The sequence below is a fragment of the Oncorhynchus kisutch genome, linkage group LG9 (assembly GCF_002021735.2).
Source record: "Oncorhynchus kisutch isolate 150728-3 linkage group LG9, Okis_V2, whole genome shotgun sequence".
Classification (NCBI taxonomy): Eukaryota; Metazoa; Chordata; class Actinopteri; order Salmoniformes; family Salmonidae; genus Oncorhynchus; species Oncorhynchus kisutch.
In genome coordinates, this window is record NC_034182.2 from 11756425 (window position 1) to 11828513 (window position 72089).

Sequence of the window (72089 nt, forward strand, 5' to 3'; positions counted from 1 at the left end):
AACCAGAGGCTTCACATTTATACATCTGGTGAAATATCTGGTTTATACTATCTCGCTTTACTGGAATTCAGCGAAGTGGACACGTGCAAAACGGAGCAGAGACAGAAAGCGCGGATTGTCAAATTGATGCTATGGTATTTATGCCGCATTCTCCTATTAGTCTGAACTAGGAAACCCGGACATTTCCAACTTGCTAACAGGTTGTACACATGCTGCGTTCAACCAGTTATTAAGTCGGAAATGTCAGAGTTTCCTAGTTCAGACTAGAAAGTGAACACAGCATTACCATGATGATAAGTATGAAATTAGGCTATGGTGGAGTAGGCCTAGGCCCAATGACTGTATATGACTGGACAAATCAAAGTTTATTAACACAAATTTGCAGATGATGTTATCACAGGTACAGTGAAATGCGTGTGTTTCTAGGTTAACAGTGCAGTAATAATACATAGACAACAATTTGCACATAATCCATGTCAGATTCCAGAATATAAATATATAGGCTATATGCCTTCGGAAAGTATTCCGACCTCTTCACTCCACATTATATTACATTACAACCTTATTCTAAAATTGATTAAATATTTGTTTTTACTCAGCAATCTACACACAATACCCCATAATGCCGAAGCGAAAACAGGTGTTAATACATTTTTGCTAATTTATAAAAAAAATACAAAACACAAATAACTAATTTACATAAGTATTCAGACCCTTTGCTATTTTTTACATTTTATTTCACCTTTATTTAACCAGGTAGGCTAGTTGAGAACAAGTTCTCATTTGCAACTGCGACCTGGCCAAGATAAAGCATAGCAGTTTGAACAGACAACACAGAGTTACACATGGAGTAAACAATTAACAGGTCAATAACACCGTAGGAAAAAAAAGAAAAAAAAGTCTATATACATTGTGTGCAAAAGGCATGAGGAGGTAGGCGAATAATTACAATTTTACAGATTAACACTGGAGTGATATATGATCAGATGGTCATGTACAGGTAGAGATATAGGTGTGCAAAAGAGCAGAAAAGTAAATAAATAAAAACAGTATGGGGATGAGGTAGGTAAAAATGGGTGGGCTATTTACCGATAGACTATGTACAGCTGCAGCGATCGGTTAGCTGCTCAGATAGCAGATGTTTGAAGTTGGTGAGGGAGATAAAAGTCTACAACTTCAGCGATTTTTGCAATTCGTTCCAGTCACAGGCAGCAGAGAACTGGAACGAAAGGCGGCCAAATGAGGTGTTGGCTTTAGGGATGATCAGTGAGATACACCTGCTGGAGCGCGTGCTACGGGTGGGTGTTGCCATCGTGACCAGTGAACTGAGATAAGGCGGAGCTTTACCTAGCATGGACTTGTAGATGACCTGGAGCCAGTGGGTCTGGCGACGAATATGTAGCGAGGGCCAGCCGACTAGAGCATACAGGTCGCAGTGGTGGGTGGTATAAGGTGCTTTAGTGACAAAACGGATGGCACTGTGATAAACTGCATCCAGTTTGCTGAGTAGAGTGTTGGAAGCTATTCTGTAGATAACATCGCCGAAGTCGAGGATCGGTAGGATAGTCAGTTTTACTAGGGTAAGTTTGGCGGCGTGAGTGAAGGAGGCTTTGTTGCGGAATAGAAAGCCGACCCTAGATTTGATTTTCGATTGGAGATGTTTGATATGAGTCTGGAAGGAGAGTTTACAGTCTAGCCAGACACCTAGGTACTTATAGATGTCCACATATTCAAGGTCGGAACCATCCAGGGTGGTGATGCTAGTCGGGCGTGCGGGTGCAGGCAGAACGGTTGAAAAGCATGCATTTGGTTTTACTAGCGTTTAAGAGCAGTTGGAGGCCACGGAAGGAGTGTTGTATGGCATTGAAGCTCGTTTGGAGGTTAGGTAGCACAGTGTCCAAGGACAGGCCGGAAGTATACAGAATGGTGTCGTCTGCGTAGAGGTGGATCAGGGAATCGCCCGCAGCAAGAGCAACATCATTGATATATACAGAGAAAAGAGTCGGCCCGAGAATTGAACCCTGTGGCACCCCCATAGAGACTGCCAGAGGACCGGACAGCATGCCCTCCGATTTGACACACTGATCTCTGTCTGCAAAGTAATTGGTGAACCAGGCAAGGCAGTCATCAGAAAAACCGAGGCTACTGAGTCTGCCGATAAGAATATGGTGATTGACAGAGTCGAAAGCCTTGGCAAGGTCGATGAAGACGGCTGCACAGTACTGTCTTTTATCGATGGCGGTTATGATATCATTTAGTACCTTGAGCGTGACTGAGGTGCACCCGTGACCGGCTCGGAAACCAGATTGCACAGCGGAGAAGGTACGGTGGGATTCGAGATGGTCAGTGACCTGTTTGTTGACTTGGCTTTCGAAGACCTTAGATAGGCAGGGCATGATGGATATAGGTCTGTAACAGTTTGGGTCCAGGGTGTCTCCCCCTTTGAAGAGGGGGATGACTGCGGCAGCTTTCCAATCCTTGGGGATCTCAGATGATATGAAAGAGAGGTTGAACAGGCTGGTGATAGGGGTTGCGACAATGGCAGTGGATAGTTTCAGAAATAGAGGGTCCAGATTGTCAAGCCCAGCTGATTTGTACGGGTCCAGGTTTTGCAGCTCTTTCAGAACATCTGCTATTTGGATTTGGGTAAAGGAGAACCTGGAGAGGCTTGGGCGAGTAGCTGCGGGGGGGCGGAGCTGTTGGCCAAGGTTGGAGTAGCCAGGCGGAAGGCATGGCCAGCCGTTGAGAAATGCTTGTTGAAGTTTTCGATAATCATGGATTTATCGGGGAGACTCGAAATTCAGCTCAGGTGCATCCTGTTTCCATTGATCATCCTTGAAATGTTTCTACAAGTCCACCTGGTAAATTAAATTGATTGGACATGATTTGGAAAGGCACACACTGTTCTATATAAGGTCCCACAGTTGACAGTGCATGTCAGAGCAAAAACCAAGCCATGAGGATGAAGGAATTGTGTGTAGAGCTCCGAGACAGGACTGTGTCGAGGCACAGATCTGTGGAAGGGTACCAAAAACATTCTGCAGCATTGAAGGTCCAAGAACACAGTGGCCTCCATCATTATTAAATGGAAGATGTTTGGAACCACCAAGACTCTTCCTAGAGCTGGCCACCTACCAAAACTGAGCAATCAGGGGAGAAGGGCCTTGGTCAGGGAGGTGACCAAGAACCCGATGATCACTCTGACAGAGCTCTAAAGTTCCTCTGTGGAGATGGGAGAACTTTCCAGAAGGACAACCATCTCTGCAGCACTCCACCAATCAGGCCTTTATGGTAATGGCCAGAGGAAGCCACTCCTCAGTAAAATACATATGACAGCTCGCTTGGAGTTTGCCAAAAGGCACCTAAATAACTCTCAGACCATGAGAAACAAGATTCTCTAGTCTGATGAAACCAAGATTGAACTCTTTGGCCTGAATGCCAAGCATCACATCTGGAGGAAACCTGGCACCTTCCCTACGGTGAAGCATGGTGGTGGCAGCATAATGCTGTGTCGATACTTTTCAGTGGCAGGGACTGGGAGACTAGTCAGGATCGGGGCAAAGATGAACTTAGCAAAGTACAGAAAGATCCTTGATGAAAAACATGCTCCAGAGCACTCAGGACCTCAGACTGGAATTAAGGTTCACCTTCCAACAGGACAATGACCCTAAGCATACAGCCAAGGCAATGCAGGGGTGGCTTTGGTACAAGTCTCTGAATGTTCTCGAGTGACCCAGTGAGAGTGTGGACTTAAACACGATCAAGCATCTCTGGAGAGACCTGATAATAGCTGTGCAGCAATGCTCCCCATCCAACCTGACAGAGATTGAGAGGATCTGCAGAGAAGAAAAGGAGAAACTTCCCAAATACAGGTGTGCCAGGCTTGTAGCATCATACCCAAGAAGAATTGATGCTGTAATCGCTGCCGAAGGTGTGCCAACAAAGTACTGAGTAAAGGGTCTGAATACTTCTGTAAATGATTTTAAAAAATCTAAACCTGTTTTTGCTTTGTCATTATGAGGTATTGTGTCTAGACCGATTGAGAAAAAAAAACTATTTAAATCAGTTTTACAATTAAGGTTGTAATGTAACAAAATGTGGAAAAAGTCAAGTGGTCTGAATACTGACTATACCAAACATTAGGGGAACACCTTTCTAATATTGAGCTGCACCCACCCCTTTTGCCCTCAGAACAGCATCAATCATCGGGGCATGGACTCCACAAGGTGTCAAAAGAATTCCACAGGGATGCTGGCCAATGTTGACTCCAATGCTTCCCGTAGTTTTGTCAATGTCACGCCCTGACCTTAGAGATCCTTATTATCCTCTATGTTTGGTTAGGTCAGGGTGTGACTTGGGCGGAAAATTCTATGTTTTCTGTTTCTTTGTTTTTGGCCGAGTGTGGTTCCCAATCAGAGGCAACTGTCTATCGTTGTCTCTGATTGGAGCTCATACTTAGGCAACCCTTTTTCTCACCATTAGATTGTGGGATCTTGTTTTCTGTTGAGTTTCTGTAGCCTGACAGAACTGTGCGCTTTTGTTCTTTGACTGGTGTATTTTGTTTGGTGTCATCAATAAGGATACGATGTACGCCTACCACGCCGCGCCTTGGTCTCCTTCTACCAACGAGAGCCGTTGCAGTCAAGTTGGCTGGATGTCCTTTAGATGGTGGACCATTCTTGATACACATGGGAAACTGTTGAGTGTGAAAAACCCAGCAGCGTTGCAGATCTTGACACAAACCGGTGCGCATGGCACCTACTACCATACCCAGTTCAAAGGCACTTAACATGTTTTGCCTGCCCATTCACCCTCTGAATGGCACACATACACAATCAATGTCTCAATTGATTGCTTACAAATCCTTCTAGCCTGTCTTCTTCCCTTCATTTACACTGAAGTGGATTTAACAAGTGAAATCAATAACGGATCATAACTTTCACCTGGCCAATCTATGTCAAGGAAAGAGCAGGTGTTATTCATGTTTTGTATACTCAGAGTATACAGTGGATTTGGAAAGTATTCAGACCACTTGACTTTTTCCACTTTGTGATGTTACAGCCTTATTCTAAAATTGATTGAGTCATTTTTTCCCTCATCGATCTGCACACAATATCCCATAATGACAAAGCAAAAACAGGTTTTTAGAACATTTTTCTAATGTCTTAAACAAACTGAAATATCACATTTACATACAGTACTAGTCAAAAGTTTGGACACCCCTACTAATTCAAGGGGTTTTCTTTACTTTGACTATTTTCTACATTGTAAAATAATAGTGAAGTCATCAAAACTATGACATAACACATATGGAATCATGTAGTACCCCAAAAAAGTGTTAAACAAATCAAAATGTATATTTTTGTCACGCCCTGACCGTAGATTGCTTTGTATGTTTCTATTTTTAGTTTGGTCAGGGTGTGATGTGGGTGGGTATTATATGTTTTGTTCTATGTTTGTATTTCTATGTGTTTGGCTTGGTATGGTTCCCAATCAGAGACAATTGTCTCTGATTGAGAACCATACTTAGGCAGCCTGGTTTCGCCCTTGAGTTGTGGGTAGTTGTTTTTTTGTTTTGTGTGTATCACATGACAGAACTGTTTCGTTCTCGTTATTCCTCGTTGTTATTTTGTTTAGTGTTCAGTTTTGATTACATTTTTAACATGAACACTTACCACGCTGCACCTTGGTCCTCTCCTTCTTCCACCTACAACGACCGTTACAGACCTACCCACCAAAAAAGGACCAAGCAGCGTTGTAACCTGGAGCAGAGGGTTCTGGACTCCTGGACTTGAGAGGAGATTTTGGACGGTAAGGGACCCTGGGCACAGGCTGGGGAATATCGCCGCCCCAGGGAAGAGCTGGAGGCAGCTAAAGCCGAGCGGTGGTGATATGAGGAGTTAGCACGGCAACGCAACAGGGACGAGAGGCAGCCCCAAAAATGTATTGGGGGAGGGCACACGGGGAGTGTGGCTAAGTCAGGTAGGAGACCTGAGCCAACTCCTCGTGCTTACCGTGGAGAGAGGTTGACAGAGCAGGCACTGTGTTATGTGGTGAGGCGCACGGTGTCCCCAGTGCGCACGAATAGCCCGGTGCGCTACATCGCAGCTCCTCGTATCAGCGGGCTAGAGTGGGAATCGAGCCAGGAGGAATGAAGCCGGCTCAGCGCATCTGGTCTCCAGTGCGTCTCCTCGGCCTGGGTTATATGGCACCAGCCCTACGCACGGTGTCCCCGGTTCGCCAGCACAGCCCAGTACGGTCTGTTCCACCCCGCCGCACTTGCCGGGCTATAGAGGGTATCCAGCCAGGACATGATGTGCAGGCTCGGTGCTCGAGACCTCCAGTGCACCTCCACGGTCCGGTCCATCCGGTGCCTCCTCCACGCACCAGGCCTCCTGTGGCAGCCCCACTCACCAGGCTGTCTCTCCGTCTCCTCCCTCCAGTTGCTCCCGCCTGTCCTGCGCTTCCAGAGTCTCCCTCCTGTCCGGCGCTTCCAGAGCCTCCCTCCCGTCCGGCGCTGCCAGAGCCGCCCGTCAGTCAGGAGCTGCCAGAGCCGCCCGTCAGTCAGGAGCTGCCAGAGCCGCCCGTCAGTCAGGAGCTGCCAGAGCCGCCCGTCAGTCAGGAGCTGCCAGAGTCGCCCGTCAGTCAAGAGCTGCCAGGGTCGCCCGTCAGTCAGGAGCTGCCAGAGCCGCCCATCAGTCAGGAGCTGCCAGAGCCGCCCGTCAGTCAGGAGCTGCCAGAGTCGCCCGTCAGTCAGGAGCTGCCGGAGTCTCCCGTCTATTCGGGGCCCGCTGCAAGGGTCCCCAGTCCGAGGTCGGCGGCGAGGGTCGCCGCTCCAAAGGCGCCACTTAAGTGGGCCAAGACTATGAGAGGGACGGAAGCTATACTGTTACATATAGACAGGTGTTTGTCTTTCCAAATAATGTCCAATCAATTGAATTTACCACAGGTGGACTCCAATCAAGCTGTAGAAACATCTCAAGATGATCAATGGAAACAGGATGCACCTGAGCTGAATTTTGAGTCATAGGTGGACTATTGGGTCTGAATACTTATCTAAATGAGGTATCAGTTTTTTTATATATATTTGCAAACATTTCTAAAATGCTGTTTTCGCTTTGTCATTATGGGGTATTGTGTGTAGATTGATGAGGAAAATTGTTTATTTAATCCATTTTAGAATAAGGCTGTAATGTAACAAAATGTGGAAACAGTAAAGAGGTCTGAATACTTTCCAAATGCACTGTATAATGGTGTGTACAGACAGTATAGACAGTATATGAATAGAAAAGTTCTTTACTGCAGTAGTTATATAGGATGAGCCATGACTAGTGGGTAAAACGGTATGTAAACACTATTAAAGTGACCAGTGTTCAATGACTATGTACATAGGGAAAAGCAGTCTCGCTTTAAGGTAGAGTACCGGGTGGAGACCGGCTAGTGGTGACTGTTTAACAGTGTGATGGCCTGGAGATAGAAGCGGTTTATCAGTCTCTCAGTCTCAGCTTTGATCCAGCTGTAACGTCTGCTCCTTCTAGATCATAATACTGTATGTCAAACTCATTCCATGGATGGTCGAGTGTCTGCGGGTTTTCGTTCCTCCCTTGTACTTGATTGATGAATTAAGGTCACCAGTTAGTAAAGAACTCCCCTCACCTGGTTGTCTAGTTCTTAACTGAAAGTAAAAACCAACAACCCGCAGACACTGTGCCCTCCATGGAATGACTTTGAAACCTCTGTTCTATATCGATGGTGGCGGGGTGAACAGGCCGTAGCTCGGGTGGTTGGGGTTCTTGATTATATTCTTAGCCTTCCTGTGACACCAGGTGCTGTTAGATGTCTTGGAGGGCAGGCAGTGTGCCCCAATTTCAGGTTGTCAGTGATGTGATCACAGAAGAACAGCCGATGACCCTCTCCACTGCAGCTCCATCGATATGAATTGGGGGTGTGTTCTCTGCTGTCTCCTACAGTCCACGATCAGCTCCATTGTTTTGCTGACGTTAAAGGAGAGGTTCATTTCCTAATACCACTCTGCCAGGGCTTGTCATTGTTGGTAATCAGGCTTACTGCTGTTGTGTCATCAGCAAACCTGATGATTGAGTTGGAGATGTGCTTGGCCATGCAGTCATGGGTGAACAGGGAATACAGGAGGGGACTGAGCACGCCCTTCTGTGGGGATCAGTGTCGCTGAGGTTTTGATCAGCGTGGCTGGGGTGTTGTTGCCTACCTTCACTAATTGGGGTCGGCCTGTCAGGAAGTCCAGGACCCCGTTGCATAGGGAGGGGTTCAGACCCAGGGCCCTGAGCTTAGTGATGAGCTTGGAGGGCACTATGGTGTTGAAGGCTGAGCTGTAGTCGACGAACAGTATTCTTACATAGGTATTCCTCTTGTCCAGGTGGGATATGGCAGTGTGCAGTGCAATGGCGATTGCATTATCTGTGGATCTGTTGGGGTGGTCTGCGAATTGTAGTGGGTCCAGGTTGTCGGGTAAGGTGGAGGTGATGTGGTCCTTAACTACCCTCTCTAAGCACTTCTTGATGACAGATGTGAGTGCTACGGGGCGATTTAGTTCGTTCAGTTACCTTCGCTTTCTTGGGTACTGGAGCAATTGTGGACATCTTGAAGCAAGTGGGGACAACAGACTGGGAGACAGACTGACAGATTTAATATTTCCGTAAACACTCAGCTGGTTTACACATGCTCTGAGGACGCAGCTTGGGATGCTGTCTGGGCCATCAGCCTCGTGAGGGTTAACACGCATCAATGACTTACTTAGATCGGACACGGAGAACGAGAGCACACAGTCCTCGTAAGCGGAACGGGCCCGCGTTGGTGGCTCGATGTTGTTTTCCTCGAAGCAGGCGAAGAAGGTGTTTAGATTGTCCTGGAACGAGGAAATGGTGTCCGCAATGTAGCTGGCTTTCCCTTTATTATTCGGGATTGTCTGGAGTCCCTTCCACATACGTCTCATGTCTGAGCCGTTTAATTCCGACTCCAATTTGTCCCTGTACTGTAATTTTTTTCCCAAGGTTCATTCCCGATTAACTTGAGGCATCTTGTGAAATTTATAACGACAACTGATCAGGCTGTGCCAGTAACAGAGTCATGTGAATTTTCAAACTTCCGGTATGGAGCCCCATCCATGCCTGAAACTCCATACCTGTTCATGATACTTGACCCTCCACCTGGGGCAGCTCATCAATCCTTCCACTTGATTGAAGTACACAAAGAGAGAGCAGCCCCAGCAGACCCAGCTACGATACAAACCCTGGTTTCACACAAACACACACATCGTCCCAGTGCCGAAGAAAAACAAGGTGACATGCCCAAATGACTATTGCTCCGACGCACTCACACCGGTCATCAGGAAGCACTTCGAGAGTCTGGTCATGGGCCACATCAAGGCCAGCATGCCAGGCACACTGGACCCACTCCAATTTGCCTACTGCTCCATCAGATCCACAGAAGATTGCATTTCCATCGCTATTCACACAACACTCACACATCTGGACAAGACAAACACATGCAAAGCATGTAGAGGTCTGTAATTTTTATCATAGGTACACTTCAACTGTGAGAGACGGAATCTAAAACAAAAATCCAGAAAATCACATTGTATGATTTTTATGTAATTCATTTGCATTTTATTGCATGACATAAGTATTTGATACATCAGAAAAGCAGAATTTAATATTTGGTACAGAAACCTTTGTTTGCAATTACAGAGATCATACGTTTCCTGTAGTTCTTGACCTGGTTTGCACACACTGCAGCAGGGATTTTGGCCCACTCCTCTATACAGACCTTCTCCAGATCCTTCAGGTGTCGGGTCTGTTACTGGGCAATACGGACTTTCAGCTCCCTCCAAAGATTTCCTATTGGGTTCAGGTCTGGAGACAGGCTATGCCACTCCAGGACCTTGAGATGCTTCTTATGGAGCCACTCCTTAGTTGCCCTGGCTGTGTGTTTTGAGTCGTTGTCATGCTGGAAGAACCAGCCACGACCCATCTTCAATGCTCTTACTGAGGGAAGGAGGTTGTTGGCCAAGATTTCGAGATACATGGCGCCATCCATCCTCCCCTCAATACGGTGCAGTCGTCCTGTCCCCTTTGCAGAAAAGCATCCCCAAAGAATGATGTTTCCACCTCCACGCTTCATGGTTGGGAGGGTGTTCTTGGGGTTGTACTCATCCTTCTTTTTCCTCCAAACACGGCGAGTGGAGTTTAGACCAAAAAGCTCTATTTTTGTCTCATCAGACCACATGACCTTCTCCCATTCCTCCTCTGGATCATCCAGATGGTCATTGGCAAACTTCAGACGGGCCTGGACATGCGCTGGCTTGAGCAGGGGGACCTTGTGCGCGCTGCAGGATTTTAATCCTGAGACTGTGGTCCCAGCTCTCTTCAGGTCATTGACCAGGTCCTGCCGTGTAGTTCTGGGCTAATCCCTCACATTCCTCATGATCATTGATGCCCCACGAGGTGAGATCTTGCATGGAGCCCCAGACCGAGGGTGATTCACCGTCATCTTGAACTTCTTCCATTTTCTAATAATTGCCCCAACAGTTGTTGCCTTCTCACCAAGCTGCTTGCCTATTGTCCTGTAGCCCATCCCAGTCTTGTGCAGGTCTACAATTTTATCCCTGATGTCCTTCCACAGCTCTATGGTCTTGGCCATTGTGGAGAGGTTGGAGTCTGTTTGATTGAGTGTGTGGACAGGTGTCTTTTATACAGGTGACGAGTTCAAACAGGTGCAGTTAATACAGGTAATGAGTGGAGAACAGGAGGGCTTCTTAAAGAAAAACTAACAGGTCTGTGAGAGCCGGAATTCTTACTGGTTGGTAGGTGATCAAATACTTAAGTCATGCAATAAAATGCTAATTAATTACTTTAAAATACCTATGATAAAAATTACAGACCTATACATGCTTTGTAAGTAGGAAAACCTGCAAAATCGGCAGTGTATCAAATAGTTCTCCCCACTGTATGTGAGAATGCTATTCATTGACTACAGTTCAACATTCAACACTATTGTTCCCTCCAAGCGCGACACCAAGCTCACAACTGAATTTGAAACCTGGGACAGCCAAATAAAAAATGTATCCTGAACAAAAATATAAATGCAACATGTAAAGGGTTGGTCCCATGTTTCATGAGCTGAAATAAAAGATCCCAAAAATGCTCCATATGCACAAAAAGCTTATTTCCCTCACATTTGTGCACAAATTAGTTTACATCCCTTTTAGTTAGCATTTCTCCTTTGCCAAGATAATCCATCCACCTGACAGGTGTGGCATTTCAAGAAGCTGATTAAACAGCATGATCATTACACAGGTGCACCTTGTGCCGGGGACACTAAAAGGCCACTCTAAAATGTGAATTGTTGTCATACAACACAATGCCACAGATGTCTCAAATTTTGAGGGAGCGTGCAATTGGCATGCTGACTGCAGGAATGTCCACCGGATGCTATTTCTCTACCATAAACCGCCTCCAACGTTGGCTTCGAGAATTTGGCAGTACATCCAACCTGCCTCACAACCGCAGACCACGTGTAACCACGGCCAGCCCAGGTCCTCCACATCCAACTTGTGTGCTCTTCATGGGTGAATACGGTTTCAAAAGTACTGGCAGATTTTTGATTTCATTAATTAGGATCCCCATTGGCCGATGCCAATGGCAACAGCTAGTCTTACTGGGGTCCGACACGTAACGAAAAATACATTACAGACAAAATACTTTACAATTGACAATTTACAGCATGTATAGCATCCTGTGGGCTTCGCACAGCCATTGAAAAGGAGTGGGACAACATTCCACAGGCCACAATCAACAGCCTGATCAACTCTATGCGAATGAGATGTGTCTCGCTGCATGAGGCAAATGGTGGTCACACCAGATACTGACTGGTTTTCTCATCCACGCTCCTACCTTTTATTTTAAGGTATCTGTGACTAACAGATGCATGTGTGAAATCCATAGATTAGGGCCTAATGAATTTATTTCAATTGACTGATTTCCTTATATAAACAGTAACTCAGTAAAATCTTTGAAATTGTTGTATTTTACCTCTATATTTTTGTTCAGTATGTCAGAAAAAGCAATAAAGTTTGATGAGGTTTTTTCCAACAATTCAGAGAAAGATGGTGAATCGAACCCAAAAAGATCCAAAGGACAGACAGTGCAGGAGGAGAGGAGTGAGGGGCAAATTGCTCCTGTTGGTGATGCCTTAGCTAGCAGTAATGCTAATATCGCCAGTTCATTGGCACCTCCACTGGCTAGTAGGCCTACTAGCGAGTCAGACTCGGCGTGAGAGGGGGACGGGGAGCCGGGGACGGGGGGGGCAGTGCATCCACGACAAAGTGCTCGAAGCAGGTGCAATTTGGATGGAGACTCAGTTTAAGAACAGGAAAACATATAACACCTGGTTTGTCATGCAAAATTTAAAGCTGGGCTGTGCAACATGCAAAAAGGTGGGGAACTTTGGTCTAGACTGGAGGGATTGAACTAGCAAAAGAGTAATGTCCTCTGCCTCCAACGTTAAAAAAAAACAAAGAGAGCATGCCCGAACCAAGGCATATTTAGTGTCAGAAAGCATTGTAGACAAGGCTAAAGGACACCAAGGTTATAGTTAACACTCACTACAGCCCTTGTTCCGAACATCTTTACAAGCAGTGGTGCGTATTCATGGATGCCAAGGGAAGCCAGGCTTCCCAAAAATATATACCAATAAAAGATTATTATCATGATTTTCCTTCAATTCGCAAGAGGCTGAATATATCTCACAGGAGAAAGCATCCAAGCAAGCGAAACAGCGCCCCTCAGTCTCTCTATGTGTAGGCCATCTATCTGATGCTGTCTGGTCCAAAAGGAGTATGCCACCCATAGCATTGAATGCAAGGGAAGCCAGCAAGCATCTGGCCTCCCTTGACAATTATTATTTTTTTTTTTAAATGTGCCAATTAGCGTTGAGCTAAACTGAGCGAGCTCAACTGTGAATGATCCTGGGGGATCCCCAAAAAAGTTTCAAGGGAAGCCAGCTTGGATTTGGTGTCACTCCTATCAAATCCCATTGAGAGCATACCTCATTGACACCAAAAACTTGAATTGTTACAACTCGTTGTGTTGTTGTCCTCCGGTGGCAGGCTAGCCAGTTGCTAAAATGGACCCTTTCCTAAATTAGCCATGGATGGAGTTAGGGATTTAGACTTGCATTTTGACTTAATACTCCTTTACTGACCAATGATAACGACGGCTATTCTGATCCAACCATTAATTCATACATTGTTGTGCCCCTGGTCTGAAAGGATTTAAGTTCAACATGTAGCTAGATGTAGAAGGCTAATATTAACTAGCTAGGAGTTAGGCTAGCGAGCAAGCATTTTAGCTTCCCCAGTGATTTTACCCACTCACCGCTACTGCTTACACAAGGAGGCTAAACGTCACAGCCACAGGCCTGCTCAAGGCTTTGAGCAAAAAAATGGACTCTCAGGAGTTAAATGGACGTCACATGAAGTGAGTCATTGTGGGAGTTTTTGAAAATGAAGGTAGGGACATCTTTTTCCTTTACAAATTTGTTCTGTGAAGTTAATATGAAGCGCATATTCAGATTATCACATAGGCAGGATGCCTATATAATCTCATGTGTGTTCTGCTGTAGCTAACATTGATTTATTGTATTTGAAGTTATGTTCTGATATTGTGATATTTGTTCAACTGCTATATTGATGTCTTGAAAATGATATGAATTGTATGTGTGCATATCTATATGGTGGGCGTTCTGCAGTGCAATCTAAAAAGGTTGCTGTACATTGATGGCTTGAAATTTAGGCTATAAGAAATAGTTTGAGTGTGTGGGAATATTACTGTATATGTTCTGCGGTGACGTCTAAAATGCTTTGAATTAATCAGCACCTTGGAGAGTGCTGTCCATTTCACCACCATAGATAGCAGGCTACGTGGCTGTTTACGCTCTCTGCTGCGCTGCTATGCTGGGTTTGTTACTTTTTTCTCATACGCTCAGGTACCTCAGAGCCCCCCGGATAACCGGGGTGTGTCCTCAACCCTCTGCTGTACTCCCTCTTTGACCACGACTGCGTGGCTTTGCACGTCACCAACTCCATCATCAAGTTTGCTGACGACACCACGGTTGTAGGTCTGATAACCAACAATGATGAGCTAGCCTATAAGCAGGAGGTAAGTGAACTGGCATTGTGGTTCCAGGATAAGAACCTCTCCCTCTACATCAGCAAAACAAAGGAGTTAATTGTAGACTTCAGGAAGCAGAGGGAACATGCCCTGATCCACATCAACGGGACTGCAGGAGAAAGAGTCAGCAGCTTTATGTTCCTTGCCGTCCACACCACCGAGGACTTGACATGAATCGGCAACACCACCACTCTTGTCAAGACGGTGCAACAGTGTCTCTACTTCCCAAGGTGGCTGACGAAATTCGGCATCCCACCCCTGGTCCTCTCCAAATACTACCACTGCACCATCGAGAGGGTCCTGACCGGTTGCATCACAGCCAGGTATGGGAATTAATCCATCAATGACCGCAAGACCCTCCAGCGTGTGGTGAAGATGGCCCAGCACATCACTGGGACCGTGCTCCCACCCATCCAGGACATCTATTCGAAACGGTGCCTGAGGAAGGCCCACAGCATCATCATGGACCCCACACATGCATTCAGTCATACACACACACACAAACACACTAGGGTTGAATATTTTCCCGGTATTTTATAAAATGTTCCATCCTGAGATTATTTTTTTTCCCCCAGGTAACCTGGTGTTTCCCGCCAAAATCTAAGGTGTCATTCTAAAGCATATAAAGCATATAAATATGTTTGAATTTTATTAGAGTTTGATCGGCATGAAGATTCAAGCCTGATGCTACCTGAGCCTGATGATCCCTAAAGACATTTTATGATCCCTACATTAAAGACATTTTATGATCCCTACATTAAAGACATTTTATGATCCCTACATTATAAGACATTTTATGATATTAAATGCATGATAAAAATTTTATTATATTCTACGGCATCATTTACTTAGTTCGTATTCCTTTTTTAAATTATTTGTAATTGTCGTTGCATTGTCGATAAGGAACCTGCAAGTAAGCATTTTGTTGAACCACACACTCCCCTTGCCGTACCGGTGCTCTCCTTACAAAAGGAGAGATGGGAAGTGAGGGGGAAGTAAATGCAGTAACCCGGTCAGTTCCTCAAATGCCCACAGAACATAAATAATAGATTATGTAACTTAATGAATAAAGAGGCGGGGGGGGGGGGGGGAAATCAGAGGGACGGGGAGATAGAGCGATCAGAGAAAGGAAATATAACTGTACCACAAGAGGGCAGTATATACTAGACAGAAGTAAAGCTCATGCAATATATCCCTTATTTTTTCCCTTTTCCACTCATTCACTCAATCAACAGCACAAGGTAACACTAAAAGGACTCCAGAGTGGCGTAGTGGTCTAAGGCACTGCAGAGCTTGAGGCGTCACTACAGATCCGGGTTCGATTCCATGAGGCGACGCACAATTGGCCCAGCGTCGTCTGGGTTAAGGGGGGGTTTGGCAGGCCCGGGATGTCCCTGTCCCATCTCTCTCTAGCGACTCCTGTGGCGGGCCGGGCACACGCACGCTGACACGCTTGCCAGTTGGATGGTTTTTCCTCCGGATACAATGGTGCGGCTGGCACCAGTGTGGCAGGGTCGTGTTTCGGGAAGACGCATGGCTCTCGACCTTTGCCCCTCCTGAGTCCGTACGGGAGTTGCAGCGATAGGAGAAGGCTAACTACCAATTGGAAAAAGGGGTCATAAAACTCCCCCCCAAAAAGTAAAACTAACTATAAAAGGGACATTTACAGGAAAAGGCTGAAAGATGAACCTGTGAAAATATCATTGCACTGGAAAGAATAAAACAAGAAAAAGATTCCACCCTTGTCAGAACTTGTCAGAGCTTGTCAGGGCTTGTCAGGGCTTGTCAGAGCTTGTCAGAGCTTGGGCAACTCTGATGGAGGTGGGGTCCACACAAAAAAAATCTGAACTCACCCTGAGGGGCTGCAGTGGCTCACGGTTCTACATGCAGTCAGAGCCAGCACTAGCCTTATTGGGGGCATAAGAATGATTTGGTTCCATTTTACAATTTTACAACAATTTTCCTGCAATTCTACACATTCTGCCATTGGGTGGAGAGAAATGTTTGCCGTTTTTAATATGATATCTGAGTGAGAGTGACTAACAAAATCAATGGAGTCCCCCAGTCTTTAATTAGACCATGATTACTACAAGTTTATATAGCTGGCTAGACTACCAATCTAAAAAATGTTAGCTGACATGGACTAATTGAGTTACTGTCAGTAACTGACATAAGAGAAAAACTGCTGATGCACAAACACATTTCAAAATGGCACCTTGTGTATTCTACTATTCTAACTCCAAACAGTACGTTTTGGAAATGGATCTGAGGGCCTACCAAAGGGGCGAGCTGACAGGTTCTCATCCTTGGTTTATATTGTATATTTTTATGTGTGATTGCCACTAATCTTCAAACTCTGGACTTTGGATTTGTTTGAATCAAGACTAACATTTCACCTCTCTCCATTACGGCGGAAAGATTAGGATGGAAATTGTATTGGGACAACGATATTGGACAATTTAGCCACTAGGCGGCAGGTAGCCTAGTGGTTAGAGCGTTGGGCCAGTAACCGAAAGGTTGCTAGATCGAATCCCTTAATTAACTGACAAGGCAAAAATCTGTTGTTCTGCCCCTGAACAAGGCAGTTAACCCACTGTTTCTATGCTGTCATTGTAAATAAGAATTTGTTCTTAACTGACTTGCCTAGTTAAACAAAGGTTCAATTAAACAAATAAAAAACCCTATTCATATGTAATATCAGGAGCACCATCTTGTGGTTGGATTTGAAAATGTACAGGAATGTCACTTGTGCAAATTCTCTCAGACTGTCTTCTCAAAAGACAATGTCAACAATATATTACATGTGTAACAATCATTCCATGGAAGTCCTAGTGTCTGTGGGTTTTTGATTTTTCCTGTCAATTAAGACCCAGACAACCAGGTGAGGGGAGTTCTTTACTAATTACTGACCTTAATTCATCAATCAATGAAAACCTGCAGACACTCGGCCCTCCGTGGAATGGGTTTTGCACATGTGCTCTTTAACATCATACAATGTAATTGTCTTTCTGACCTCCCCACCGCCACCTCCCCTCCCCTCCCCCATCAGCACCCTGTGCCTGTGGCCCTGGCCTGTGTCCTCCCCCATTACCATCACCACCGTCCACACCATGACTGTAATCCCATATTAAGCCAGTATTACCAGGTCAGAGGTCACGTCACAGAGTTCATCTTGTGAAAAGAGAACATGAGGTGTGCTGCCAGTGCTATGTCCTCAATGGATTCATAGGAATTTAGTCTATCACGATTCATAAAATACAGCCCTTCTTCATTTCAAAATGAGTGTGTTGTTGTTTTACTATAATTTCATATTGTACTAACTAAATTAAATACTTACACTACATTCAAGACTGTGCATTCAAGCCCTGGCTATTTTGTCTGATGATTTATGGTTTATTATGGTTTCTCAGCTCTACGTGAACCCTCCAGCCTGTATGTCTGCCTTATATTTAACCTCACAATAATGTACCGTAAACTGCAGAGAAACCTTACAATACCTCCCACCCTCTCCCAGCTTGCCCTTTCCATGTCTGAAAGAAGTATGCATTCATCAGTGTCTGAATCCCATTGTTGTGTTGGAGGCCTAGGAGGAAAAACATGTCTGTTCCCACAAACACGTTTGACACCCCGGACTACAGTGGTGTTGCTGCTAGTGAGTATCTAAGCAACATTCAGTGTATTACGTAATAGTCCTCTCTCCTGTCACGGAGGTGTGAGATGGTCTGCATAGACAACTAGTCTAGCCAGAGCGGAGCGCTGCACAGACAACCAGTGTTCCCATCGAGCTGCATACTGGAGATGACCAAAACAATGTGCTCTGAACCAGATAATAGAATATTACAATTGTTATAAGCTCTTCCTCAGACTGTCAGGTTCAGGAAGTCTCATTGATTTAGAGTCCTACACAGCTACACTGCTTGGATAACCAGCCCGGTTTCATAACCGGAACCCCTGTGCGGTTGTGACATATGACACCTCTATGTTACGGTGGCTTTAATTCAGCGCAGTGTAAAGGCAATCAAATCAGAATCCCCTTACCAATCTCTTCATCGATCACAATCCCCATCCCCTGCCGAACCCCCATACCCCAGCCTAACCTAGCCCCATATGCTGCCCCAGCCCATCCTTTCACTGATCCGTACTTACTCCGGGCCAAGAGCCTGCCCCCGGTCCCAGTCTGCTTGCTACATTACAGAGGTTAAAACAGTACACGCTCCACAACCTCACACCCAGGTGTCTCATCTTCTCTTGCTCCAAGACCAACTTGGCTGGTGCAGACCATAACAAGTTATTCTCGATAGACAAACATGCAGTGGTGGGTGCATCCTTATGCACAGCTCGGTCCAGCTTTCTCCTCTCTCCGGTTGGCCTGTGTAGGAAATAGGTCTAGTCTCCTCTGTTTAGGAGAACAGAAGGTTGTTTTCACAGTACCTTCTTTGTCTGGACCGATGAAGTGCAAAAGCCATTTCTCCAAAATCAAACGTGTCTTTGTTGGATCCAGAGTGTCGTCAGATCAAGGAGCTGTGGTGAAGACCTGATGTGAAGGGATGTCCAGGTACCGTGTCGTTTGTCTTTTACCTTGTCGTTATGTCTATCTGTGGGTTATTCTTGGCAGGCTAGGGATAGGGGATAGTGATTATCCAAATGGTAGTTCCATGGCAGTTCTTCCATACAGCGCCAGCCATCTTTCTGGCCATCTTTGAGGCTGGCACTCAGCGGCTATATCTAGCATTCTGACAAGGCTCTCTCTCTCCCCCTCACTTCCCCTTTAGATAAGGAGGTTCATTTAAGCACACGGGGAAAGGGATTGAGAAGATTGTTGAGATGATACAAATCTGTCCGTGAAACAAATTAATGTCTGTAGAATGAAAGTTCTGAATGGCTACAAGTTCTGAATGGCTACAAGTTCTAAATGGCTACAAGTTCTAAATGGCTACAAGTTCTAAAAGGCTACAAGTTCTAAAAGGCTACAAGTTCTAAAAGGCTACAAGTTCTAAATGGCTACAAGTTCTAAATGGCTACAAGTTCTAAATGGCTACAAGTTCTAAATGGCTACAAGTTCTAAATGGCTACAAGTTCTAAATGGCTACAAGTTCTAAATGGCTACAAGTTCTAAATGGCTACAAGTTCTAAATGACTAAGACAAACAGCCATCTGTAAATCTGTACAGTATATACAGTTGAAGTCAGAAGTTTACATACACTTACGTTGGAGTCATTAAAACTCTATTTTTTCAACCACATCACAAATGTCTTGTTAAGAAACTATAGTTTTGGCAAGTCGGTTCGGACATCTACTTTGTGCATGACACAAGTCATTTTGTCCAAAATTGGTAACAGACAGATTATTTAACTTATAATTCACTGTATCACAATTCCAGGGGGTCAGACATTTACATACACTAAGTTGACTGTGCCTTTAAATAGCTTGGAAAATTCCAGAAATTATGTCATGGCTTTAGAAGCTTCTGATAGGCTAATTGACATAATTTGAGTCAATTGGAGGTGTACCTGTGGATGTATTTCAAGGCCTACCTCAGTGCCTCGAACTCAGTGCCTCTTTGCTTGACATCATGGGAAAATCAAAAGAAATAGACCTCCACAAGTCTGGTTCATCCTTGGGAGCATAACTCCAAATGCCTGAAGGTACCACGTTCATCTGTACAAACAATAGTACGCAAGTATGAACACCATGGTACCACGCAGCCGTCAAACCGCTCAGGAAGGAGACACGTTCTGTCTCCTAGAGATGAAAGTACTTTGGTGCGAAAAGTGCAAATAAATCCCAGATTTATTTGCAGGACCTTGTGAAGATGCTGGAAGAAACGGGTACAAAAATATTTATATCCACAGTAAAATGAGACCTATTGTAAAGGTTTTCTTGTGTCAAAGGAGATGCGGACCAAAATGCAGCGTGGTTATTTCGATTCATGTTTAATAAAAGATAAACGTAACGTGAAAACCTAAACAGCCTTATCTGGTGCAAACAAACTCTGAGACACCAAACAGGCTACCTAAATATGGTTCCCAATCAGAGACAATGACTAACACCTGCCTCTGATTGAGAACCATATCAGGCCAAACACAGAAGCAAACAAACTAGACACACAACATAGAATGCCCACTCAGCTCACACCCTGACCAAACAAAACATAGAAACATACAAAGCAAACTATGGTCAGGGTGTGACACCTATATCGACATAACCTGAAAGGCTGCTCAGAAAGGAAGAAGCCACCGCTCCAAAACCGCCAGACTACGGTTTGTAACTGCACATGGGGACAAAGATCGTACTTTCTGGAGAAATGTCCTCTGGTCTGATGAAACAAAAATAGAACTGTTTGGCCATAATGACCATCGTTATGTTTGGAGGAAAAAGGGGGAGGATTGCAAAGCTAAAGAACACCATCCCAACCATGAAGCACGGGGGTGGCAGCATTATGAAGTGGGGGTGTTTTGCTGCAGGAGGGACTGGTGCACTTCACAAAATAGATGGCATCATGAGGAAAGAGAATTACGTGGATATATTGAAGCAACATCTCAAGACATCAGTCAGGAAGTTAAAGCTTGGTCGCAAATGGGTCTTCCAAATGAACACTGACCCCAAGAATACTTCCAAAGTTGTGGCAAAATGGCTTCAGGACAACAAAATCAAGGTATTGGAGTGGCCATCACAAAGCCCTGACCTGAATCCTATAGAAAATTTGTGGGCTGACCTGAAAAAGTGTGTGTGAGCAAGGAGGCCTACAAACCTGTCTCAGTTACACCAGCTCTGTCAGGAGGAATGGGCCAAAATTCACCCAACTTATTGTGGGAAACTTGTGGAAGGCTACCTCAAATGTTTGACCCAAGTTAAACAATTTAAAGGCAATGCTACCAAATAGTTATTGAGTGTATGCAAACTTCTGACCCACTGGAAATGTGATGTAATTAATAAAAGCTGAAATAAATCATTCTCTCTACTATTATTCTGACATTTCACATTATTAAAATAAAGTGGTGATCCTAACTAACTAAGACAGGGTATTTTTACTAGGATTGAATGTCAGGAATTGTGAAAAACTGAGTGTCAATGTATTTGGCTAAGTTGTATGTAAACTTCCGACTAAGGTAAGGTAAGAAACAATACATATATTCCTCTTGGATAAATGGTAACATGTTAGAAAATGAATGACCCTAAAACAATCATATACTTCAATGTTCTAACAGGGATTTATTGCGAGAACGTTACTGTGTTTCCTTCCTCCCTGCTTTTAAGTGCCAGGTCAGTTCCTGTCTCTGTTCTATACTGACCGACTGGGCCTCTACCCCCAAGTGAACCTGCTATCCAGGCAGCAGTTCTACGGAGGCATCCTCCAGAGAGGAAACCTTAGGGCCAGCTTGGCCAAAGCCCGCGCTGACATTGACTACTACATCCCCTCCAAGTACTGATCTAAAATCAGCACCAAAATCCTAACCTTAATGATTAACCATCAGGTCAACACTATGGGTCAACTACAACTGCTACTCTACTAAACAATGTTTAGTCCACCATGTTCAAACATTAACCTTAATCATTAAGGGAGACTTGGGGACACAAAACTGACCTTAGATCAGTGCATAATAAGGGTATAACTTTACTGCTCCACCTCCCTCCAGGACAGCCGGTGTCCTGGCTGTGATCGACTGGGAGGACTGGCGCCCCCTGTGGGCCAGGAACTGGGGCTCCAAGTTGATCTACAGAACCCTTTCAGTGACCCATGCCTGCCAGAGGGACCGCTCCCTCACAGCACGGCGGGCCACGGCTACAGCCAAGAAGCAGTTCCAGGCAGAAACCCGCAGCTACATGGCAGAGACTCTGTCCTTGGGTAGCCGGCTCAGGCCCAACTACCTGTGGGGATTCTACCTGTTCCCCAACTGTTATAACCATGAATGGATGGAGCCAGGATACACAGGGAGATTTACCAAGGAGGTGATGGGGCAGAACGATGAGCTGCTCTGGCTGTGGGAGGCTAGTTTTGCACTATACCCATCTATATACCTGCAGGTAAAGGATGTTTTTTTGAGGGGTGGGGTGGGGCAGGATATGACTAATTCATAATCTAACATCTACCCCTAGTCTGGTAGCCAGATGTGTTTTGGTTTTGCCATCTCCTGTGTAGCCTGGCAGGCTATACTAAAAGTCTAGTGCTTTCTAGTTTGTAGGTAAGGTGAGAGAGACTAACTCCCATGGGGTTGTTGTGCTTCTTTAGGCGTCTCTAGGGGACAGGCATAGCGCAACCCTGATGGTAAGGAACTGAGTCCAGGAGGTGCTGAGGGTGTCTGCCCTGCCCGCCAAGCCCCTCACCGCACCCGTCTGTCTACGTGGAAACACGACCTGTCTTCATCGACCAGAACAGACGCTTCCTCAGCCAGGTGAGAAATATGCTTCTTACAAAGGCCTTTGACCAATCATAAATGAGTCTCTAGCTAGCCCCTACCCGCTAGACACACGAAGCAGGGTGATGGTGGGGATCCGAGATTAGAGAAATGTTGTCCTGAGGTGCAGTTACCTTTGTCACACTCCCTACCACTATAATAATAACCCTTCTCTGCGTTAACTGTGTGATGGTCTCCAGGGTGATCTGGGACCATCGGGGAGAATGCTGCTGTGGAGGCCTCAGGAGCCATTCTGTGGGGGGCCAGTGCCAACTACGATGACAAGGTTAAGTGATACTCTAGCCCTGTTTATACCTGGTTCTAACAGGATCCTTTGTCCTGATCTTGTCCACATCCTGATGGTGCCCACATTTTCAGACAGGTGTACTATATGTAGACAATCAAAAGATGCATTGTGATCAGATCTTCCTCACCACCCCCTCACCACCTCAAATCAAATGAAATTGTATTGGTCACATACACATGGTTAGCAGATGTTAATGCGAGTGTAGCAAAATGCTTGGGCTTCTAGTTCCAACAGTGCAGTAATATCTAACAATTCCACAACAACTACCTAATACACACAAATCTAAGTAAAGGGATGGAATACGAATATGTACATATAAATATATGGATGAGCCATGACTGAGCGGCATAGACAAAATGCAATAGATGGTATAGAATACAGTATATACATATGAGGAGTAATGCAAGAGATGTAAAACATTTTAAAGTGGCATTATTAATGTGATTAGTGATCCATTTATTAAAGTGGCCAATGATTTTGAGTCTGTATGTAGGCAGCAGCCTCTGTGTTAGTAATGGCTGTTTAACAGTCTGATGGCCTTGAGATAGAAGCTGTTTTTCAGTCTCTCGATCCCAGCTTTGATGCACCTGTACTGACCTCGCCTTCTTGATGGTAGTGGGGTGAACACGCAGTGGCTCGTGTGGCTGTTGTCCTTGATGATCTTATTGGCCTTCCTGTGACATCGGGTGCTCTAGGTGTCCTGGAGGGCAGGTAGTTTGCCCCCGGTGATGCGTTGTGCAGACCGCACCACCCTCTTGAGAGCCTTGCGGTTGTGGGCGGTTCAGTTGCCGTACCAGGCAGTGATACAGCCCGACAAGATGCTCTCAATTGAGCATCTCTAAAAGTTTGTGAGGGTTTTAGGTGACAAGCCAAATTTCTTCAGCCTCCTGAGGTTGAAGAGGCGCTGTTGCACCTTCTTTACCACACTGTCTGTGTGGGTGGACCATTTCAGTTTGTCTGTGATGTGCATGCCGAGGAACTCAAAACTGTCCAGCTTCTCCACTGCTGTTCCGTCGATGTGGATAGGGGGGAGTGCTCCCTCTACTGTTTCCTGAAGTCCACGATCATCTCCTGTGTTTTGTTGACGTTGTGTGAGAGGTTGTTTTCCTGACACCACACTCCGAATGCCCTCACCTCCTCCTTACAAGTGCACATGGATCTGGACAGTGAAGCCGTTTAAATCATCCTTACCCTGCCTTCTAAAATCATTGACAGGTGGCACCATTAACTTATGGCATCAATAAAATAAAATAAATAAATATGCATACAGGGAGGGACCAGGAAACCAGGAGGGACCAGGAAATCTGTTCACAGTGCGGACACAATGGACGGATATGAGTCACATGTTAATACATGTTAATACCAAAGCCTCACATAGTTCTGAAAATGTGGGCAAAATCAGAATGTAGATAAGATCAGAACAAAGGCCGCATGCTAGAGCCAGGTATAAACAAGGCTTCTGACACACATACACACTCAAGGTGATACTCCCCAATCACACTGAATGCAAAATACCACTGGCATTTTTAGGGTGCCATTTGAGACACATAATATTGTTTTAAGAAACAAAACTATTCAAAAGCAGAAAACTATTCTCACCATGAATAGAATATTACCATAAATAGAATATTACCATAAATAGAATACTACTCCAGCACATATGAATCCACTCAAACTTTCTTTGATGTATTGTTCCCTCCCTCCCTCCCTCCACCCTCCCTTCCCACAGGCATCCTGTGAGGCTCAACAGGCGTATCTCAGCCCTACACATAAACATGAAGTGTTATCATTTCCTCCTACTTTCTCTCTCTCTCTCTCTCTCTCTCTCTCCCTCTCCATGGGCGTCTTGTGAAGCTCTTTCCTTGTACCTCACCACCACGCTCAACCCCTACGTCAACAACGAGACGGCCGCCGCCCGGCAACTTCCTGTGCCAGGGGAACGGGCACTGCGTCCGGAAGCACTACGAGTCGGACCACTACCTCCACCTGTCCTCAGGGAACTTCCGTATCCTGCGGGCCAGGGGCACATACATGGTCCCTGGGACTCCCAGTCTGGCTGACCCGACTCTCTTCTCTAGGAGGTTCACCTGTCAATGCTATGCAGGACGGACATGTTCCCCCAAGCTGCCCATACACCGGTCTAAAGCACTGGTGTTTAGACTGAAGCATCAGGGTCTGTCTGACAAAACTAAGACACTGAATAAAGTGATCGCTGATATGGAACAATCGACCATAAAAAGAGAACTTGAAAAAAAAAACCACAAACACTGATGGATGGATCAACTGGACTGTCCTGTGTGACATACACAAGGTGGCACAAGTCTCTGGTTTGACCTTCATAATAAAACTGTCATAATAATCAGAGGTAAGTACTTGAACGGCTCATGCAGATGATGGTTTCGGGTGATATGTTGATGGCACATAAGGACAAACTACAGTGTATGCCATGCAGTACTGTACAGCCTGGGTGTTTCAGGTCACTGTTTTCTCTGTGCCTTAATAAGGTTCACACTGCAGTAATGATGAAGCTCCATACGTCTACTGATTCCATTCAGCAGGAGATAGCCTAAAGACATTGACATGCTGTGACAGGAACAAAGAAGAGTTGATTGCAAGTAGAGATGGTTTACCTGTGACAACAGTTTTCCTGTAGTTATTTTTATATCATTGGAGTGTATATGGTTGTCTATTGCACTACTGATCCCCACAGTGTTGATGTTGTGAAGACAGGCACCTATTAGACCTGTTATTATAAATATGTTATTAATGGACATTGACCAGAGGTGCTAATAGTTTATTCTCGGTAGAGCCCAAAGCCTTATTAAGCATTCAAGTAGATTACTGTAGACATTTGGCATTTAAGCATTAGCCTGCTTTACTCTGTAGAGAATTAACTTGAATTTTAGCCAGACTTCTGAAGTTAGGCCCACAACCCTATTAAGAGTTTGAGCGTGTGCAGGTGTTATAACTGGAAATAGAGAAGTGATACCTCAGAGAGCCAGGAGTGAAGCAGTTAACATCAACACTAAATCCTGTGTTAGTATCAGTGTTCTACTGCTGTAACAAATAGAGGAAGTCAGCGGGGAGATAATGAGTCCAGAAGGAGAAGTGAATGATGGGAGTCATCTGGCCAATTAGATAAGCCATTGTTGTCCCTAGATGTTTATGGCCAATCAGATTGGCTGGTGGTGCTGTGTCCCTGGGTATCAGATATATGGGAACATAAATGACAGGTCCCTACAGTAACAATCCAGCTCTTCTTACCCCTCTAACCCCCTCCAACCTCGCTGAATGGTCTCCTTGACAACTTTCCACGGGTAACCTAGCCTAAACACACACACACACACACACACACACACACATACACACACACACACAAACAAACAGTGCAGAGGTGGAAAAACCAGACTCATCATCTCTGCCTCTCATGCCAAATCAATCTGACACCAGGCACAGATATGAGTCATTTAGTATCTCTTGATCCAGTCGCAGAGCAGTGTTGACTTTATATATTTGAGGTGCGGTTTCCTGTAAAGGTCAGACATTTTCAGTTGGTTTACGACATTGTTCAACTTTCCTAGGAAGCTGATCTGAGAGAAGCACAGACAACCTGTAAATACAAGCAATTTAGTGAGAGCACAATGTCAATCAAGACAACATGAACTGGGACAACCTTAGTGGTTCAACATGGAGATTTAATGTAGTTATAAGTAATGTACAGTATGCAGGCTACACTATATCCATACAGTGATTGATTCAATTCCACCATGGACATACTATAGCAAGAATATTTGAGTCTTTCCTCATTTATAACCTAAAATAAACATGATTTTACTTACTCATTGTGAGCTATATAGTACATGATTGTTCTGTATTATTAAATACAGTTGGTCAATGATTTCCAAACATCAATTTTTTAAAGAAAAATGATTAAGATCACAACTTTACCAGGGACAGAAGGTTCTCCCCAACCACATACAGTGGCTTGTGAAAGTATTCACCCCCTAGGCATTTTTCCTTTTCTGTTGCCTTACAACCTGGAATCGATTTTTGGAGGGGTTGTATCATTTGATTTATACAACATGCCTACTACTTTGAAGATGCAAAATATTTTTTTATTGTGAAACAAACAAGAAATAAGACCAAAAAAACGGAGAAAAAAAAACTTGAGCGTGCATAACTATTCACCCCCCCAGAGTCAATATTTGGTAGAGGCACCATTTGCAGCAATTACAGCTGCAAGTCTCTTGGGGTATGTCTCTATAAGCTTGGCACATATAGCCACTGGGATTTTTGCCCATTCTTCAAGGCAAAACTGCTCCAGCTCCTTCAAGTTGGATGGGTTCCGCTGGTGTACAGCAATCTTTAAGTCATACAACAAATTTCTCAATTGGATTGAGGTCTGGGCTTTGACTAGGCCATTCCAATACATTTAAATGTTTCCCCTTAAACAACTTGAGTGTTGCTTTAGCGTTATGCTTAGGGTCGTTTCCCCTTAAACCACTTGAGTATTGCTTTAGCATTATGCTTAGGGTCATTGTCCTGCTGGAAGGTGAACCTCTGTCCCAGTCTCAAATCTCTGGAAGACTGAAACAGGTTCCCCTCAAGAATTTCCCTGTATTTAGCGCCATCCATCATTCCTTAAATTCTGACCAGTTTCCCAGTCACTGCCGATGAAAAACACCCCCACAGCATAATGCTTCCACCATCATGCTTCACTGTGGGGATAGTGTTCTCTGGGTGATGAGAGGTGTTGGGCTTGCACCAGACATAGCGTTTTCCTTGATGGCCAAAAAGCTAAATTTTAAGTCTTATCTGACAAGAGTACCTTCTTCCATGTGTTTGGGGAGTCTCCCACATGCCTTTTGGCAAACACCAAACGTGTTTGCTTATTTTTTTCTTCAAGCAATGGCTTTTTTTCTGGCCACTCTTCCGTAAAGCCCAGCTCTGTGAAATGTACGGCTTAAAGTGATCCGATGGACGGATACTTCAATCTCCACTGTGGAGCTTTGCTGCTCCTTCAGGGTTCTCTTTGATCTCTTTGTTGCCTCTCTGACTAATGCCCTTCTTGTCTGGTCTGTGAGCTTTGGTGGGCAGCCGTCTCTTGGCAGGTTTGTTGTGGTGCCATATTCTTTCCATTTTATTAATAATATATTTAATAGTTCTCCCTGGGATGTTCAAAGTTTCAGATATTTATTTAAAACCCAACACTGATCTGTACTTATCCAAAACTTTTTCCCTGACCTGTTTGGACAGCTCCTTGGTCTTCATGGTGCCGCTTGCTTGGTGGTGTTGCAGACTCTGGGGCCTTTCAGAACAGGTGTATATATACTGAGATGATGTAACAGATCATGTGACAGATTGCACACAGGTGGACTTTATTTAACTAATTATGTGACTTCTGAAGGTAATTGGTTGCACCAGATCTTATTTAGGGGCTTCATAGCGAAGGGGGTGAATACATATGCACACACCACCTTTGTTTTTTTTAACAAGTAATTTTTTTCATTTCACTTCACCAATTTTGACTATTTTGTGTATGTCCATTACATGAAATCCAAATAAAAATTCATTTAAATAACAGGTTGTAATGCAACAAAATAGGAAAAATGCCATGGGGGGTGAATACTTTTGCAAGGCACTGTAACCAGGAAAGAAACTTCTGGTCCTATTCATCATCACTGAGGCAGTAACTGTTGGCCCATGTGTATCCTTCTTTTGCATCGTCCACAACAAAAGCCCACCATTTTGAAATGACAAACCACAAGGAAAATAATCTTGTTATTTCAATCAGTCCAGTGTCAGTCTCCAGAAGATTGGAAGGTATTGTTTGTTTGCGGAGGCAAGGGAAACTCTCACGGCATGACATATTCATAATCATCTGACAAAAATCAACATGTGTAAAAGTTGAAATATTTCAATAACATCATGTTATAAGATATTTCTCCCTGCACTAGTATTACTCATCAGTACCAGCTTTCAGTTACCTCCAACCTTAGTTTCACGGAATCCCCAGGACTGACGACAGCAGGCAGTAAAATGCATTAGAAACATGCTCGAGAATCATAAAATCAGTAGAGCTAAAACTATACGTTTCCAAACGGAGAGAGTATAAAACGGAAAGAGTATAATGTTGAAACAGGTTGCTAGTGAAGTCACAGTGCCAGGTATTCACACATACTGTATGTGTTTGGTCCCTCAGAGAGAACATGGAGACTTTACCGTGTGGTACAAGTGCAAACAAGGAAATAAAACAGGCAGAAAGATCAATGCCAAAGAACACATGGAGGTTGATCCCAAGTAATTATACTATACATGCTCCACACCTGACTCCCAGACCTGGATTCAAATACTATTTTGAAATCATTTCAAATACTTTTGCTAGGCTTGCTTGAGCTTTCCTGGTGTGGAACCAATTCAATAGTCACAAACATTCAAACCCCAAAACCCATCCATCTGGCACTCCAGGCAGGTGAAAACAAACAGTGAAAGTGCTTGAAAGATTTCAAGTAGTATTTGAACCCAGGTCTGCTGACTCCTGATATTGCCCACTCCAGATCAACCTGTCGAGTGTAAACCATAAAACGCTGACGCGTGCGCCGCTGCTTTATAAACGTGAGGTAAACAAGCCTGGGGCTGGAGATTCCCTATTGAGCTTTGTTTTTTTTAGTTCAGCCAGGATTAGGGGGGAACCTTGGCCCACAGTGTAGTTCAGTTTGGGAGATGTCCCTATGTAATGAAGGGAGAAGGTTAAATCTGATCCTCATGGTCTGTCTGACTGGCACACATTGTGCCAGATTAAGCCTATAGTGGTAGACTAAAAAGCACTTTCAATTCCCCATTGAGCTTCCTTTTTTAGGTCAGCCATGACTAGGGGGGAAACTTGCCCACAGTGTAGTTCAGTTTGTCTTTAGTCCAGCTGTCTGTAGGTTTGCTCAGAAAGGCACTCCAACACAGTAAGGTTAAGGTTTGGTTCAGAAAACTATTCACAGTGAAATTCATTCGGTCCACGACCCGTTCGTTCTATCTCCTGCTACATACATTTTGAACTTTTTTAGAACCCATTTTATTTCCAAATGTCATGCATTTTTTGAAGAAAATAAGATTTAAGCAATTAAGTGATCATGAATGTGCATATGCAGCCATGCAGAAATGAGCTCAAAGCAACCTCTGGGATTGAAGAGACCAAACAAGTCAAATGGTGCCTGCCATGCAATATGGCTGACTTTGTCAATAAAGTTTAAATAATTCACAGCTCTAAAATCATGAGCAAGCAAATGAAGTGTAAAATGTTAAATATTATTGTTTCATCTGCATCAAAGTAAGAAATAGCAGTTGTCATCACAGCAGAAGGCATGTCTATGTGTCGTCACATGCCAGGCAAGGCATGCCTGTGTGTGTGTTTAGGCTACCTGTAACAAATGAATAGGCTATTCGTTAGAATCACTGATAAAAAGAGGCTGTCTAAACAGCTACATCAATACCACATTTCCACTGGGGAAATACACATGATTTTTTACAAAGTGCGGGTACACAATTGATCATCTTAAATGTCATCTTCTTTATTTGTATTAGTATCAATAGTCCCTAAATCAATTGTGGCCTAGGCCTATAATACACTTGTCTTTCCTGGACACAGGACATACGTTGATGTCAGCGCCCTGCCCTGAGTGCCCTCACTCCTCGTCTTTGGCACACACAACCACGCGCAGCAGAACGTTGGACAGAATATCCTGGTAGAGACTGATGCAGACCCATCCGGGCAGGTAGAGGAGCGTGATCAGGCCCATGAAGTTGAATGGATAGTGGGAATAATCCCATGAGCATGCGCCGTACTGCCGCAGCGCCAGCCCCCAACAGAACTCCCAGGTGTAGATGAAGCAGATATAGATGGGGAGCCGCCTCCAGGTGCTCCAACCGCGTCTGAAGCGTAAATGAAGGTAGAGTTTCTCTACCACGAAGCTGCAGCTCCCGTACATCAGGAAGGACCACAGGGACGTGTGGCCGCTCATGGTCCGGTCCAAATTCTCCACAAGGTTGAATATCGAGGTAAAAATGATCTCGTCCAGAAAGCCGTGCATTCCAAAGAAGAGGAATCGTACAACATCGGGCAGACCGTTATTAGGCAGCGACTCCAGGGTGCGCTCTGCCGGGGTAGACATGGTCCGTTTCCCGGGGCAGTGGTAGCGCAGCCGCGCAAGCCCCTTGTGGAAAACTTGGGTGAAGTACAGGGCCAGTAAGTAGTGAACTACGAGATGAGTGGCAGAGACTATTCTAACGTGCTCGGTCAGCGTGTTAATATTCCCAATCAGGATCTGCAACCCGATGTACACAGAGGGATAGAAAACAAGGTGAAAAACTACTGGGCGTCCTTGAAAGCACTTCTTTTGCGAATATATTTTTTCCAGCAAGAAATGGGTCAGCGAGTGCATGATGCAGAGGTACGGGGAGGAAAAGCCGAACAGTTTGGGGTCGCTGTCAGCCAAAAGCCCCTGTGCGGACGACAGGAGAATATCCAAAGTGACACCGTGCATTCCATAGAAATAAAGCCGTAACCATTGTGGCAGCTCTGTCATTGATTCGCCCGCGTCCCCTACCTCGCTGGATGGATCTTTCTGCCGGGGCTTCCTCGCTGCTCTCAGGCTGCTACCTCCCTGTCCTGCCCGGATCCGCGGGCTCTCTCTCCGCCAGCTGGCCATGGTTGATCTCTCTCTCCTCGGAGAGAATCAGAAAGCAGCTCTTGTTCTTCGTTCGTGGCACATGCTGTACTTTTAACGGAGCTGCGGCAGTGTCATTAGCAGCTTTGCACCTGACAGCGCCTGATCCACAGCAAAGATGTTCTATTATATTGATAAGATAGTCGAGTGACCGCTTTAACCATGGAAATACATGTCCTCAAAGATGGAAGACAGGTGGGAGGAGGCAAGATCAGGTGGGACCATTCTAGCCAACGAGAGGGGGTTTAGACAAAAGTGAAAGACAGTAAGCCTGCAAGTATGAAGATCGGAAGAAACTGCTTCTCCAATAGAAATGTCAGATCATGCTTGCAGGTAATGTCGTGGTGACGTTGGCTAGCTAAACTCAGAAATATGTCATTTGGTCAATTGATCGTTTCACACTGAACTGGACATGTGCAAATCAAAGGCACTCCTTCGATATAGAGTTTTTGATGAAAATTCAAATGTTTCAGTTTGCCACTTTCACAAGGTTGGAGTAATAACATGTTCAGTTACTTAAGACATTGGCTTGATTCTAGGTTGTGCCTTTAGATTTCTTTAGAAAATGAACAACTAAAGAAACATTTTCACTTCTGTCATTGACTTCTCAAACCCCAGCCTGGTCTTCTTGATCTGTTTCGCATGCATTCCGCGTCTGGGTTTTGAAACTCTGTGATAAAGTGTTTTTATTTTCAAAGTTGCCTTAATGCCACGTGTGTCCACTTATATCAGTGCATTTGTAACAACAACCTAACCATTAGAAAAACGTATATTAGACCAAATAAGCCTCATGTAGCAAATTACCAATTAAATTTTCTGTTGACCAAATTTCACACACAGCCATACAAACATTTCTCACTTACTTTCATGGACTGATTTTGGGCGGAGTAAACACTCTCGCTTCGCATCTTCCTCTCTGTGGCCAGCCAGAAGAGAATAATTGAGCGCGTCGGAGGGGGCGTGATAGCACAGAAAAACGTAAGGTCCACATATGACGCTACTAAACTATACAGTAGTGAGTAGTGACGTAACATCCCACTGGTTTAACGGTCATGTGGCCATCTGAAATGTCGAACAAACATCTGTCATCGATTTATAATGACCTGCTAGCCCATAGGCCTTATTATAAATTGATCATTTGAATACTTTTGATAAACATAATTGAGCAATGTGGTCAAGCCCTAGGCCTGTATGTCTGTAGGCCCTGCATAATGCCCAAATTAATATACCCTACTGTAAATTTGTCTGTAGCCTAATGTACCACTATACAAATCCTGACCTAGAAAGATAGAATAACCTAGGCTACTGCAGTTTGGTCCCAGACAGTATTTTGGGACAGTGGCATGTGTAGGATCTCTCAGTTTCCTAGGTAACTATGTTTCCCACAATCCTCTGCTCCATGAGTTATGTTAACTCACTCAGTGTGTTCCAATGTCTCTCTCTGGGACCTATAGCCTGCTATTACTGAGGTATAAACAGCATACTGGGTACTGCTTATAATGTGATATTACTGTGATATAAACACCCACTGGCACAAAGGACACACAGGTGTCTTGGATCAGATGTTAAGGATGCTTTGACAGTATAAAATGCAGACTCTCATCTGCAGCTGCAATGTTATTTGTCAAACGTATCCTTTTGTATAGATTAGGCTGACAAACATGTCCTTCAACTGCACAGTCTGTCTACCTAGTTTACATCTCAACAGTCCAGACTTGTAGCCCAATTCACATTCTCCCCTTTCGCCCGGAAACCTGTACTCACTCACTCCCCCACAGGGATTTAAAAGTATCAGATTGTTGTAAGACATATGGCAGACTTTGCGACTGCACATTGGCCAACCCTCCTCCGGGAGAGCAATTGGGTATTTAGGCTTATGCCTGGGGTGAATCGGAAATGGGCAAAAATGACCAAATACAATGACAAAATAAAATGACAAAATACCATAAAGATCAACGTATCAAATGGAACCACAAAATACTTGTATTTTTAAATGTATTTAGTTATATACATGTATTTTGTATTTTAAAATACAGAAATATATTTGTAAGTAGCCGGTCTGAACAGCAACAACCTTCTCAGTAATGACTACAGAAATGTTTTACATGCTTGTTTTACATACTTGTTCATTTCCCTTAGTTGAATGCACTGACTGCAAGTCACTCTGTATAAGAGCGTCTGCCAAAATGTAAATGTATATGTGAAAATGAACTAAAATGACCTGCAAAGCACACTGTGTATCATTATTGGCCTTGTTTTGGCCCGGAACTCATTAGAATAATACTCCAAATGCTTTGCAAATGTAAAGTTTTACATATACAATACATTTACACTGAACAAAAATATAAACGCGAAAATCCCTCCCCCCAAAAAAGATCCCAGAAATGTTCCATACGCACAAAAAGCTTATTTCTCTCAAATTTTGTGCACACAATTGTTTACATCCCTCTTTTTGCATTTTTCCTTTGCCAAGATAATCCATCCACCTGACAAGTGTGGCATATTGAGAAGCTGATTAAACGGCATGATCGATACACAGTTGCACTTCGTGCTGGGGAAAATAAAAGGCCACTCTAAAATGTGCAGTTTTGTCACACAACATAATGCTACAGATGTCTCAAGTTTTGAAGGAGAGTGTAATTCATATTCATTCCCCGACCATAAGCCACCTCAAACGTCGTTCTATAGAATTTGGCTTTACGTCCTAATGGCCTGGCAACCGCAGGCCATGTGTATGGTGTCGTGTGCGCGAGCGGTTTGCTGATGTCAACGTTGTGAACAGAGTGCCCCATGATGGCGTTGGGGTTATAGTATGGGCAGGCATAAGCTACGGACAATGAACACAATTGCATTTACCGATGGTAATTTGAATGTACAGAGATACCGTGATGAGATCCTGAGGCCCATTGTTGTGCCATTCATCCCCCGCCATCACCTCATGTTTCAGCATGATAATACACAGCCCCACGTCGCAAGGATCTGTACACAATTCCTGGAAGTTGAAAAGGCCTCAGTTCTTCCATGGCCTGCATACTCACCAGACATGTCACCCATTGAGCATGTTTGGGATGCTCTTGATCGACTTGAATGACAGCATGTTCCAGTTCCCGCCAACATCCAGAAACTTCACACAGCCATTGAAGAGGAGTGGGACAACATTCCACAGGCCACAAACAACCTGATCAACTCTATGCGAAAGAGATGTGTCGCACTGCATGAGGCAAATGGTGGTCACACCAGATACGGACTGGTTTTCTGACCCTCGCCCCTGCCTTTAAAAAAAATGTATCTGTGACCAACAGATGCATATCTGTATTCCCAGTCATGTGAAATCCATAGATTAGGGCCTAATAAATGTATTTCAAGTGACAGATTTCCTTATTATGAACTGTAACCCAGTAATATATATTTATGTTCAGTATATATTTAGTTCATTTAGCAGACACTCTTATCCCACCATAGTGCCATCAGACTTCTGATACCAATGCAGGGTGAAAGGGAGGCACAAAATGTGAACCACAATTATAAAATGGTATCGAAAAGTATTTTGTAGTTTGAAAATAGAAATTACAGCTCTGGAAGATGTTTTGTTACAAAATACATTGGAGTGTAGTTCAGCCCAGTGTAATACAAATGACTAAATACTCAGAAGTAATTCAAATGCATATTTAAAATACGCGTAACAAAAGTACTGCCCATCACTGGGGTGAATGAGTGCACACTTCAGGGAGAAGGGGGTGGAATCGGAATAGGGCTGAAGTCTGGCTTGTCGAAAGTGGGCAAATAAGTCCAGTTAACTGCAATGTGTCTGTTTGACCACCCTATGGTGCTGATGAGTTAGTGTTGAATACCTTCTGCCCCCTAATAAGGTGAGGATGTTCTGGTTGGGTTGACTTGCTGGAGTGTCATCATGTAGTTGAGAGTGAGTGGTTCAGTGGCTGGAGTGCAGATGAGGTGGCTAGTTGGCCCCTGTGGGTTTAGTTGGCACTGTCTGATAGGAAACAGACAGACACAAGATGGTTGGTTTATGAAAGAGGTAACTGGGATTAAACAGTGTGGACACTCAGAGGAAACAAATTGGTATATGTGATACTGTGGGCTACAGAGATTACACACACACACACACACACACACACACACACACACACACACACACACACACACACACACACACACACACACACACACACACACACACACACACACACACACACACACACACACACACACACACACACAAACACACACTATCATTGTATCAATGTGGAATCTGCCTTATCTACTGTGACCAGTAGGTGGCGTCAGTGTAACATATTGTGGCCTGGGCAGGGCCTGTCTTTACAGATCTGTCATCAAAAATGAGTCAATGTGTGCTGGGGAAAAAAGGCAAATTCCACCTGCCTTCTTCCATTTTTTCATGACAGTGAATCTTTTTGACTGCAGATATATTAGGATGTATATATATATTAGGTGCTTAATATCGTAACCACATTACCATTACATTTTCTCAACCTCTCTGTCTCTATAACCTGATAAAAGGGCAGATGTAATATTGCTACGTGATGCTTGACTAATATTTCTGACGTCCCTACAGGCTATTGAGTCTTAATATGAATCTAATCAGGTCTCAGGCATGCACTGTCAATGAGACTCTCTGAAATGTAATTTTAGATCCCATTTCCTCCAATTTGAGCTGTTATTCGTTGGTCTAGCCGAGCGCCTAGATTTGTCCCTCAGGCACAGAGGGGAAAGGTTGAGGGAGGTGTGTGTATGTATGTGTGTGTAGTGAGAGCAAGGGGGGTGGGCGCTTCCTATTAGAGAATATAACTCCTGATAGGAAGCAACAGAATCCCAGGGTGTGGATCTCAAGTCTTGTTTACAGTTCAGAGCTCATTAGGAATTCTTTCTTTCTTTATTTCTTTCTTTAAAAAATGTTTTACCCCATTTTTCTCCCCAATTTCGTGGTATCCAATTGTTAGTAGTTACTGTCTCGTCTCATTGCTACAACTCCCGTACGGACTCGGGAGAGACGAAGGTCGAGAGCCATGCGTCCTCCGAAACACAACCCAACCAAGCCTCACTGCTTCTTAACACAGCGCGCATCCAACCCGGAATCCAGTCGCACCAATGTGTCGGAGGAAACACCGTGCACCTAGCGACCTGGTCAGCGTGCACTGCGCCCGGCCTGCCACAGGAGTCGCTAGTGAGCGATGAGACAAGGATATTCCTACCGGCCAAACCCTCCCGAACCCGGACGACGCTAGGCCAATTGTGCGTCGCCCCATGGACCTCCCGGTCGCGGCCGGCAGCGACACCAGTCTCTGGTGGCACAGCTAGCACTGCGATGCAGTGCCTTAGACCACTGCACCATCCGGGAGGCCCTCGTTAGGAATTCTGCTCACCTTCTGGGGGCTTAGAGGGCCAGGTCACAGTAACACAACACTCTGCAGTAACCCTGCCTCACCCCTCCTAACCAGTGAAAATACTTTAACGTACTACTTAAGTAATTTTTGGGGGTATCCATACTTTACTATTTCTATTTTTGACTACTTTTACTTTTGCTTCAATACCTTCTTTAAGAAAATATAGTACTTTTTACATTTACCTTGACACATGAAAGTACTGGTTACATTTTGAATGCCGAGCAGGACAGGAAAAGGATCCAATCTACGCACTTATCAACAGAACATCCCTGGTCATCCCTACTGCCTCTGATCTGGCGGACTCACTAAACACACAGGCTTCGTTTGTAAATCATGTCTGAATGTTGGAGTGTGCCCCTGGCTAACCCATACTGTAGATTTAAAAAAAGTTTTAAAAAAATGGTGCTATCTGGTTTGCTTAATATAAGGAATTCTAAATGATTTATACTTTTACTTTTGATACTTAAGTATATTTTAAACCAAATGCTTTTAGACTTTTACTCAAAGTAGGTATTACTGGGTGGCTTTTACTTTTACTTTAGTTATTTTCTATTAAGGTATCTTTACTTTGACTGAAGAATGAAAATTGGGTACTTTTCCCACCACCCCTCTTCCCCCACTCCTCACTTTACCCCCTCCTAACTGAAACACAGCTCTTACACTGCCTCACCCCTCTTCACCCACTCCTCACTTTACCCCCTCCTAACTGAAACACAGCTCTTACACTGCCTCACCCCTCTTCACCCACTCCTCACTTTACCCCCTCCTAACTGAAACACAGCTCTTACACTGCCTCACCCCTCTTCACCCACTCCTCACTTTACCCCCTCCTAACTGAAACACAGCTCTTACACTGCCTCACCCCTCTTCACCCACTCCTTACTTTACCCCCTCCTAACTGAAACACAGCTCTTACACTGCCTCACCCCTCTTCACCCACTCCTTACTTTACCCCCTCCTAACTGAAACACAGCTCTTACACTGCCTCACCCCTCCTCACCCACTCCTCACCTCACCCCCTCCTAACTGAAACACAACTCTTACACTGCCTCACCCCTCTTCACCCACTCCTCACTTTACCCCCTCCTAACTGAAACACAGCTCTTACACTGCCTCACCCCTCTTCACCCACTCCTCACTTTACCCCCTCCTAACTGAAACACAGCTCTTACACTGCCTCACCCCTCTTCACCCACTCCTCACTTTACCCCCTCCTAACTGAAACACAACTCTTACACTGCCTCACCCCTCTTCACCCACTCCTTACTTTCCCCCTCCTAACTGAAACACAGCTCTTACACTGCCTCACCCCTCCTCACCCACTCCTCACCTCACCCCCTCCTAACTGAAACACAACTCTTACACTGCCTCAACCCTCTTCACCCACTCCTCACTTTACCCCCTCCTAACTGTTACACAGCTCTTACACTGCCTCACCCCTCTTCACCCACTCCTTACTTTACCCCCTCCTCACTGAAACACAACTCTTACACTGCCTCACCCCTCTTCACCCACTCCTTACTTTACCCCCTCCTCACTGAAACACAGCTCTTACACTGCCTCAACCCTCTTCACCCACTCCTCACTTTACCCCCTCCTAACTGAAACACAGCTCTTACACTGCCTCACCCCTCTTCACCCACTCCTCACTTTACCCCCTCCTAACTGAAACACAGCTCTTACACTGCCTCACCCTTCTTCACCCACTCCTTACTTTACCCCCTCCTAACTGAAACACAGCTCTTACACTGCCTCACCCCTCCTCACCCACTCCTCACCTCACCCCCTCCTAACTGAAACACAACTCTTACACTGCCTCACCCCTCTTCACCCACTCCTCACTTTACCCCCTCCTAACTGAAACATAGCTCTTACACTGCCTCACCCCTCTTCACCCACTCCTCACTTTACCCTCTCCTAACTGAAACACAGCTCTTACACTGCCTCACCCCTCTTCACCCACTCCTCACTTTACCCTCTCCTAACTGAAACACAGCTCTTACACTGCCTCACCCCTCTTCACCCACTCCTCACTTTACCCCCTCCTAACTGAAACATAGCTCTTACACTGCCTCACCCCTCTTCACCCACTCCTTACTTTACCCCCTCCTCACTGAAACACAACTCTTACACTGCCTCATCCTTCAACTTCTCCATCCTCCCCCTCCTCTCAGAAAAACAACACACTGCTTCACCCCCTTCTCACTTTACCTTCCTCCCTTCTCCTCCTTCCCCCTCCTCACCCTCTCTCTCTCCTACTGAATACTTGATCATGCCAAAATGGTCCTTGTCAGGCAATTAGCACTATGCCTCTGCTCTCTATCTGTCTACCACTAATTAGCCTTGTGCCCTCTCCATCTCCCCCTATCTCCCTCCAGTTAGCTAGCCCTCTGCCCTCTCTCCTTTCTCTGTCCGCAGTCTCTCTCTTTTTCCCTTTGTCTAGTCAGGCAGAGCATGACTGGAGGACAGGACTGTTAGATGCTTACCCCAGAGGTCACCCCAGAGGTCAAAGACACTGAGACAGACTTATTGTGGGCTGAGTCTGACTCTGCATTCTGATTCCCTACCACCCTAACATCCCCTCTATTCCTGTGCACTGCACTGTGTCACTCCCCCTGAAGAGTAGGAGGTATGCTACTAGCCTAGCCTCTTGATAGGTCAGAGGGTGTGTCCACCATCTTGTTGACACTTATCCAGTCCTCTCAGATCATTGAAGGCGTGTCAGTAAGGAAGAAAGGGAAGCGAAGTAGATGAATGGAACATCCTCTATTTTTGTTTATTCATAGTGCATTCTGGGCATCATTGACAGGTGATGCGGGTCAGATGCGTTGCTATGGGATACAGTTTCTTTACGAGTGTGTGTCATCCTCTGATTGGCTCTGGCGGTGGGCAGGGGCGTACTATTAGTCCTGTAGTGATATGGTTCTGGATCATCAACCAAGCACTAGCACGCACACACACACACACACACACACACACACACACACACACACACACACACACACACACACACACACACACACACACACACACACACACACACACACACACACACACACACACACACACACACACACACACACACACACACACACCACAAAGGAGATCATGTCCGGTCTGGCAGCTGATGGGGGGTGTAGTGAAGGAAGTGGCTCCATGCTAATATGTGTGACGCTAGGAACAAGGAGAGCAGATGATGCTGGTGGTGATGTTTACCCTCAAAATGACCTTTAATCTTTAACCCTTATTAGTGAGCGCTCTCCTCTTGGTGCTGAGGCTTTACGGCTCACTCTCTGGCTGCTAGCAAACTAACACTTGTGCTACTTTGCTGTTGCTTTACTTATTGTCTTTGTGTTGAGTTACTGTGATGTAAACAAACGACCACCCAGTATTCAGTCAGTGTAGAAATGCAGCGGTCTGACGATAGAGAATAGAGATGTCTAGCAAAGATGCTCTTTCTTATAATAGAGATGTAGATAGAGATGTGCCTCTGCTGTCAACAGATAAGAAAAGAGAATACACACTCCTTCTAATGAGCTCCCTGGGTGTTCAGACTACAAAAGCAGAGTGACTGCTCGTGTGAGTGTGTGTATGCGTGCGTGTGTGTGTGTATTTCATCTTCTGTGTGGCGTGGGTAGCTAAGAGGTTCCGGAAAGGCTACACTCAAATTCAGCCGGTTGTTAGTTTCCAATCTGAAGATGAACTTCCACTCAGTGAAAAGTAGAATACACTAGCTAATGTATACAACACTCTTATGGAGCTACGGTACAGTATATGTTGTTAGTGGAGCTACAATACATTTCCCTAGCAGGGCCACTGTGCATGTCTCTGTTCATGTTTAAATGTCTCTGTTCATGTTTACATGTATCTGTTCATGTTTAAATGTCTCTGTTCATGTTTAAATGTCTCTGTTCATGTTTAAATGTCTCTGTTCATGTTTACATGTCTCTGTTCATGTTTAAATGTCTCTGTTCATGTTTACATGTCTCTGTTCATGTTTAAATGTCTCTGTTCATGTTTAAATGTCTCTGTTCATGTTTACATGTCTCTGTTCATGTTTACATGTCTCTGTTCATGTTTACATGTCTCTGTTCATGTTTAAATGTCTCTGTTCATGTTTAAATGTCTCTGTTCATGTTTACATGTCTCTGTTCATGTTTAAATGTCTCTGTTCATGATTACATGTCTCTGTTCATGTTTAAATGTCTCTGTTCATGTTTAAATGTCTCTGTTCATGTTTACATGTCTCTGTTCATGTTTACATGTCTCTGTTCATGTTTAAATGTCTCTGTTCATGTTTACATGTCTCTGTTCATGTTTAAATGTCTCTGTTCATGTTTAAATGTATCTGTTCATGTTTAAATGTCTCTGTTCATGTTTAAATGTCTCTGTTCATGTTTGCATGTCTCTGTTCATGTTTACATGTCTCTGTTCATGTTTAAATGTCTCTGTTCATGTTTAAATGTCTCTGTTCATGTTTAAATGTCTCTGTTCATGTTTAAATGTCTCTGTTCATGTTTACATGTCTCTGTTCATGTTTAAATGTCTCTGTTTATGTTTAAATGTCTCTGTTCATGTTTAAATGTCTCTGTTCATGTTTAAATGTCTCTGTTCATGTTTAAATGTCTCTGTTTATGTTTAAATGTATCTGTTCATGTTTAAATGTCTCTGTTCATGTTTAAATGTCTCTGTTTATGTTTAAATGTCTCTGTTCATGTTTAAATGTCTCTGTTCATGTTTAAATGTCTCTGTTCATGTTTAAATGTCTCTGTTCATGTTTACATGTCTCTGTTCATGTTTAAATGTCTCTGTTCATGTTTAAATGTCTCTGTTCATGTTTAAATGTCTCTGTTTATGTTTAAATGTCTCTGTTTATGTTTAAATGTCTCTGTTCATGTTTGCATGTCTCTGTTTATGTTTAAATGTCTCTGTTTATGTTTAAATGTCTCTGTTCATGTTTGCATGTCTCTGTTCATGTTGAAAGCATGTACAGTACACTGAGTGTACAAAACATTAGGAGCACTGGCTCTTTCCATTACATAGATTGACCAGGTGAATTCAGGTGAAAGCTATGATCCCTTATTGGCGTCACTTGTTAAATCCACTTCAGTCAGTTTAGATGGAGGGGAGGAGACGGGTTAAAGAATGATTTTTAAGCCTTGAGACAATTGAGACATGGATTGTATATGTGTGCCATTCAGAGGGTGAATGGGCAAGACAAGATTTAAGTGCCCTTGAACAGGGTACGACAGTAGGTGCCAAGCACACTGGTTTGAGTGTGTCAAGAACTGGAACGCTGCTGGGTTTTTCACGCTCAACAGTTTCCCGTGTGTATCAAGAATTGTCCACCATCCAGCTGACTTGACACAACTGTAGGAGGCATTGGAGTCAACATGGGCCAGCATCCCTGTGGAAAGCTTTCCTTGTAGAATCCATGTCCCATGTCCCTACGAACTGAGGCTGTTCAGAAGGCAAAAGGGGGTGCAACTCAATATTAGGAAGGTGTTCCTAATGTTTTGTTCAATCAGTGTATATTTCATATGTATGTATTGCCTTTGTATTCCAACCAGCCCTCACTAAGTGTCACGTTCTGACCTTTATTTCCTGTGTTCTGTATTTAGTTAGTATGGTCAGGGCGTGAGTTGGGTGGGCAGTCTATGTTTGTTTTTCTATAATTTGGGTATTTCTATGTTTCGGCCTAGTATGGTTCTCAATCAGAGGCAGGTGTCATTAGTTGTCTCTGATTGAGAATCATACTTAGGTAGCCTGGGTTGCACTGTTTGTTTGTGGGTGATTGTCTATGTTGTAGCTTCACGGTCGTCATTTGTTTATTGTTTTGTATACAGTGTCAGTACTTTCGGTATTAAAGATTTACCATGGACACTTACGACGCCGCATTTTGGTCCGATCCTTCTCGCCTCTCCTCTTCAGATGAAGAGGAGGACGACCGTGACACTAAGCCAGAGGATATCTCTATTATTCTCTATCATCAGGTATAGTCTTCCTGTCAGAAGCTATAGAGGATAACAGGGAGGTCAGTCACTGTGTTACAGGATAACTCCACCCACTATTTTGGTATTTGTTTCATTAGTCCATCGTTCACATAGCCCCAAAGTGTTTTGCTTGTCAGCAATCAAGTCATCAACATATGTAACTTTCCAAAATACAGAAATCATCCCCGTACGATGCATTTAGCGTCATATGATGCAAAATGCATCTCGTGGTGGAGTTGTATACCTTGAAAACTTGATTGCCGACAAGCAAAACATTTTGGGACTATGTGAACTATGGACTAATGAAATGAATACCAAAATACAATTTTTGGGGTTGACTAACAGGCTAACTGACGTTTGTGGGTAGGTAGGAGGACTATTAGTGACTGGTATTGAGTCACACCCCCACTGGGACTGGGATGTGATCCCCCATTAGTCATCGAACGATCCATCGGCTGTACATACACTTAGAGAGAGTAAAGGAAAGACAGACAAGCTGAGCAGCTGGCGAGATTTTTTGTTTATTTGCCAGGCACTATGTAGAACTCATACTTCACCAGATGGAGCTACAGCCAATTTCCATATTCAGTCAACGTGTTACTTACTTTGATTCATGATACGATGATGTGGCATCAAGGGTTCATTAATTGCACCTTTGAAAGTGAACTACATACGGTCCACTTTGAATCACTGCTTACTGTCTGAAAATATAGGACCAAGGGGTATGTTATTGAATGAATGTACTGTGGGATTGCATCAAGAGCTCTCAAGCACACAGGAGTAGTTGGATGGAGCTCATTACTATGGAGAACACATCATAATACTGACATCTCAGCACACTAGAGACACGAGAGAGAGAGAGAGAGAGAGAGAGAGAGAGAGAGAGAGAGAGAGAGAGAGAGAGAGAGAGAGAGAGAGAGAGAGAGAGAGAGAGAGTGGGGCTGATAGCCCTGTGGTGCTCCTTCACGTCACTGTTCCCCGGTCAGGTGGAAGAGATGATACAGTAACCGGGGTTGTATTCATTAGGCGTCAAACAGACTCAAGCTGTGAAGCACTACCAGAAATTGTCCAATAAGAAATGCTTCTATTTGATATGTTTGCTATGTGTGCCTTAATGAATACAGCAGGCAATAATAACACATTAACAACACGAGTAATAGAGTAGCCCGCCATTAGAGGCTGAGGTTTTCCTCATCTGATATTGAAGGTCGTAGTGTGCCAGCCTGCTACTGGGCGAAGTAGGTAGAGCTGCAGAGAGTTGCAGCCTCTGTGTGTGACCATCTATTCTATAAACCCCCACTTGTCTGTTTATGAAAACTGAACTCTCGCTTCTGAAGGCTTTCTCCTTGAGACCCCGCGTCACACACACAAACACATGGACGCATCACGCCCGCACGAATGCACACACACACACGCACACGCACACACACACACACACACACACACACACACACACACACACACACACACACACACACACACACACACACACACACACACACACACACACACACACACACACACACACACACACACACACACACACACACTTAGATCCCATCCAACATCAGACAAGCATCAGATGTCTGTCAGTCAAAGAGGAGAAAAGGACCAGTGAAGGACATGCTGGTATACAGGGATGAAATGACAAAACAGAAGATAAAACAGGATGTCTCTCCTCTGACACTGCCCTGCATGCTCTCCTCTCTCTGAATGCAGTAAATGACCGCAACAATGTTCAACATAAAAGCAATCAAAATTGGATGAAATCAATTAATAAACAATAAATGAGATGGATGTGTGTGAGCACATGTGTGAGCATGCAGGCATGCATGTGTTGTGTGTGTGTGCCTTCATTCATATGTGTGTGTGTGTGTGCGTGTGCGTGTGCGTGTGCGTGTGTGTGTGTGTGTGCATTCGTGCGGGCGTGATGCGTCCATGAGTTTGTGTTTACCCCTTTTTCAACCACAACCACTCAATTATTCAGAATGATTCTAACAAAGAGAGTAAAATGTCTTTTTAGCACAGCTGTGGAATCTACTGACCTTGCCCCAGCCCTGCAGCCCCAGTCCCAGCCTGCAGTCTGTCTGGGAGTGTGTGTGTGTGTGTCTATGATAATCAGCGGTACCGTTCTAATGACTGGATTGCCATGCAGCTCACACCCGAGCACACAGAGCAGACTGGGAGGGACACACAGATATGCAACACACACACACGCCCAGAGAGCAGGCACGGGATACCATGACAGCATTGAGGTCGATATGGTGAGCAGGGGGTGCTGGGTAATTTCACCAAATTTCACACAAATCTTGTGTTTGTGTGTGTGTGGGTGTTTGTGAATATGTGTGTGCGTGGGTGCGTGTGCTGGATTGTGTGTATGCATGTGTGGGTGGGTGGGTGTTTGTGAATATGTTTGTGCTTGGGTGCGTGTACTGGATTGTGTGTATGCATGTGTGGGTGTGTGGGTGGGGTCACTGGGCCGAGGCGTCCACACAGGGTTCTATTTTGATTTGCATAATCCCGGCTTTGATTTCCACAGGGTGCTTGGTCTCCACAGGTGAATAGAGTTTGGAGAATATTCCTCCATGTTAAAGACAGTACATCTACACTACAACGAAATTAAACAGAGCAGAACTAACAAAACATAGCCACCATGACAGAAACAGGCTGAAAAGAAGAAACAATATTCATATTTTATGGCTAAAACCTCCCGAGTAGCAGCACTTTGGGAAGGAACACAAACACATCTGAATAAATTAAGTCATCCAAGTCATCCATTTCCCTGTGCAGTCTGGGTTAGAGAAGGTGACAGTGGTGTCTCTCTAAAATGGCTGCCGAGGTTTGACCCAGTGACACACTTCTCCCTCCATCTGTCTCTGAGACCCAGAGGAGGAATAAACCAGAGCTGCAGTCACCCCAAACACACTACAAACAGGGAATCATACATAACCGTGTGTGTATGTGTGACTGTGTGTGTGTGTGAGGATATCTCTCAGCCGGTTTAATGTTTACCCACTCTGCCAGAGCAATTTGTGAACAATTCAGTCTTAGTACACACACTCTCTGAAAAATGCTGGGTTGTTTGGTTGACCCAACTGCTGGGTTGCTGGCGTTGGGTCACTTAGTTGGGTTGTTTTCTTTAAAAACTGCTGTGTTATTGATGCTAGGTGCTGGGTTATTGATGCTTTGTTATTGAGCTATGACGCAATGGATCAGATCAGAAGACTGGAGGCGTAGTTTAGTAGGGGCGTGGCTTTGAGATATTTATTTTTAGCCACCCATGAGAGTAAATGTCATTCTTGGTCATCTGTTCTTTTGCATAGTTATTGCAAATTAAGCTGGAACATGAACAAAATGTTTAGCTTCAATGACGCTTACAGAAGTGTCTGAGTTTCCTAAATGCCTATGTAAATCCCATTGTTGGGATACAGTAAGGTGGTATATTAAGTCATAAATCATCTTACTATCAAAGAATGTGGTAAAGCAATTATTATTGAAATTTGAATTATCAGTATGTAAACTTAAAATTATGAACAGGAATGACATTTACTCTTACGGATGGCCAATAACATTTAGCAAAAAGCCACGCCTGTAATAAGCCACGCCTCCTGAGTGTAACCTAAGAATTACTTTAAAAAAGACCCAGATGCTAGCTCAACCCAGCATCAGAGTAAGACATACCCAAACTGATGGTTAAATTAACCCATATTTGGGTAATCACGCAACCCAACTGGCTGGGTGAAAATAAACAAACGTGTTCTGTCCACTACGGTGCAATATGCAATTTGCAGAAATAGCTCCACCATTTCCTGATTGCTAAAATTGTAATAGTTCACCTGATTTCACTTTATGTGACAAAAAAAGCAAAGTATAGTGTAGAGAATCATTGTAGCTGTAACGGCGTTCTTCGTTTGTCGAAAGAGAGTCGGACCGAAATGCAGCGTGGTGGTTAATCATGATCTTTAATGAGGAAATGGTGACGATACATGAAATAACTAATAAATACAAAAACAACAAACGGAACGTGAAACCTAATTACAGCCTATTTGGTGAAACTACACAGAGACAGGAACAATCACCCACGAAATACAAAGCGAACTCAGCCTAAATACGGTTCCCAATCAGAGGCAACGAGAAGCACCTGACTCCTGATTGAGAACCGCCTCAGGCAGCCAAGCCTATACAACACCCCTAATCAGCCGCGATCCCAAATACTACAAACCCCAATACGAAAATACAATAACATAAACCCATGTCACACCCTGGCCTGAACAAATAATTAAAGAAAACACAAAATACTAAGACCAAGGCGTGACAGAACCCCCCCCCCCCCAAGGTGCGGACTCCCGGACGCACCTCAAAACCATAGGGAGGGTCCGGGTGGGCGTCTGTCCATGGTGGCGGCTCCGGCTCGGGACGTGGACCCCACTCCATAAATGTCATAGTTCCTCCCCTTCGCGTCCTGGGATAATCCACCCTCGCCGCCGACCATGGCCTAATAGTCCTCACCCAGAACCCCACAGAACTGAGGAGCAGCTCGTGACTGAGGGGCATCTCGGGACTGAGGGACAGCTCGGGACTGAGGGGCAGCTCGGGACTGAGGGGCAGCTCGGGACTGAGGGGCAGCCCGGAACTGAGGGGCAGCCCGGAACTGAGGGGCAGCCCGGAACTGAGGGGCAGCCCGGAACTGAGGGGAAGCCCAGTACTGAGAGGAAGCCCAGTACTGAGAGGAAGCCCAGTACTGAGATGAAGCTCAGGTAGGTAGTAGGCTCCGGTAGATCCTGGCTGGCTGGCGGATCTGGAAGATTCAGGTTGACTAGCAGATCTGGAAGATTCTGGTTGACTAGCAGATCTGGAAGATTCTGGTTGACTGGCGGATCTAGCTGCTCTATGCAGACTGACAGCTCTGACTGCTCCATGCAGGCTGACAGCTCCTTGCAGACTGGCAGCTCTTTGCAGACTGACAGCTCTGACTGCTCCATGCAGGCTGACAGCTCCTTACAGACTGACAGCTCCTTGCAGACTGACCGCTCCTTGCAGACTGACCGCTCCTTGCAGACTGACAGCTCCCTGCAGACTGACAGCTCTGACTGCTCCATGCAGGCTGACAGCTCCTTGCAGACTGGCAGCTCCTTGCAGACTGGCAGCTCCTTGCAGACTGGCAGCTCCTTACAGACTGACAGCTCCCTGCAGACTGGCAGCTCCTTGCAGACTGGCAGCTCCTTGCAGACTGGCAGCTCCTTGCAGACTGACAGCTCCATGCAGACTGGCAGCTCCTTGCAGACTGGCAGCTCCTTGCAGACTGACAGCTCCATGCAGACTGGCAGCTCCTTGCAGACTGGCAGCTCCTTGCAGACTGGCAGCTCTGGCTGCTTCATGCAGACTGACAGCTCTGACTGCTCCATGCAGGCTGACAGCTCCTTGCAGACTGGCAGCTCCTTGCAGACTGACAGCTCCTTGCAGACTGACAGCTCCCTGCAGACTGGCAGCTCCTTGCAGACTGACAGCACCCTGCAGACTGGCAGCTCAGGCTGCTTCAAACAGGCAGGAGGCTCCGGCAGCGCAGGAGAGGAGGAAAACGCTGGCTGCGCTGAACAGGCGGGAGACTCCGACAGCGCAGGAGAGGAGGAAAACGCTGGCTGCGCTGAACAGGCGGGAGACTCCGACAGTGCAGGAGTGAAGGAAGGCTCTGGCTGTGCTGAACAGGCGGGAGACTCCGACAGAGCAGGAGAGGCGAGGCGCACTGTAGGCCTGATGCGTGGTGCGGGCACTGGTGATACTGGAGCGAGGACACGCACAGGAAGCCTGGTGCGGGGAGCTGCTACCGGAGGACTGGTGTGTGGAGGTGGCTCTGGATAGACCGGACTGTGCAGGCGCACTGGAGCTCTTGAGCACCGAGCCTGCCCAAGCTTACCTGGCTCGATGCCCACTCTAGCCCGGCCAATACGAAGGGCTGGTATGAACCCTACCGGGCTATGCACCCGCACTGGAGACACCGTGCGCTCACTAGCATAACACGGTGCCTGCCCGGTCTCTTTAGCCCCCCGGTAAGCACAGGGAGTTTGCGCAGGTCTCCTACCTGGCATAGCCATACTCCCTGTAAGCCCCCCCCCAATAGATTTTTGGGGCCGACTCTCAGGCTTCCATCCGCGTCGCCGTGCTGCCTCCTCATACCAGCGCCTCTCTGCTTTAGCCGCCTCTAGTTCTTCCTTGGGACGGCGATATTCTCCAGGCTGAGCCCAGGGTCCTTTTCCGTCCAGTTCCTCCTCCCATGTCCAATACTCCAAGTGATGCAGCCTCTCCCACTGCAACTGCTCTTCACGATTAGCAGGGAGAGTTGGCTCAGGTCTGACACCCGACTCAGCCACTCTCCCTCTGAGCCCCCCTCCAATACATTTTTGGGGGTGCTTTGCGGGTTTCCTTGCCAACCGTGTTCCCTCGTATCGTCGACTCTTATCTCCGGCTGCCTCTGCTCTCCTCAGTGCTTCCACCTGTTCCCATGGGAGGCGATCTCTTCCAGCCAGTATCTCCTCCCAAGTGTAACATCCTTTGCCATCCAATACGTCTTCCCATGTCCATTCCTCCTTTCGCTTTTCCTGCGGTCGCTGCCTGTTTCCACGCCGCTCGGTCCGTATGTGGTGGGTGATTCTGTAACGGCGTTCTTCGTTTGTCGAAAGAGAGTCGGACCGAAATGCAGCGTGGTGGTTAATCATGATCTTTAATGAGGAAATGGTGACGATACATGAAATAACTAATAAATACAAAAACAACAAACGGAACGTGAAACCTAATTACAGCCTATCTGGTGAAACTACACAGAGACAGGAACAATCACCCACGAAATACAAAGCGAACTCAGCCTAAATACGGTTCCCAATCAGAGGCAACGAGAAGCACCTGACTCCTGATTGAGAACCGCCTCAGGCAGCCAAGCCTATACAACACCCCTAATCAGCCGCGATCCCAAAAATACTACAAACCCCAATACGAAAATACAATAACATAAACCCATGTCACACCCTGGCCTGAACAAATAATTAAAGAAAACACAAAATACTAAGACCAAGGCGTGACAGTAGCATCTAAACCAATGTGGAATATGTTTTCCGTAACCCAAAATATTGTATTTTCAGCTATTTGAAACAGGTTTAAAATCCAGCATCAACAACCCACCTTAAAGGAAACAATGGGTTGTTTGGGACCCAACTGGCTGAGTAAAAATAACCCAACGTGTGTTCTATCCAATATTTGCCCAAATTAGGATGGTTTTAAACCAGCATTTTTGTGAAAAACAAATAATATAATATTAATAGAACAATAACAATACCCTCCAGGTGTCGCCGATCTTACTCATTATCCCCAGTGTATTTATACCTGTGTTCTCTGTTGTCTGTTGCCAGTTCTTGTCTTGTCAGGTCTTACCAGCGTGTTTTCCCATCTCCCTGCTTGCTCAAGTATTGTTTCCTAGTTTCCCCGAAAACCTTGCACAGGAGGAACAATAGTTTATCTTCTTTCAATGATAGGGCTGCATTCCAAATGGTACCCTATTGGTACCCTATTCCCTAGACAGGGTGTCAGTGTAGACATGTTTGATACCTACCTTTACTGGTCCCTATGTGTGTAATGATTCACACTACCTGGAGTGCCTTCACCTAAAACAATTTCGGCCCCCTACGATGCATAACCGCTTACCCGCAAATCAAATCAAATTGTATTTGTCACATACACATGGTTAGCAGATGTTAATGCGAGTGTAGAGAAATGCTTGTGATTCTAGTTCTGACCATGTAGTAATATCTAACAAGTAATCTAACAATTTCACAACAAATACCTTATTCACACAAATGTAAATGAATGAATAAGAATATGCACATAAAAATATATGGATGAGCGATGGCAGAACGGCATAGGCAAGATGCAGTAGATGGTATAGAGTACAGTGTATATACATATGAGATGAGTAATGTAGGTTATGTAAATATGATATAAAGTGGCATTGTTTAAAGTGGCTCGTGATACGTTTATTACATCCAATTTTTCATTATTAAAGTGGCTAGAGATTTGAGTCAGTATGTTGGCAGCAGCCACTCAATGTTAGTGATGGCTGTTTAGCAGTCTCTCAGTCCCAGCTTTGATGCACCTGTACTGACCTCGCCTTCTGAATGATAGCGGGGTGAACAGGCAGTGGCTCTGGTGGTTGATGTCCTTGATGATCTTTTTGGCCTTCATGTGACATCGGCTGGTGTAGGTGTCCTGGAGGGCAGGTAGTTTGCCGCCGGTGATGTGTTGTGCAGGCCTCACTACCCTCTGGAGAGCCTTATGGTTGTAGGCGGAGCAGTTGCCGCACCAGGCGGTGATACAGCCCGACAGGATGCTCTCAATTGTGCATCTGTAAAAGTTTGTGAGTGCTTTTGGTGACAAGCCGAATTTCTTCATCCTCCTGAGGTTGAAGAGGCACTGCCGCACCTTCTTCACCACGCTGTCTGTGTGGGTGGACCATTTCAGTTTGTCCGTGATGTGTACGCCGAGGAACTTAAAACTTTCCACCTTCTCCACTACTGTCCCGTCGATGTGGATAGGGGGCTGCTCCCTCTTCTGTTTCCTGAAGTCCACTATCATCTCCTTTGTTTTGTTGACATTGAGTGTGAGGTTATTTTCCTGACACCACACTCTGAGGGCCCTCCCCTCCTCCCTGTAAGTCGTCTCGTCATTGTTGGTAATCAAGCCTACCACTGTAGTGTCGTCTGAAACGTTGATGATTGAGTTGGAGGCGTGCGTGGCCACGCAGTCATGGGTGAACATGGAGTACAGGAGAGGGCTGACAACGCACCCTTGTGGGGCCCCAGTGTTGAGGATCAGTATGGTGGAGATGTTGTTTCCTACCCTCACCACCTGGGGGTGGCCCGTCAGGAAGTCCAGGACCCGGTTGCACAGGGCGGGGTCGAGACCCAGGGTCTCGAGCTTAATGTCGAGTTTGGAGGGTACTATGGTGTTAAATGCTGAGCTGTAGTTGATGAACAGCATTCTTACATAGGTATTCCTCTTGTCCAGATGGGTTATGGCAGTGTGCAGTGGGATTGCGATTGCGTCGTCTGTGGACCTATTGTGGCGGTAAGCAAATTGGAGTGGGTCTAGGGTGTCAGTTGGGGTGGAGGTGACATGGTCCTTGACTAGTCTCTCAAAGCACTTCAATCATACAATAGGATGAACAGATCTGGTACCAGGCTAGCCAAATGTTGATTCTCTGCCAGTCAATGTCTTGTGTGTGTGTGTTAGTGTGTGTCCTGTAACCCGGGTGTATCGTATTCTGCTCACCTGGGATGTGAAGTTGTGTCCTCTGGCGGTGTGATTGTTCCTCAGCCCTTTCTTCAGTCTCTCCAGTCCCTGCTTGTCCTTCTACAGTGTCCTCCTCACGAAGGTCTGAGAGTCGACAGTTTCACCACACTGTCCTACATTAAGAGAGAAAGAGGGAGAGCGATAGTATTTAAAAATCACTGACATAATATATATGTATATATATATATATATATATATAGGCATAATAGTACATAATAATAAAAACCATTGGCAAGTCAGCCAATGCCTTCATGGTCCTCTTCCTCAACATCCTAATTTGCTATGAGCCTGACCTCAACAGAGCTGTTGGCAGCTTCGTCCTCCGTAGGGACTGCAGTAGGCAAGTGTACCCACCTTCGTCTCCATCCATCTTTAACCATGATAACATCCTCTCCTTTCTCTCTCCCTCTCTCTCATATATTAGTAAATAAGAAGGTAGAAATCATCTCACCAGACCTCGTGTTCTGCCACTGCAATAACGATACATTATTGAGCAGCCCCAGAAGTGAGAAATTTAATTCTAAAGTTGAATCTACAGTACCAACACCCGCAAGTATTTTGGAACAGGATGTCTGCTAGAGGCAGGTCAATTGGAGCCTACTGCACATTGTAGAGTTGAGTACTGCAAGGAAGGGAAGGATGAAGGATGAAGGACGGAAGGAAGGAAGGAAGCAAGGAAGCAAGGAAGCAGGGAAGAAAGGATGGAAGGCAGGAAGGATGGAAGGACACTGATGTGCGGTGACGTTGAGGAGCAGCCGCCAGGGGACATTTATTCTGTCAGAGCTTAGTGACAGTCACCCCCCCCCCCCCCCATCACACTACAGTATCTCTAACCTCTACTATACCATGTCATCAAACCAAGCCCAGTGACATCTTCAAATCCTCCTATCATCCAATATCCATAGGGCACAGTGTCACATTGGTTATTATAGTTCAACACTATACTCCTCCCTCCCTCATCTCCTCTCCTGCCTTCCGACAGAACACAATTTCTCCACTTCAGAGTTGTCACTGCCTTTTTCTTATCCACGATCGTTTGTACTGATACTGCACCCTGAATCCAGATTTACTCATGTGTATAATATAGTTAAATACTTGTATTTAGACAGGGGGTCACCATTGAGACCAGGGTCTCATTCTCAAGGGAGCCCTGTGAACGTGAACACACAATTCAAAACAACATGACGCAAAACAACAGCATCAACACATTACACACAACAGGATGAATCAAAACAAACATGTAATCCCCTGGCATATCACAAAGACACACAGTACCGCAATGGACTGTAATAGTAATTGATTCATCAGCTATGCAGATCATGTCACGTCATGTGTATAGGTGGCAGGGAAGTCAGGCGCAGGAGAATCGATACTTGGTATCAATGGAGTAGTTTAATAACTTAAAACACAGCTCCAAAACCATAGTACATAATAAAAGCACAGTGGGTACGAGGACCCGTCGCGAACCAATACAACCTTCACGAACATGAAAAACAAACACTCTGACAAGGACATGAGGGGAAACAGAGGGTTAAATACACAACAGGTAATGAATGGGATTGGAGCCAGGTGTGTAGGAAGACAAGACAAAACCAATGGAAAATGAAAAATGGATCAATGATGGCTAGAAGACCGGTGACGTCGACCGCCGAGCACCGCCCGAACAAGGAGAGGCATCGACTTCGGCAGAAGTCGTGACAGATCAGGTGCAACGTGATGACGTTCAGTGGGCTTTGGCCAGAGGAATGTAGTTATTGACTGGTCTGGACTCAATGTGTTTCTGGCCTATTAGACACTGACCCACATCTTTATCTCTCAGTCACCCCATCTCCCCATCTCTCTCTCTCTCTGTCTGTCTGTCTGTCTGTCTGTCTGTCTGTCTCTCTCTCTTCCTCTGTCTGTCTGTCTGTCTTCCTCTGTCTGTCTCTGTCTCAATTCAAATTAAATTCAAGGGGCTTTATTGACATGGGAAACCTATGTTAACATTGCCACAGCAAGTGAAGTAGATAATATACTAAATAATATAATATCTCTCTCTATATATATATACAGTTGAAGTCAGAAGTTTACATACACTTAGGTTGGAGTCATTAAAACTTGTTTTACAACCACTCCACACATTTCTCGTTAACTATAGTTTTGGCAATTCGGTTAGGACATCTACTTTGCCCATGACACAAGTCATTTTTCCAACAATTGTTTACAGACAGATTATTTCACTTATAATTCACTGTATCACAATTCCAGTGGGTCAGAAGTTTACATACACTAAGTTGACTGTGCCTTTAAACAACTTGGAAAATTCCAGAAAATTATGTCATGGCTTTAGAAGCTTCTGATATGAGTCAATTGGAGGTGTACCTGTGGATTTGTTTCAAGGCCTACCTTCAAACTCAGTGCCTCTTTGCTTGACATCATGGGGAAATCAAAATGAATCAGCCAAGACCTCAGAAAACAAACTGTAGACCTCCACAGGTCTGGTTCATCCTTGGGAGCAATTTCCAAATGCCTGAAGGTACCATTTTCATCTGTACAAAAAATAGTACGTAAGTATAAACACCATGGAAACATGCAGCCGTCGTATTGCTCAGGAAGGAGACGCGTTCTGTCTTCTAGAGATGAAAGTACTTGCAAATCAATCCCAGAAAAACAGCAGAGGACCCTGTGAAGATGCTGGAGGAAACAGGTACAGAAGTATCTATATCCACAGTAAAACGAGTCCTATATCGACATCACCTGAAAGGCCGCTCAGCAAAGAAGAAGCCACTGCTCCAAAACCTCCATAAAAAAGCCAGACTACGGTTTGCAACTGCACATGGGGACAAAGATCATACTTTTTGGAGAAAGTTGTGGAGAAGTTGAAAAACACGTTTTAATGACCCTAACCTAATTGTATGTGAACTTCTGACTTCAACTGTACATATCCATCTCTCTCTCTCCCTCCCTCTCTCTCAGACTCATTCTGTTATAGTAATAGCTGCATTCTATCATTATTTCTCTGTCAGGAAACAAGCTAGTCTGCCTCGGCTGGGGTGACTGAGGCTGTGCAATCAGGACATTGAGTCGTTTTTGGAACGAGAAATGCAAATATGTTGACGGTCTTGTACTGTGTGTGTGTAACGGCTGTTGGTGGAAGAAGGTGAGGACCAAGATGCAGCGTGGTAAGCGTTCGTCATGTTTTAATTGAACAAACTGAACACTACACAAAATAATAACGAAGAGAAAACGAAACAGTTCTGCCAGGTGAACAGACACTAAACAGAAATTAAACACCCACAACCAAAAATGGGGAAAACAGGCTACCTAAGTATGATTCTCAATCAGAGACAACGAACGACACCTGCCTCTGATTGAGAACCATACTAGGCCAAACACAGAAATATAACATAGAAAAAAAGACAGACTACCCACCCCAACTCACGCCCTGACCAACCTAACACAAAGACATAAAAAAGCAACTAAGGTCAGAACGTGACAGTGTGTGTGTGTGTACTTCGTTTGTGTATGTATTCAAACTAACACGTACTGTGCACACACTTATTCAGGGGTTTAGGCTATCATTACATCTTTAGGTGGATGCAGATTACAGTACAAGAGTCGGAGAGGAAAACACCCCAGTAACCATCTCTTCTAAATATCTGGTCAAGTGTACGTTATCTGTTCTCACACCTGTGTCAGACTGAGACGGCTTCCCGCTGCCCTGATCGCCCTGTTGCCATGGTGAACTCCCTCTGTGTGTGTGAGTGAGTGTGTAGCCCCCCCAGGAACAGAGAGAGCAGGGCTCTGATGACTCACACAGTAGGAGGCTCAGGGCATTGGCCTCCTTTAGCTGGCCCTTTGTTGTCCAGATGCTCTTTATTTCTCATCATTATCTCTCCAGTCTATGTGGGTTTCTCCAGTCTGTGTGGGTTGGTTTACTTCTCCAGACTGACTAGGGGTGTCTGAGTGGGCGTTGGCAAGCTACAGTGTTATACAATGTTATAAGAGACACCGTATCTCTCTGTACTGCTTCAGCCTCCACCTAGCAACAGCCAACTCCCCAGGCGAGGATTCTTTCTCTCCTACCTACCAGCACATCAGCCCACACACACCGACACACACACACACACACACACACACACACACACACACACACACACACACACACACACACACACACACACACACACACACACACACACACACACACACACACACACACACACACACACACACACACACCATCCCTCAGTTAGTGCTCTTTAAGCATATCTGATGACGGAAGATAAGACTTTTCCCATTTTGTTCTGAAAGATACTCAGCAAAGACCTTTCGGTTACTATGGCGATGACAGAAATATGAATGTAGCAGCTCTCCATAAGTGCAGCGAGATTGAAGACATTACCATGTAATTACCGAGGTGGAGATCATTCCGAAACGACCACCCGTTGCACACGGTTAACATCCCTAACCTCAACAGATTTAAAGGAAGCAGCAAACCATCAATGTAGACGTGCATGTTATCAGCAACATGTATTTTAGCAACAACTCATTTCATAGAAACAACAACACAATGAAGGATATGTTACTCCATTAAAGTAATTACATGATTTTGCAGTGTTCTTGCTTGTGAGGTCAATGTTCTTGGTCTGCAAGCTCCTCCTCTCTCCGAGCATCTTGTAAACACAGATCTAGGATCAGCATAGCATTCCTCACCACCAACATCAACCAAAATAAATAAAAGACAGAACTGACCTGAGATCTATATCTAGGAGCAGCTTCATCCCACTCAGTCCTAGGGAGACAGACACACAGGACTGCCCCACAGGGATCTGACCTTTTTCGAACATCCCTGATCACTCAGCTGTAAAATGCCATGCCAGAATATTCCAACTCGAACTTCACTGGAACAATCAGATGAATCATCCTCTAAACTAAGGTATAATAATCAGATAGTCATCTGTACTAAATAGCCTTTGGGGCGGCAGGGTAGCCTAGTGTTGGACTAGTAACCGAAAGGTTACAAGTTCAAATCCCTGAGCTGACAAGGTACAAATCTGTCATTCTGCCCCTGAACAGGCAGTTAACCCACTGTTCCTAGGCCATCATTGAAAATAAGAATTTGTTCTTAACTGACTTGCCTAGTTAAATAAATAAAGGTAGATAGAAGAGCTAATGGCCGTCATTCCCTCTTTCACCTAGGATAGCCTAAAACAGGCCTGGCACTCACTCAGCTGAGCATAGCTATAGTCTCCGACACATGCTGTTTCACAAGTATCTTGCCTGAACAATGATTAGGAGGCATACATACTAAAACCTGACACTCCCAGAATCATTAATAAACACGTGTTTAAACACTGTCGTCACCCTTAATACAAGTCAGTATTCAACATCCATCCATATCTGAGAAGTTCGGGAGATGAAGTAGAAACTGGCCAGTGAGCGCTGTTTCCTTCAAATAGGTTTTGCTAAGCGTTGTGGACGGGGATGGTGGATGGGCGTAAGCATCTGCCTCTGGTTGCATGTTCGATATCCAGCGTTTTAAGCCTATCCCAGCTTATCCCAAACCTTAACCATTCAGAGTTTATGCCTAACCGTAAGATTTAGGAGTTAATGTCTTAACTTACCCCTAACCTTAATACTGTCGACAAACATTTACACGTCAACATGGATAACTACCGTCACTGACTGTAGCAGATGTGCATATTTAAAATATTCCAAACAGAATAAACCAATGGATAGTAAATGCCACCAAATATCCATTCATTATCTTTAGCCAAACCATGTTTAAAAACATGTGTAACTGATCATTAGGCCTATATGTTCTTATGAATCCCTCCAAGTGCCCTTGTTGATAGGCCTCAGGTCAAAAACCACTGAGTTATGAGGTTCATAATGACTGTGTAGAATCTGTCCTGATACAGATACAGGATCGTAATTTGATCACTCTTTTTGTTGCTGAGAATTTTCCTGCACCACAGAAAATGCAGATGAGCTTCATGATTTACATAAATTTACATAACACTGAAAACCCAAGCCAGCACACGGTTATATTAACAGTATTGTACTTTTCATGTAGCCTACTTTTTGCCAGATACTAGCCTAACCCCCGATGAAGCAACATAAACATTACAATCCTGTAGGATTATTTTTTCTGGGACAATACTGGTCAAATTAAGAGCCAACATTTGTAACTACTGTACAATGCTGCATCACATCTATAACCTTCAGCAGTGAGAGGGAACATATTGGGGAACATACTGTATGTCAGCAGAGTTGCATGATTCCATTGAGCATAATGCAGCTAAATGAGCATCATCAGTGAGCTAGCGGTAATCACTGTTAAAGGATGGCGAAAGGAGGGAGGCACTTCTGTGGTCTATTAGAAAATATATAGCCTTGCTCATGTCAGATCAACTGAACATAGCTCTGGCCTCTCGAGATCCCCACAGTACTCTCATTATTATGTACTGTAAATGAGAATATGTAGTAGTCATTTCTGTTTTCCAGGGGTTCAATTGGAATTGTTTTAATGACCTAATGAGTCCTCTCAATTAAGTTGTGTCTTTAAAAGATCACAAATTCCTACTGTAGACTAGAGTGTGCTGCCTCCCGTCTTCAGGTGAAATCAGTTTCCCTTCCCAGCTACCCTCTCCGTTCCTTCCTGATTTAACCCCTGGTCGACCCTTCATTCATTACCATGTCAAGTAGACAATGCCTGTCAGGGTGTGTGGGTGGAATGGAGAGAGAGAGCTGAAAGGGTTTTAAGAGAACGTCCGGTCTGCAGTGACTGAGAAAGCTTGTGCCAGTAGTACCAACTTCCTTCCTTTTTGTGTGTATGTGTGTGTATTTGTGTATGTGTGTGTATTTCAACGTGTGTGTGTGCCCGTCACTGTATGTGTGCGTGTCACTATGTGTATTTGCTTGCTAGGATACAGGTCCGGCCGGCTGGTTCATTTGGACCTCTGTCTCCCACTCTTGTCGCCCCACTCAGGAAACACACTGCAGCCACACTGTCACACAGAAGCCATTGTTCCTTCAGGGCATGTGACTCAGAATGACGCATGTCACCGCCCTTGTCTTTCAGATCATCCAAGGTTAGATACTGTATTGTAGTGTAGGGGAACAAACTGTGACTACTGCAGAGAGCACTATGTTGTCTTTTAAACACTGCTTGAAAACGCTGCTAATTTGCTACTAAAAGCATACAGTATGTACGGCTTGAAAATGCTTGACCTGTCACTAAATTGGATGGTTATGACAGTATCAGAATCATGCGAAGCGGTTCAGTTGTGCCTATGATCCACATGTGAATCAGATATTATCGTATTATGGTCTGAGATGTCTGAGAGTACGATCTAAAGCTGTCCCTTCAGCTTTCTCTCTTGCCACTCGGGGCTCTGTCTGTGACATACAGCGCCTTGCAAACGTATTCACCCCACTTGACGTTTTTCCTATTTTGTTGCATTACAACTTGTAATTTAAATTCATTTTTATTTGGATTTCATGTAATGGACATACACAAAATAGTCCAAATTGCTGAAGTGAATTTTTAAGTGTTTCAAAAAATTCTAAAAAATTACAAATGGAAAAGTGGTGCATGGATATGTATTCACCCACTTTGCTATGAAGCCCCTAAATAAGATCTGGTGCAACCAATTACCTTCAGAAGTCACATAATTAGTTAAATAAAGTCCAACTGTGTGCAATCTAAGTGTCACATGATCTGTCACATGAGCTCAGTATATACAGTGGGGAGAACAAGTCTTTGATACACTGCCAATTTTGCAGGTTTTCCTACTTACAAAGCATGTAGAATTCTGTAATTTATATCATAGGTACACTTCAACTGTGAGAGACGGAATCTAAAACAAAAATCCAGAAAATCACATTGTATGATTTTTAAGTAATTAATTAGCATTTTATTGCATGACATAAGTATTTGATACATCAGAAAAGAAGAACTTAATATTTGGTAAAAAAACTTTGTTTGCAATTACAGAGATCATACGTTTCCTGTAGTTCTTGACCAGGTTTGCACACACTGCAGCAGGGATTTTGGCCCACTCCTCCATACAGACCTTCTCCAGATCCTTCAGGTTTCGGGGCTGTCGCTGGGCAATACGGACTTTCAGCTCCCTCCAAAGAGGGAGACTGGAGACTGGCTAGGCCACTCCAGGACCTTGAGATGCTTCTTACGGAGCCACTCCTTAGTTGCCCTAGCTGTGTGTTTCAGGTCATTGTCATGCTGGAAGACCCAACCACGACCCATCTTCAATGCTCTTACTGAGGCAAGGAGGTTGTTGGTCAAGTTCTCGCGATACATGGCCCCATCCAACCTCCCCTCAATACGGTGCAGTCGTCCTGTCCCCTTTGCAGAAAAGCATCCTCGAAGAATGATGTTTCCACCTCCATGCTTTACGGTTGGGATGGTGTTCTTGGGGTTGTACTCATCCTTCTTCTTCCTCCAAACACGGCGAGTGGAGTTTAGACCAAAAAGCTCTATTTTTGTCTCATCCGACCAAATGACCTTCTCCCATTCCTCCTCTGGATCATACAGATGGTCATTGGCAAACTTCAGACGGGCCTGGACATGCGCTGGCTTGAGCAGGGGGACCTTGCGTGCGCTGCAGAATTTTAATCCATGATGGCGTAGTGTGTTACTAATGGTTTTCTTTGAGACTGTGGACCCAGCTCTCTTCAGGTCATTGACCAGGTCCTGCCGTGTAGTTCTGGGCTGATTCCTCACCGCCCTCATGATCATTGACGCCCCACGAGGTGAGATCTTGCATGGAGCCCTAGACCGAGGGTGATTGACCGTCATCTTGAACTTCTTCCATTTTCTAATAATTGCGCCAACAGTTTTGCCTTCTCACCAAGCTGCTTGCCTATTGTCCTGTAGCCCATCCCAGCCTTGTGCAGGTCTACATTTTTATTCCTGATGTCCTTACACAGCTCTCTGGTCTTGGCCATTGTGGAGAGGTTGGAGTCTGTTTGATTGAGTGTGTGGACAGGTGTCTTTTATACAGGTAACGAGTTCAAACAGGTGCAGTTAATACACGTAATGAGTGGAGATCAGGAGGTCTTCTTAAAGAAAAACTAACAGGTATGTGAGAGCCGGAATTCTTACTGGTTGGTAGGTGATCAAATACTTACGTCGGCAATACAATGCATATTCATTACTTAAAAATCATACAAGTCCAATTGTGTGTAATCTAAGTGTCACGTGATCTGTCACATGATCTCAGTATATATACCTGTTCTGAAAGGCCCCAGAGTCTGCAACACCACTAAGGAAGAGGCACCACCAAGCAAGCGGCACCATGAAGACCAAGGAGCTCTCCAAACAGGTCAGGGAAAAAGTTGTGGAGAAGTACAGATCAGGGTTGGCTTTTAAATAAATATCTGAAACTTTGAACATCCCACGGAGCACCATTAAATCCATTATTGAAAAAATGGAAAGAATATGGCACCACAACAAACCTACCAAGAGAGGGCCGTCCACCAAAACTCACGGACCAGACAAGGAGGGCATTAATCAGAGAGGCAACGAAGAGACCAAAGATAACCCTGAAGTAGCTGCAAAGCTCCACAGCGGAGATTGGAGTATCTGTCCATAGGACCACTTTAAGCTGTACACTCCACAGAGCGGGGCTTTACGGAAGAGTGGCCAGAAAAAAAGCCATTGTTTTAAGAATAAAATAAGCAAACACGTTTGGTATTCGCCAAAAGGCCCGTGGGAGACTCCCCAAACATATGGAAGAAGGTACTCTGGTCAGATAACACAAAAATTGAGCTTTTTGGCCATCAAGGAAAATGCTATGTCTGGCACAAACCCAACAACTCGCATCACCCCGAGAACACTATCCCCACAGTGAAGCATGGTGGTGGCAGCATCATGCTGTGGGGGTGTTTTTCATCGGCAGGGACTGGGAAACTGGTCAGAGTTGAAGGATGGCACTAAATACAGGGAAATTCTTGAGGGAAACCTGTTTCAGTCTTCCAGAGATTTGAGAGGATCACCTTCCAGCAGGACAATGACCCTAAGCATACTGCTAAAGCAACACTCGAGTTGTTTAAGGGGAAACACTTAAACAAAGCCCAGACCTCAATCCAATTGAGAATCTGTGGTATGACTTAAAAATTGCTGTACACCAGCGGAACCCATCCAACTTGAATTAGCTGGAGCAGGTTTGCTGTAATTAAAGAACGGGCAAAAATCCCAGATGTGCCAAGCTTATAGAGACATACCCCATGAGTCTTGCAGTTGTAATTGCTGCAAAAGGTGCCTCTGCAAAGTATTGATTTTGGGGGGTGAATAGTTATGCACTCTCAAGTTTTCAGTTGTTATGTCTTATTTCATGTCTGTTTCACAATAACAAATATTTTGAATCTTCAAAATTTTAATTCCAGGTTGTAAGACAGCAAAATAGAAAAAATGGCAAGGGGGGTGAATACTTTCGCAAGCCACTGTAAGCACTCCCCCAGTTCTTAGTTTGTTCCTTCAGTACAAATTCTTCCACATACACAATGCAGTCTGTGTGAGGTCCTATACGGTTCGCATTGTGCTCCAGTGCTGTCTCCGTCATCCATAGGGAACTATTTCCCCTGCTATTCACTGGGTTGGAGTGGGTTTGTCTGCTCTGCTCTCAGCTGTTATCTATGGCCACATCAATCTCCTGACCAACAACGCATCATGTGATTCTGATACAGTGCACTCCTCTCATAAGAACCACGTACGTCAAGGGCCACTAGATTTTTTTATTTATTCATACATCTGTGGTTCTTAGACATGGAGGGACAATCAATCAAATGTATTTATTTATAAAGCCCTTCTTACACCAGCTAATGTCACAAAGTGCTGTACAGAAACCCAGCCTAAAACCCTAAACAGCAAGCGATGTAGGTGTAGAAGCACGGCGGCTAGGAAAAACTCAAAAAAGGCCAGAAAAGAAAGGAAGGCCAGAACCTATGAACCTATGAAGAAACATAGAGAGGAACCAGAAACATAGAGAGGAACCAGGCTATGAGGGGTGGCCAGTCCTCTCTTGGCTGTGCCGGGTGGAGATTATAACAGAACATGGCCAAGATGTTAAAATGTTCATAGATGACCAGCAGGGTCAAATAATAATAATCACAGTGGTTGTCGAGGGTGCAACAGGTCAGCAGCTCTTGAGTAAATGTCAGTTGGCTTTTCATAGCCGATCATTCAGAATATCTCTACTGCTCCTGCTGTCTCTAGAGAGTTGAAAACAGCAGGTCTGGGACAGGTAACACGTCTGGTGAACAGGACAGAGTTCCATAGCCGCAGGCAGAACAATTGAAACTGGAGCAGCAGCACGGCCAGGTGGACTGGGGACAGCAAGTAGTCGTCAGGCCAGGTAGTCCTGAGGCATGATCCTAGGGCTCAGGTCCTCCGAGAGAGACAAAGAAAGAAAGAGAGAAAGAAAGAGAGAGAGAAAAAGAGAGAAAGAAAGAGAGAGAGAAAAAGAGAGAAAGAAAGAGCATACTTAAATTCAGACAGGACACCGGATAAGACAGGATAAATACTCCAGATATTTCCCCATACAAACAGACTGACTCCAGCCCCCCGACACATAAACTACTGCAGCATAAATACTGGAGGCTGAGACAGGAGGGGTCAGGAGACACTGTGGCCCCGTACAACGATATCCCCCGGACAGGGCCAAACAAGCAGGATATAACCCCACCCACTTTGCCAAAGCACAGCCCCCACACCACTAGAGGGATATCTTCAACCACCAACTTACCATCCTGAGACAAGGCCGAGTATAGCCCACAAAGATCTCCTCCACGGCACAACCCAAGGGGGGGTTGTGCCAATGTGCTAAGGAGTACAGCTGATCCCAGTGTCACATACTGTATGGTCTCTTTCTCATCCCCACGTCATGTCATTGGGAACCATGCAGTGTCTATGGCACTGTCTGCTCTGATGCTCTAAATATAGTAGGCTACAGTATTAGACTATATGCCATATTAGATGTTGAACTCATCTCGTGGTTCACTACACTTTCTCTTTCCCCTTTCCTTCCTCTTCATCTCCCATCCCTCCATTTCTTACCTGACAACAGTGACTCACATCTCCCTACTGCCTATAGGGTGGGACTGAGCCCAGTCAGGCTCGCTAGCCCAGAAGGCTGGGCAAATAAACATGTTGTTTTTTGCTCATGGGGCAGAATTAACACAGCTGACCTTGCACTCTGCACGCAGGTAGTTCTAATCTACTGACCATCTACAGAATATCCTGGGGGATTTATGTGTGTGTGTGTGCATCAGGGCGGGGTAGGGGGAGTCGTGAGTGTGTATGCCTGTCTGTGTGCCTGCCTGACTGTCTGTGTGTCTATCTGTGTGAGATGATAATTCAGAAGTGAAAATGGGATACAGAACTCCAGCCCCATGGGTATCTGCCATAGGTATCTGCCCTACACCTGAGAGATACAGGCTCGCCAGTAACGCCACAGAGGAGTTTCTATGGTGATGATGATGCCTCATGGAAAGGGTAATAGAAAGGGTAGATCGAGACATTGTGTGTAGGGGTGTGTGACACAGAGAGAGAGAGAGAGAGAGAGAGAGAGAGAGAAAGAGAGAGAGGGGGGAGCAAGAAAGAGTGTGGGAGAGACAGTATTTGAGTGTGCAGGTTTGTAGGAAAGCAGGTGCGAGAGGGTGTGGGAGTTTGTGTCTGCGTGCGTGAGTGCGTCCGTGCACGCTCCAGTGCATGAATGATCCATGAAGGACTCAACTTAATGGGTGTTTTGAGACCATGATCCATTCTGAATAGCCTGGTTCCTCACAACTCCTCTACAGCAATACTAGGTCAAACGGTCTGTGATAAATCCTCATTAAATATGGATAAGCAGCATTTCATTAGCTGGTGTGTGTCTGTGTGTCTGTTCTACTAGCAGCTAGACTCAGAGGGAGGCTTTCCGCCTAACAGCTTGTCAAGGAGGAAACATGTCACACAGCCCCAAAATGTAATTCCTGCTGATGCAACACATAGCCAGTGAAATATTAGAATAATCCCTACAAAGAGAGGGAGAGAGAGAGAGAGAGAGAGTGTGTGTGTGTGTGTGTACCTGTGTGTGTGTGTTTCTGTGTGTGAGAGAGAGCTTAGGGAGGCAGATAATTAAAAGTGGAGGGAGAGAGGAGAAGGTGGTCTTGTTTAGTGCTACAGCAGAATCCACCCGAGACACCCAGATGAGCTTTCACCTAAGCAGTGAACAGAGACAGACATTAGTTCATGGAGCATGAGATTTACACAGGTGATAGAACAAACGACCGGCTCCCCTTCCAGCCCTGGTTACCTTAGTCTGCAGTATTGCTAAAAATAAAACCAACCCAAGTTATTTAAGTGGAACGAAGCTGCTGTCAGAATCGGAGGAGATGTATTCATCTCAAAGCTCACTAAAGAGATGGCAGTGGAGTAGTTAAAGCATTTGTGCCAGGAGACTCTCAGTGTGCTTTCCAAATGGCACCATATTCCCTATATAGTGCACAACATTTGACCAGAGCCCTATGAACCCTGGTCAAAAAGTAGTGCACTATAAAAATAATATGGTGTCATTTGGACACATCCTCAGACACCTTTTGAAGATCCAGCTTCATGCATTCTCTCTCTCTCTCTCTCTCTCTCTCTCTGTCTCTCTCTGTCTCTCTCTGTCTCTCTCTCTCTCTGTGTGTGTGTGTGTGTGTGTGATGCGTCCATGTGTTTGTGTGTGTGATGCGGGGTCTCAAGGAGAAAGCCTTCAGAAGCGAGAGTTCAGTTTTCATGAACAGACAAGTGGGGGTTTATAGACACACAGAGGCTGCAACTCTCTGCAGCTCTACCTACTTCGCCCAGTAGCAGGCTGGCACACTACGACCTTCAATATCAGATGAGGAAAACCTCAGCCTCTAATGGCAGGCTAGTCTATTACTCGTGTTGTTAATGTGTTATTATTGCCTGCTGTATTCATTAAGGCACACATAGCAAACATATCAAATAGAAGCATTTCTTATTGGACAATTTCTGGTAGTGCTTCACAGTTTCAGTCTGTGAGGCACTACCAGGAGCACCACTGGGCTATCAGCCCCACTGTTGCATATTCACAGATGTAATGAAACTCTCCCTGCTCTTCTCTCTCTCTCTCTCTCTCTCTCTCTGACCCTGGCCTGTGAAATGTCAGACAGCTACAGCTTCTCAGCTCCGCAGGCCGTCTGCTTGGTCCAAGGTGCTGACATTTTGGGATGAGAATCTGAGATATTCGCTGACATTTCCATTGGGTGAGATAGCTCCAAGAGCTGCAGTCGTTGCTGTCTGACTCAGAAACACACACTGTCAGTGGAGGAGCCGAGTGAGGATAGACAGAATGCGACAGAGGCCAGAGGAGAGGTGGAGGAGAGATGGAGCTTTCATCAGCTACTTTTACCAGGGCGACAAGGTCAACATCCCCCATTTACAAAATGCACTACTGATATTAAGAGACACTTTAAAGGGTTGGCCCAGGTACAGGGGAATGACCCCGAAAAAGGCTACTAAAAGGGTTTTAGTTGATTAAAGATCACTCATCCAAATTAAAGTGGAATATTAGCAGTATTGTGGTGTACGGTGCCTTCAGAAAGTATTCAGACCCCTTGACTTTTTCCACATTTTGTTACATTACAGCCTTATTCTGAATTGGATTAAATAAAGGATAATCATCACCAATCCACACACAATACCCAATAATGACAAAGCAAAAGCAGATTTTTCTTTTTTTTTTGCAAGTGTATAAAAAAATTCTAACAGAAATACCTTATTTCATAAATGTTCAGATCCTTTGTTGTGAGACTCGAAATTAAGCTCAGGGGCATTCTGTTTCCATTGATCATCCCCAATACATTTCTACAACTTTATTGGAGTCCACCTGTGGTAAATTCAATTGATTGGACATGATTTGGAAAGTCACACACCTGTCTATATAAGGTCCCACAGTTTACAGTGCATGTCAGAGCAAAAACCAAGCCATGAGGTCAAAGGAATTGTCCGTAGAGCTCTGAGACAGGATTATGTCGAAGGCACAGATCTGGGGAAGGGTACCAAAACATTTCTGCAGCATTGAAGGTCCCCAAGAACACAGTGGCCTCCATCATTATTAAATGGAAGATGTTTGGAACCACCAAGACTCTTCCTAGAGCTGGCCACCAAGCCAAACTGAGCAACCGGGGGAGAAGGGCCTTGGTCAGGGGGGTGACCCAGAACCCGATGGTCACTCTGACAGAGCTCTAGAGTTCCTCTGTGGAGATGGGAGATCCTTCCACAAGGACAACTATCTCTGCAGCACTCCATCAATCAGGCATATATGGAAGAGTGGCGTGACGGAAGCCACTCCTCAGTAAGAGGCACATGCCAGCCCACTTGGAGTTTGCCAAAAGGCACCAAAAGACTCTCAGACCATGAAAACCAAGATTCTCTGGTGATGATGTATCCAAGATTGAACTCTTTTGCCTGAATGCCAAGTGTCACGTTTGGAGGAAACCTGGCACCGTCCCTACGATGAAGCATGGTGGTGGCAACATCATGCTGTGGGGATGTTTTTCAGCGGCAGGGACTGGGAGACTAGCCAGGATCGAGGCAAAGATGAACAGAGCAAAGTACAGAGAGATCCTTGATGAAAGCCTGCTCCAGACCGCTCAGGACCTCAGTCTTTGGTGAAGGTTCACCTTCCAACAGAACAACGACCCTAAGCACACAGCCAAGACAATGCAAGAGTGGCTTCGGCACAAGTGTCTGAATGTCCTTGAGTGGCCCAGCCAGAGCACGCACTTGAACCCGATCGAACATCTCTGGAGAGACCTGAAAATAGCTGTGCAGCAACATTCCCCATCCAACCTGATAGAGCTTGAGAGGATCTGCAGAGAAGAATGGGAGAAACTCCCCAAATACAGTTGTGCCGAGGTTGTAGCATCATACCCAAGAAGACTCGAGGCTGTAACTGCTGCCAATGTTGCTTCAACAAAGTACTGAATAAATGGTCTGAATACTTATGTAAATGTGATATTTCAGATTTTTATTTCTTATAAATTAGCAAACATTTCTAAAAAACTGTTTTTGCTTTGTTATTACGGGGTATTGTGTGTAGATTGATGATGGCGAAAAATGTAACACATTTTAGAATAGGGCTGTAACGTAACAACAAGTGTAAAATTCAAGGGGTCTGAATACTTTCCAAAGGCAATGTATATGTCACATGACTTGGCATATAGTAGAGTACATAATGTATTTTCTGTGGCTGGGTGAGGTTTTTATTTGTTTCTTTGTTGTTTGTACTGCATCTGGGCTGGGAGCCAATTGTCTTTACACCTGACAGCACTCCTGAATGCATGTCTTGTGCCAGGTCACTCTGGGAAAGACAGAGAGAGAGAGGGGTAAGAGGAAGAGCAGGGGGACAACGGGAGAGAGAGAAATAAGAAAGGAGAGAGGGATTGAGATGGAGGGAATGAGAGAGAGCTCTGAACAGACAAGAGCCAGTGGCACATTGGTGACGAAGTGAAATGATGTGCTGCCAAGGTCTCCTTACTGTTAGTCTGATGCATCCCCACAACCTATTCACTCTGCATCACTGCAAGTGCAACACAGAGGCTGCTGATACCTTATTCACTAGCGCACTACTTGGTTGTACCTACAGAGATCCTATAATTAACTTTGTTCTATTTGATTATGTTATTACACTGGTCTGATCCAAAGTAATGCACTGTATAAGGAATACAAAAGTGCCATTTGAGAGCTGTCTACACAAACAGACAGCAGTGACTAGAATATCCCATCCTGTAGTGTCAGGGTCTTTTCTGTCAGTGCTACTGATACCATCCCTGCTGGCTCTGAGTCATCCATCCACCCAGCCTTACTGCCCAGGGGAAATGAATGGCAGGTGACAGTCCAAGCTCCCAGTTCTCTTGATCTCTACAGCAGCGTGACACTTGTGTTCTGTTAGAGCAGAGCCATCTGCATTCAGCTCCAGAGGAGGTCCCTGTCGAAGTGGAGCGGAACAATCATAAAACAACCACTGGAAGAGAGAAATATCTCTCTCTCATATAACGCACTCACCACTCACGCACGCACGCACCCACCCACTCACGCACCCACGCACGCACCAACGCACGCACGCACCCATGCACGCACCCACGCACGCACGCACCCACTCACGCACCCACGCACCCAAGCACGCACGCACTCACGCACCCGCGCACGCACGCACGCACGCACCCATGCACGCACGCACCCACCCACGCACGCACGCACCCACGCGCGCACCCATGCACGCACGCACGCACACACACATACACACGCACGCACCCACAAACGCACCCAAGCACGCACGCACCCACGCACCCACCCGCGCACGCACGCACCCACCCACGCACCCACGCACGCACCCACGCACACACAAATACACACACGCACGCACCCAAGCACGCACGCACCCATACACGCACGCACGCACCCAAGCACGCACGCACCCAAGCACGCACACACCCAGGCACGCACGCACGCACCCACGCACCCACACACGCACCCACGCACGCAAGCACGCACCCAAGCACGCACGCACGCACCCATGCACGCACGCACCCAAGCACGCACGCACGCACGCACCCAAAGCAAGCACGCACCCACGCACGCATGCACGCACCCAAGCAAGCACGCACCCATGCACGCACGCACCCACACACGCACCCACGCACGCACGCACCTACACACGCACCCACGCACGCACGCACCCACCCACACACGCACACACACACACACGCACGCACGCACGCACGCACGCACCCACGCACGCACGCACGCACCCACACACGCACCCACGCACGCACCCACCCACACACACACACACACACACACACACACACACACACACACACACACACACACACACACACACACACACACACACACACACACACACACACACACACAGGACAATGCATTCTGTCATCCAGCCCGTGTGAAATCAAATCAATGTTATCTTATCAGCCAGTGATCCTCAGTTACAGCTCTGTAAAGCTCAAATCCTCTCCGGTAGATACAGTGTGTTATGTGGCTGGGTTGGACACAACAGGAGGAAGAAGGACAGGCAGTGTGCCAGGCAGCTAATAATACACCTCAGCCCACAGAGAAAGGGGACCGGGGATCCTAACTGCCTCCTCCAAATGCAGGCTTTGTGACTTCAGCAATCACCATGGAAATCACCAAGGCAACAGTGTTGAGTCGAGTTGCTTTAGTGACAGTGCTCCATTTTGCCACAGACACCAGTGCTTAATTGTCATGAAAGATTTCAGCAGATTGTTTGATGAAATTATAGGCAATTGGGCAGAAGGCGGAGGGCATGTTTTTTGGTTTTGATTAAGAGGTAGAAAAAATCATTTGAAATAGGAAATTGTCACCTCTTGATGAAATCATGTTTGCTGCAGTACGACTCCTGCATACTAACAAACTCTGGTTTCAATTAAACTCTTAGAGTCACCAGATGTCTCAACCTTAAAGACTAATCAATTAATAAAAAATCTGAATTAAAGTAATTAAAAGTAGGATTTGAGGAAAAGGCCCAGATTACAGATTACATTCTCAGTGGATTGAATACCACTGGGTTGAGAGAGTATACAGAATCCAACCTGGCAACTGTTATGGTCCAACTGACCACCAATCTGGCAACCCTTGAGTTGAGCCACCAATCATCTCTCCTTGCTCCCTCTCAACTCCACCCCCACCCACCTTAAAGAGGCAGCAGCAGGTGTCTTTTCCCCTTTTAATCACACACGCACACAAACACGCACACACTCCTCCCCTACAAGTCACCTTAGCTCTCAGAACCCTCTTCTGAGTTGAGAGACGAGGAGGGGCAGTTCAGTGGGTGTGTGTGTGTCTCTGTGTGTGTGTGTGTCTGTGTGTCTGTGTGTGTGTGTGTGTGTGTGTGTGTGTGTGTGTGTGTGTGTGTGTGTGTGTGTGTGTGTGTGCGTGCATGCGTGCGTATGTGTGTGTCCCACCAAAACTACATCACACACCTAATCCCCCTCTGCCACTGCAGGAGTTGGATGACTGCCAGGCACTATAGGGAGGAGCAGAGCTGGGCTGCTCTCTTCAACACATCTGACAATCAGTGGGAGCCTCAATTAGTCAATGAGTAGAAACACTGTGGGTAGAAGAAGAGAATCACTTGAAGGACACATGCTGTATTGTAAGACGTATGACAAATACATATTGTGCTGTTCACAATGCAATCATGAGGAAAATACTTTAAGTGTTAATAAAATTGGGTTGACATACTTTCTGGCAGCATGATGTCTCTGGTTCTTACTTAGAGAGTTGGGCAATGGAAAACATGTTAGAGACAGAACGTGAGTAATGCTACACAGTTTGGAAATGACTGTAATTGTAACTGTTGGGAAACATTGCGACAAGCCAGGACTGCTTTTACAGCTCTAGCTGAAGACTCAAACCTGCCCAAACCAGCTTCTCTTCCCCCAAATGAGGTAAACCATTTGAATACATACATTCATAATGGACTAATTACTAGGCACTTTATGCTTGGGAAATAATGGCTTGAGAGAGAGAGGCCTGGTGGTGTGTGTTTGTTTGTGTGTGCTTGTGTGTGTGTGTGTGTCCATTCCCTTACACTCACCCATCAGTGTTTATTGGGATTTGTTCTCTAAACAGTCTTTAATATATCTGCCTAGCAATGAGAGAAAAAAGTG

At 45.2% G+C, this 72089-nt stretch overlaps 1 protein-coding gene and 1 pseudogene across 1 annotated transcript; one reads left to right on the forward strand and one right to left on the reverse strand.

Moving 5' to 3' along the window:
• Positions 1-21354: 21354 nt before the first annotated feature.
• Positions 21355-26591, forward strand: LOC109896317 (hyaluronidase PH-20-like; annotated as a pseudogene).
• Positions 26585-33852, reverse strand: LOC109896750 (transmembrane protein 229A-like). Its single transcript, XM_031831889.1, has one exon. The coding sequence runs from the start codon at positions 31607-31609 to the stop codon at positions 30587-30589; it is 1023 nt and encodes a 340-aa protein (XP_031687749.1). The 5' UTR covers positions 31610-33852; the 3' UTR covers positions 26585-30586.
• Between the last annotated feature and the right edge of the window lie 38237 nt (positions 33853-72089).

Excerpts from the sequence above, each read along its gene's own strand:
- LOC109896750 (XM_031831889.1), bottom strand. The coding sequence starts at position 31,609 with ATGGCCAGCTGGCGGAGAGAGAGCCCGCGGATCCGGGCAGGACAGGGA.